The 60948-nt window shown below is 41.0% G+C and overlaps 48 non-coding genes across 48 annotated transcripts; all 48 read right to left on the bottom strand.

Annotated features, from left to right (window-relative positions):
- Positions 1-18919: 18919 nt before the first annotated feature.
- Positions 18920-18990, bottom strand: trnag-gcc (transfer RNA glycine (anticodon GCC)). The gene has a single exon. It is a non-coding gene; the product is annotated as a tRNA-Gly (tRNA).
- Positions 18991-19410: 420 nt separating this feature from the next.
- trnag-gcc (transfer RNA glycine (anticodon GCC)) lies at positions 19411-19481 on the bottom strand. The gene has a single exon. It is a non-coding gene; the product is annotated as a tRNA-Gly (tRNA).
- A 419-nt stretch (positions 19482-19900) lies between these two features.
- trnag-gcc (transfer RNA glycine (anticodon GCC)) lies at positions 19901-19971 on the bottom strand. The gene has a single exon. It is a non-coding gene; the product is annotated as a tRNA-Gly (tRNA).
- A 419-nt stretch (positions 19972-20390) lies between these two features.
- On the bottom strand, positions 20391-20461 carry trnag-gcc (transfer RNA glycine (anticodon GCC)). Its single transcript has one exon. It is a non-coding gene; the product is annotated as a tRNA-Gly (tRNA).
- A 419-nt stretch (positions 20462-20880) lies between these two features.
- On the bottom strand, positions 20881-20951 carry trnag-gcc (transfer RNA glycine (anticodon GCC)). Its single transcript has one exon. It is a non-coding gene; the product is annotated as a tRNA-Gly (tRNA).
- Positions 20952-21370: 419 nt separating this feature from the next.
- trnag-gcc (transfer RNA glycine (anticodon GCC)) lies at positions 21371-21441 on the bottom strand. Its single transcript has one exon. It is a non-coding gene; the product is annotated as a tRNA-Gly (tRNA).
- Positions 21442-21860: 419 nt separating this feature from the next.
- On the bottom strand, positions 21861-21931 carry trnag-gcc (transfer RNA glycine (anticodon GCC)). The gene has a single exon. It is a non-coding gene; the product is annotated as a tRNA-Gly (tRNA).
- A 419-nt stretch (positions 21932-22350) lies between these two features.
- Positions 22351-22421, bottom strand: trnag-gcc (transfer RNA glycine (anticodon GCC)). The gene has a single exon. It is a non-coding gene; the product is annotated as a tRNA-Gly (tRNA).
- A 419-nt stretch (positions 22422-22840) lies between these two features.
- trnag-gcc (transfer RNA glycine (anticodon GCC)) lies at positions 22841-22911 on the bottom strand. Its single transcript has one exon. It is a non-coding gene; the product is annotated as a tRNA-Gly (tRNA).
- A 419-nt stretch (positions 22912-23330) lies between these two features.
- trnag-gcc (transfer RNA glycine (anticodon GCC)) lies at positions 23331-23401 on the bottom strand. The gene has a single exon. It is a non-coding gene; the product is annotated as a tRNA-Gly (tRNA).
- Positions 23402-23820: 419 nt separating this feature from the next.
- On the bottom strand, positions 23821-23891 carry trnag-gcc (transfer RNA glycine (anticodon GCC)). Its single transcript has one exon. It is a non-coding gene; the product is annotated as a tRNA-Gly (tRNA).
- A 735-nt stretch (positions 23892-24626) lies between these two features.
- Positions 24627-24697, bottom strand: trnag-gcc (transfer RNA glycine (anticodon GCC)). The gene has a single exon. It is a non-coding gene; the product is annotated as a tRNA-Gly (tRNA).
- Positions 24698-25116: 419 nt separating this feature from the next.
- Positions 25117-25187, bottom strand: trnag-gcc (transfer RNA glycine (anticodon GCC)). The gene has a single exon. It is a non-coding gene; the product is annotated as a tRNA-Gly (tRNA).
- A 419-nt stretch (positions 25188-25606) lies between these two features.
- On the bottom strand, positions 25607-25677 carry trnag-gcc (transfer RNA glycine (anticodon GCC)). The gene has a single exon. It is a non-coding gene; the product is annotated as a tRNA-Gly (tRNA).
- Positions 25678-26096: 419 nt separating this feature from the next.
- On the bottom strand, positions 26097-26167 carry trnag-gcc (transfer RNA glycine (anticodon GCC)). The gene has a single exon. It is a non-coding gene; the product is annotated as a tRNA-Gly (tRNA).
- A 419-nt stretch (positions 26168-26586) lies between these two features.
- trnag-gcc (transfer RNA glycine (anticodon GCC)) lies at positions 26587-26657 on the bottom strand. The gene has a single exon. It is a non-coding gene; the product is annotated as a tRNA-Gly (tRNA).
- Positions 26658-27076: 419 nt separating this feature from the next.
- On the bottom strand, positions 27077-27147 carry trnag-gcc (transfer RNA glycine (anticodon GCC)). Its single transcript has one exon. It is a non-coding gene; the product is annotated as a tRNA-Gly (tRNA).
- Positions 27148-27566: 419 nt separating this feature from the next.
- trnag-gcc (transfer RNA glycine (anticodon GCC)) lies at positions 27567-27637 on the bottom strand. The gene has a single exon. It is a non-coding gene; the product is annotated as a tRNA-Gly (tRNA).
- Positions 27638-28056: 419 nt separating this feature from the next.
- trnag-gcc (transfer RNA glycine (anticodon GCC)) lies at positions 28057-28127 on the bottom strand. The gene has a single exon. It is a non-coding gene; the product is annotated as a tRNA-Gly (tRNA).
- A 419-nt stretch (positions 28128-28546) lies between these two features.
- Positions 28547-28617, bottom strand: trnag-gcc (transfer RNA glycine (anticodon GCC)). Its single transcript has one exon. It is a non-coding gene; the product is annotated as a tRNA-Gly (tRNA).
- A 420-nt stretch (positions 28618-29037) lies between these two features.
- trnag-gcc (transfer RNA glycine (anticodon GCC)) lies at positions 29038-29108 on the bottom strand. Its single transcript has one exon. It is a non-coding gene; the product is annotated as a tRNA-Gly (tRNA).
- Positions 29109-29527: 419 nt separating this feature from the next.
- Positions 29528-29598, bottom strand: trnag-gcc (transfer RNA glycine (anticodon GCC)). The gene has a single exon. It is a non-coding gene; the product is annotated as a tRNA-Gly (tRNA).
- Positions 29599-30017: 419 nt separating this feature from the next.
- trnag-gcc (transfer RNA glycine (anticodon GCC)) lies at positions 30018-30088 on the bottom strand. Its single transcript has one exon. It is a non-coding gene; the product is annotated as a tRNA-Gly (tRNA).
- Positions 30089-30507: 419 nt separating this feature from the next.
- Positions 30508-30578, bottom strand: trnag-gcc (transfer RNA glycine (anticodon GCC)). The gene has a single exon. It is a non-coding gene; the product is annotated as a tRNA-Gly (tRNA).
- A 419-nt stretch (positions 30579-30997) lies between these two features.
- trnag-gcc (transfer RNA glycine (anticodon GCC)) lies at positions 30998-31068 on the bottom strand. The gene has a single exon. It is a non-coding gene; the product is annotated as a tRNA-Gly (tRNA).
- Positions 31069-31487: 419 nt separating this feature from the next.
- Positions 31488-31558, bottom strand: trnag-gcc (transfer RNA glycine (anticodon GCC)). Its single transcript has one exon. It is a non-coding gene; the product is annotated as a tRNA-Gly (tRNA).
- Positions 31559-31977: 419 nt separating this feature from the next.
- trnag-gcc (transfer RNA glycine (anticodon GCC)) lies at positions 31978-32048 on the bottom strand. Its single transcript has one exon. It is a non-coding gene; the product is annotated as a tRNA-Gly (tRNA).
- Positions 32049-32467: 419 nt separating this feature from the next.
- Positions 32468-32538, bottom strand: trnag-gcc (transfer RNA glycine (anticodon GCC)). The gene has a single exon. It is a non-coding gene; the product is annotated as a tRNA-Gly (tRNA).
- Positions 32539-32957: 419 nt separating this feature from the next.
- trnag-gcc (transfer RNA glycine (anticodon GCC)) lies at positions 32958-33028 on the bottom strand. Its single transcript has one exon. It is a non-coding gene; the product is annotated as a tRNA-Gly (tRNA).
- Positions 33029-33447: 419 nt separating this feature from the next.
- trnag-gcc (transfer RNA glycine (anticodon GCC)) lies at positions 33448-33518 on the bottom strand. Its single transcript has one exon. It is a non-coding gene; the product is annotated as a tRNA-Gly (tRNA).
- A 735-nt stretch (positions 33519-34253) lies between these two features.
- On the bottom strand, positions 34254-34324 carry trnag-gcc (transfer RNA glycine (anticodon GCC)). Its single transcript has one exon. It is a non-coding gene; the product is annotated as a tRNA-Gly (tRNA).
- Positions 34325-34743: 419 nt separating this feature from the next.
- trnag-gcc (transfer RNA glycine (anticodon GCC)) lies at positions 34744-34814 on the bottom strand. Its single transcript has one exon. It is a non-coding gene; the product is annotated as a tRNA-Gly (tRNA).
- A 419-nt stretch (positions 34815-35233) lies between these two features.
- trnag-gcc (transfer RNA glycine (anticodon GCC)) lies at positions 35234-35304 on the bottom strand. The gene has a single exon. It is a non-coding gene; the product is annotated as a tRNA-Gly (tRNA).
- Positions 35305-35723: 419 nt separating this feature from the next.
- trnag-gcc (transfer RNA glycine (anticodon GCC)) lies at positions 35724-35794 on the bottom strand. The gene has a single exon. It is a non-coding gene; the product is annotated as a tRNA-Gly (tRNA).
- Positions 35795-36213: 419 nt separating this feature from the next.
- Positions 36214-36284, bottom strand: trnag-gcc (transfer RNA glycine (anticodon GCC)). The gene has a single exon. It is a non-coding gene; the product is annotated as a tRNA-Gly (tRNA).
- A 419-nt stretch (positions 36285-36703) lies between these two features.
- trnag-gcc (transfer RNA glycine (anticodon GCC)) lies at positions 36704-36774 on the bottom strand. The gene has a single exon. It is a non-coding gene; the product is annotated as a tRNA-Gly (tRNA).
- Positions 36775-37193: 419 nt separating this feature from the next.
- Positions 37194-37264, bottom strand: trnag-gcc (transfer RNA glycine (anticodon GCC)). The gene has a single exon. It is a non-coding gene; the product is annotated as a tRNA-Gly (tRNA).
- A 419-nt stretch (positions 37265-37683) lies between these two features.
- trnag-gcc (transfer RNA glycine (anticodon GCC)) lies at positions 37684-37754 on the bottom strand. The gene has a single exon. It is a non-coding gene; the product is annotated as a tRNA-Gly (tRNA).
- Positions 37755-38173: 419 nt separating this feature from the next.
- On the bottom strand, positions 38174-38244 carry trnag-gcc (transfer RNA glycine (anticodon GCC)). Its single transcript has one exon. It is a non-coding gene; the product is annotated as a tRNA-Gly (tRNA).
- A 419-nt stretch (positions 38245-38663) lies between these two features.
- trnag-gcc (transfer RNA glycine (anticodon GCC)) lies at positions 38664-38734 on the bottom strand. Its single transcript has one exon. It is a non-coding gene; the product is annotated as a tRNA-Gly (tRNA).
- Positions 38735-39153: 419 nt separating this feature from the next.
- trnag-gcc (transfer RNA glycine (anticodon GCC)) lies at positions 39154-39224 on the bottom strand. The gene has a single exon. It is a non-coding gene; the product is annotated as a tRNA-Gly (tRNA).
- A 419-nt stretch (positions 39225-39643) lies between these two features.
- On the bottom strand, positions 39644-39714 carry trnag-gcc (transfer RNA glycine (anticodon GCC)). The gene has a single exon. It is a non-coding gene; the product is annotated as a tRNA-Gly (tRNA).
- Positions 39715-40133: 419 nt separating this feature from the next.
- On the bottom strand, positions 40134-40204 carry trnag-gcc (transfer RNA glycine (anticodon GCC)). Its single transcript has one exon. It is a non-coding gene; the product is annotated as a tRNA-Gly (tRNA).
- A 419-nt stretch (positions 40205-40623) lies between these two features.
- On the bottom strand, positions 40624-40694 carry trnag-gcc (transfer RNA glycine (anticodon GCC)). Its single transcript has one exon. It is a non-coding gene; the product is annotated as a tRNA-Gly (tRNA).
- Positions 40695-41113: 419 nt separating this feature from the next.
- On the bottom strand, positions 41114-41184 carry trnag-gcc (transfer RNA glycine (anticodon GCC)). Its single transcript has one exon. It is a non-coding gene; the product is annotated as a tRNA-Gly (tRNA).
- A 419-nt stretch (positions 41185-41603) lies between these two features.
- On the bottom strand, positions 41604-41674 carry trnag-gcc (transfer RNA glycine (anticodon GCC)). The gene has a single exon. It is a non-coding gene; the product is annotated as a tRNA-Gly (tRNA).
- Positions 41675-42093: 419 nt separating this feature from the next.
- trnag-gcc (transfer RNA glycine (anticodon GCC)) lies at positions 42094-42164 on the bottom strand. Its single transcript has one exon. It is a non-coding gene; the product is annotated as a tRNA-Gly (tRNA).
- Positions 42165-42583: 419 nt separating this feature from the next.
- On the bottom strand, positions 42584-42654 carry trnag-gcc (transfer RNA glycine (anticodon GCC)). Its single transcript has one exon. It is a non-coding gene; the product is annotated as a tRNA-Gly (tRNA).
- Positions 42655-60948: the final 18294 nt, after the last annotated feature.

Here is a 60948-nt window from a genome sequence, read left to right as displayed (position 1 = left end):
CATCCGTCCTTCTGAAGTGTCCTTGAGCAAGACACTTAATCCTCAGCAGCTTCGCTGATTTGGATTTGTAACAGTCTCTGTGTAGCTGCACCAAATCTCTTTAAATGAGAACTGCGTTAACATGTAATTTCAGCACTTAGTCATGTTACTTTGATGACACATTTATCTTCAACATGAAACCACATCAGAACATAAAAGGGATGTGAGCTTTTTTTTTTTCTAAAGCAGAATATATTTCGTCACATCATTTGAATTGTTTTTTTAATTAAAAACATGGAGGATGAATGCAGCAATTTCAAAATCAATCAATCAAAATGAGTAAAACAATTATTACAAAACATGTTCTCAGGCACATTTCATCATTTGAATAAGGTCATCAATCTGCCTCCCAGTTGACTTGATTTCAACATTTTGTCGTCATGTCAGCATTTTCCAAGCCGTGCTGCATCTGATAAGTGCATTTGTCAGGCTGCGTATCAGAGCCCTTTTCAGCGGCAGTCTTTTTGCCGTCGTTGAGGCGAGGCGACTGGCATTAACTAGAATGACAGAGGCCCACTTCATACGCCCTCTACATCATCTTCACTTTCCCTTTTTATAAACCTCTCATCAGCCTCCCTCTCTCCCTCTCGCTTGCCCCGTCTCTCTCTCTCAAATCCCTCTTCTCTCCCCTCTTCCACTTAATTTTCTCCAATTTACTCCGCTTCCCCCACCTCCTCTCCTCTCGCTGCCTTCCTCCATCCCTCAGTCTCTTGGGCGTTTTGCAGTCACATAGTCAGGCATGTGAGGTGAAGGACTTATGTAATCTGCTCTCTCCATACAGTTTCTCTGCCTCTTTTTTGTTTCTGTCTTACTGTCTTTCTCTCGACAGTGGGGCTAATTGAACAATGAAGCAGAGGCAAATGTCAGATGAATCCTATTGTGAATGCACACAGCTGGATGTATTGTCAACTGACTGTGATGACATTTCACAGTCTTTTGTTGATATACGATGTATATTTTCTTCAAGATGACATAAATAATCAAAATAATTCTATACATTTCTGAAGAATTACAGACACGTGCAGTCTCATTTCCTCCTATCCTGCTTTAAGATGTTGTGCTGAACACTGATGAGCTGGCAATTAACTTTTACAATTGCAGAAAAAAAGGTCAATGTTGGGGGGGGAAATGCCAAACAAACCACAAGCTTAATCCATCCTGACTAAGCAGAAATAGTGAGGTGTTGGCATATTGGATAATTCCATCCCAGCAAATAGCCGGCAACGTGGAGGAAGGCAATATTCAGTCAAATCCGCGTGATAGATAGCAGAGAGGCTCATCACGCAAGTCTATCCATCCTGAAATTCAATTTATATTCCTCCAGTCGCACCTCAGGAAAACTTGGTCTGATTGAGAAGTGGCTGACTGGGGACTTAAGGTATTTCATCACATGAGCTCCCGCATAAGTGATATATATGTGTGTGATACTCTGAATTGTAAATAAATGCAAAAGTAATTGCAAAAGTTTACAGATTGCATTCGCCTCTCGTGTGTTTTTGCCAGAAGCGTTTCTATAATACTGTTTGTCATTAAAGGTGCACTCTGTAGTTTTGTGAAGGAAATTTTAATCAGAGGAGAAAGATCTTCATTGACTGATATTCTTTATGCCTAAATGAACTAGATAAACAGACTCTCTTCGTTTTCATGACTGAATAAACTGAATAACAAACTGACCTTAAAGGACAACACAATTTCATACGTCTTTTCTTTGTTTATATGTGGCGGACCCTGCCACCTTTCTAGCTTCAAACAGTGTTTTGGGGACTTTATTTTCCTCTGAGAAGAGCTTGTTTATTCAGTTATGGATAAAATGAATATTTCTGAGTTTGTATTATTACCCCATTGATATTGCAAATGTTAAAATTCTGAGTTTGAATTTCTTCTCCAAAACAACATAGCGCCCTTTAAGGATTAATTAAAAGACCAAATGTGATGGAGGATCTTAAAGGTAAATAATTATCAAAGAAAACAAAAGGATGTAAAAGGAGTTCACTGAAACGTCGGTGCACCTCACGATCTGTCGGTATTCATTTACAGACATGAATCTGCTACGTTGGCTGAGCTACAGCTCCACAAAGCTAATTTCCACTGAGCATCTGACTCAGTTCTCGCTGTCTAAGACAGACACTGTGCATAATGTGAATGTGCGTATGAGTGCATGTGTGTGTACGTGTGTGCATTCTTTGCATGTGTGTCTGCCTGTGTGTGGGTGCCTGGGTGGTGGATTGACTTGAACCCAGGGGCAGTCCTGGAATAGACAGACTCACTCATCTGTTTCTAATGAAGAATAATGCAGTGCACTGGACACAGACAAAAGCCTTGCACTCTCATTCACATGCATGCACACACACACACACACACACACACACACACACACACGAGGCAAACATGCACCCTTATTGTTACACACAGTCATGCATTGTACACACACTCACACGTGCACCTACGACACATACCCATGGGTGCACACAGCGAGATCCTGCAGGCCCCATTAACAGTTTCTGGCCTTTAATAGCTCACACACAACGGTCCACAGCCACACACATACAAGGAATACAAACGAAGCATTCACAAACATATCTGCAGATAGAGAGGCATGCTTGTTTCATGTTTTGAGATGCTCACCACATTTTTTAAAAGGTAAAAGTAAGATGAAATGCAGCTGGATCCCATAATAATAAAATGAAATAATTACTAAAATAATTAAAATGAAATGGCATTCTTAATTCTTGAGTTGAACATTATCAAACTGCAGAGCGGGTGCTGGGGAGTTATAAAAATACTCGAAATGTCCTTCAGGGATTTGGTATATTTGCTTTGGTGTTTTATTGGACAGGACAGCTATAAGTGTCCCCAGGGATGTTTCTGACTTTATGCCCCAGGTTAACAAACAATATAGGCTCCTACAATAACAAGAAAAAGTCATTAACTTTATCGTAAAAAAAAATACCTTGAAAGTTTACATAAAAATGGTTGTTGGAAAAAAAATCATAATCTTTGATCAATAGCAAAAAGATGAAAAAAAAACCAACCAAACAAAGATTAGTTTCATTATCATCAAGCCTTCTTTGCATTTCACATTTCACAACAACAGATTCTGAAGTTGAGTCCTCGTTTGCTGCAAAAATAACCCAACACAATCATCTCTGGGTTAGATGTTGCATTATTCCGTTATTTTTGCTGTTGTGCACGCATGTACACATCAAATGCGCAACGACTCCTTGATTTGTTGGTGCTGATGGCCCCTCCAACTCTCGTTCGCTGTCACGCAACTGCTGGCAGCCTGAAATGTGTTTTCAAGCGAAAAGTCTGCAGTTCAGAGCTCAGCAGTACGCTGCATGTCAAACACCACTGCTAAAGCCATATATGATGAGCCTCTGGCGCTGAAGCATGGTGACACGGTGATACAGCGACATGACACTGAGAGAGATAAGAGAGTTAATGGTTTTTCTACTGGCATCAAACTTGCAACTGCATGAAAATGCTCCATATGTTACGAATAATTTTGGTAACACTTCCACTTACAAAACAGAGAGTTTACAAAGTGGGCTTTTTGGAACATTTCAAGAGATTCAACAATTCAACTGTTTCATTTTGTCTGTAGATGTTTAACAGATTATCGAGTATACGAGAGAATTCCTGAACATGCAATGCAATGCATGAAACAACAAGATGCATTTTTGTGTATTTTTTCATATTTGGGATCAACTCTTTAATGAAATACAGAAAGCACAAGTTACAGTGTAAGAGTTTGTAATGGAAACAGAAGTAGTGATTTGGAAAAATCATTTTGCAGTTTCAGCATTCAACCCATTACGAGAATGAGAGAAAAGCTGGCACTTCTGTTTTTGCAAACCATAGACGTATTAAACTGTACATTTCTTTATTTTGCAACTTTCCTTTAGGTTGAATTTTCTATTTTATGCTGTGCTTATGGCCTGGTTAGGTTTAGGCACAAAACAAAACTTGGTTAGGGTTAAGAAAAGATCACATTTTAGTCACTAAAAAAAAAAAAATTTAAAAAAAAAAAAGTTTTGGCCTCACAAACAAGGTTGGAGAATTCTCCTGAGCTCTCCTGAAAAATATCCAGCGGTTTTACGCTTACAAATGTTAAAAAACTGTGGTCCCTTATCAGAAAATATCCAGCGGTGTCACACTTATATATGTTGAAACGCAGTCTCGAACTGCTGTCACTGACTTGGCAGCCTACTCAACTGTCACTCCATAAGGCCACCACCACCTCCTCCACCTCCGGATATGACAGTCAGGTTATAAACATGTAATGTGACTATGATGCGACAGATGTCGTAGAAATGCCAATATGGTATGTAGCCTATGACACACGGACATATCAGTGGTTTGCAGGAACTTAACTGCCAACATTTTATCCTGGCGACTGGGCTACAACATTATTTTCAAGGCAGGTTTGTTTAAGTTTATCCATGGACACGATAGCAGGTGAACTATACATTACAGATAAGGCCTGCAGTGAGGTTTGCCATGAAGAGGGGGAATCGTTTTTGATTGATCAGATTGAGGACTGTGAAATTGAATGTCCCTGATCACTGAGGGTTGGTTTTGAATCATGGTAAATTTGAGTACGAAAATGACAATCTGTATAAAATCTGTATTTCCCTCAATATTACAGAATCTCTTCACATTAAATGTGAGCAAACTGACTACAGAACAGCATTTTGTATAAAGATGAATCTACAAACCTTGGCACTTGGACTTTTGATGACATATTACCTTTCAACAAACAATATATTTGTTTACTGGTAACCTCTTCAACCTGATAGATTAAGAAAATCTGCCACTTTATTAGGGATAAGTACTGTAAGTGGAATAAAGGTGAAGACGGATCAGCAAACAGTCCTTCTGGCAGCTGTTCAGTTACACTGCAGAATTATTACAGCGTTGTGCCACTGCTGATTTCATTTAGCGAAGAAGGTAATGAGGAGGGTCAGGCGTGGCAGGATTTAGCAGAGGGTTTTTAGTCAAACATTAAAAACTCTGACCGGTGAAACAAGCTTATGTCATTCCAACTAAAGCACAGAAGAAAACTCCTAAAGCACGTTGTGCAGTGATGTCTAATTCAGTTGTGCTAAGAGAGGAAGAAGAGAATAGGAAGAGGGGGCTTTATTTAGGCTAGTTTTACTTTCAGACCTCAAAATTTTCATCTTTTGTTTGTTTTGTTTCTCTCATTTCCCAACTCAAACTGTCTCAAACCTCTCTCTACCTCTTTTTTTATTCCTCCCTGTAAATCTCCGTCTCCGTCTACTTCTGTCTCTTGTCTATCTTTTCGTCACTATTTTTCCACATAAATTTAAAAGACTATTTCAGAAATTGCACCATAAAATTGCTGGACAGTTTGATCAAAAGGATCACACGCAAACAGCAGAACAAGAAATATTATTATCTTTATTCCAAGCATGGAGTCTTCATTACCCACAAAGCAACTTGACTGCTGAGAATTCACTTCAGGATATTCAGGTGCGATATGCTAGCAGCACCTAATGTGGCTTTTAGCCTTGAGCCTCAAGCAGAGACGAGGAGCGGGCTACAGAGGTCTGGTAATCTGACTTCTTTCTAACTCCACACCTTCACATTATATTAACTTTTTTAATTTGTAGTCCTCTGACCCAACCAATGACTCAAGTGACATCACTTAAGGCAACTTAGACTGTTGTGACCAAAGCAACCCGATTGCCACAAGTCATGTTGGCAATGATTGTTCCTGCAAAATAAGGAATCTTGGATTCTTTATGTTGCAGCTTCTTTGCGAGTTTCTTTAGGTTCAATTTTCTATTTTATGTTGTGACAATGCTGTGCTTATGCTCTAGTTAGGTTTAGGCCCAAAAACCACGTGGTTAGATTTAGGAAAAGATGTTTGAGACATGTTTTGGCTTAATATACCTGGTTTTGTCACCACAAACACAGCTGGAAATTGTCCCGAGGTCTCCTTAAAAATATCTTTAAAATACAGAGCTGTACTGTATATGTCGCTGTAGTATCCATGATTTCACACATGTAGCGCGATTTCTCCATTTGTTGGGGGTGGCTGTAGCTTTAGGGAGTAGAGCGGGTCGATCAGTGATCTGAAGGTTGCTGGTTCGGTTCCTCGGTTGCACATCGAAGTATCCTTGAGCAAGATACTGAACCCCAAATTGTTCCTGATGAGCAGGTCGGCACCTTGTATGGCAGCCTTTTCAGTGTATGAATACCATTTCTCTTTATTTTTTTCATCCGCCTCATTGCCTGTGCTGTTTGCTACTTTTTATCAGACATATTCCCAATTAGAGGCAGCTATATTAGCAAGACTTGTGTGCTGCTTAATCATAAAGACGTTTTATATCTCAGCAGGGATGTATTTCCTTTCTCGGAGGTGCAGATTGTACAAGCTAGATGGCTGTCGGCTGTAGTCTTTGCGGTGTAGTTAAGTGCAGCTTTTTGGCCAAGTCACCGGAGATGTGATGTGACACAAGCCTTGTTGCAGCTCGTTCTTTGTCAGTTAGGCGTGTCACGGCCTTTACACACTTTCTTTCTAAAGCACTCACAGAGATACAGAACCAAATGTATATAATTGCACAGTTTCAAGAGCCATTGACCTTCAGGGCCCATACTGCATGTTTTTCCAGTCACACAAATTTGTAAAGCTCGAGCGTCCTGGGGCTACGAGACATTATCACACAGACACTACACAGTGAGTGAGTGAGCGAGGGAGAGAGAGAGAGAGAGAGAGAGAGAGAGAGAGAGAGAGACATTATCTGTGCAATTCCAAGCCCTGTCCATCATGTGGCAGTGTGCAGCTTCTTAGGAGCTGCTGTCACAATGGAGCCGAGCCAGTAAAAGTCAGCCTAATCCCTCACACACACACACACACACACACACACACACACACACACACACACACACACACACACACACACACACACACTCAGATATGTCTGGTCTTTATCTCTGTGTGCAGCTTGAAGCTTACAGCCTGCCTCCCCCCTGCGTTCTCCTGCTCCTCTCCCTTTGATGCCTCTCTGGAAACACAGGACCTGCTAATGGAGACAAGGAAAAGGCTTCTCACTACACTGCCTTCTTGTCATTCATGCCAATTCATTACAGTAATGTTTGAAAAGGAGGGGGAAATGGATGGAGAAAGAAAAAACACATTTGCTGTGTCTGTTTTCCTTTTTGTATTTGTAGAAATATACCCGTTTAGCAGCGCACTGACGGACGGTCGTAACAAATTTTAATGATGTTTGAAGACTCGCCAAAGAAGCGACCGAGGAATGGTGCATTTTTCTTTGTCTGCATATATGCTAAGTGGAAGTGATTATCGTCGGTGCATTTATTTAGGAAGACAGTCCCATTCTTCTTCCTATTTTCTGCCTCACTCTTTTACTCTCTCTTTCTCTGTTTGTAGTTTTTTCATCTCGAACTACAATTGACATGCGATGGAAATTTAGTGAGCAAGTGCATCCGAGTTGTTGACTAAAAATTCACAAGACAAATATTATGTGTACAGACGAGGGGAAATGAGTCATCCATAATCCAAACAGAGTAAGAGAATTAGTCGTAAGAGTTATTTTTCCTCTGGCACAAAATGTGTTCTTCAGGAACAAACAGCTCCCCTTCACATAAAGTGACACTCGCTCACTTGGTATTGGGCACAACTTTGCCACACTTTTTTTGTTTCTGAATATGCCAAAGGCCACAAAGGGTTGTTCCCGGTTTAAATATCTGAGTTTAAGTTTCTAAGTTCTTTTAGACTTTGGAAACAGCGGTTAAGTAAACAGCCCCCCACAAGGTCCATGCAGTAGCTGTTGTCAAGCTTTCACTACCTTGACATCTGTGAAGGTCTTCAACAGCTACTGACTCAACCTCATGGTGAGGCTGTATCGTCAAGGTTTCGTTATAGTATGGTTCATATGGTATCTTTGTAAGAGAGATTTCCTCATTAGTATGCAGATATGCAAATCACACTCTTCTTGCCCCTCCCATCAGACTCCTCCTCTCCATGCCAAAACAGTGACAGAAAGTTGACACTGAAAACCAGTGACACTGAAAAAATACAGACATCGTAATAATCCTGTCACTGAAAAAAGACAAGGGTGAAGGGCAAATCTGAACATTGTCATTGAAAAACACATCAAAATCCAAAAAGATATCAAAGTAAAATGAAATGATGAATGTCTGTTTTTTCTGTCATTATTTTCAGTGCCAAATATTTGTTTCAGTGCCAATACAACTTTTTCTAATACTAATGTTTCAATGCCAATGTTTCCTTTGTTAGTTTAGATTTCGTTTTCAATGACAAATTTCAGTTTTCGATGCCATTAATCAATGTCATTGTTCTGGCTCCATACACATCACATAAATAAGATTGGTCGTACTACTGTTTAAATCTTTAAACGTTACACAGTTACAGCTGAAAATCACAACAGAAATAATGCAGAGACCATCTTGTGATGAGATCTCACCAGCCCCAACGCCCGTCAACGTGTTCACATTCTGACCCTTGACTGCTCAGTGGTCATTACTACATTATTACATGAGTACTCAGTACTTGTGGGTCGGACCACACCTATCTTTGAACTCAGCCTTCATTTTGAAATGTCTCCTGACTGCATCTTACAGAGTTTTGATGCTATCGCGCTGAAAAAATCTGTCCACAGACAGACAAATAGACATGAACACCTGCCAAAATACTCATAACTGCTTCTGTGGTAGCTCCCCCTATAGTAGTGTCTCCAGGGTCACATTATTGACACAATGACACACACACAGACTTCCAAATTGAAAACTATACCGGTTTGCAGATTTCACACCTGACCTCAACCCCATCCAAGGAAACACACAGACACATGAAGGCAGTCGCCTGGGAGTCGACATTGAGGGGACAAAATATTTCATTGTATGTATTATCATTGCTGAGATTAGGGATTAATAAAGACAACCATATCCATAATCATAAAGAAATCTATGCCTTCTTGTATTAACAAAAGTCCCAATATTATGGCCATGGTTTAGCAAATTGTTTTTGTCCCTTTGCCCTGAAACACACACCAAGAAACAGCCCTTCAGAGGTACATTTACAGACCAAAACATCTCACATGACCCCACCCATTCTCACAAATAAACACATATCCATCTTTCTCCTACAAACACTTCCTCTCTTCCTGTCACACACTCAGAGTCAGTGATCCCTACTGTGCAGTCAAATTCATCTTTGTTCTACAGAAAGACAGTTTGATTTATAGCACTTTGTTGTGCGGCGGTTTGAGCCTCGATCTTGGCTGCGAGAAAAGAAGGAACCACTCAATTATTACCTTTTATGGCTTTATTCCACCTCAACAATGGCGCTGTCATCCTGCAATGGCACCCCGGTGCTATTTAGTACAGCACTCAGCATATTTTATGTTGACTGTTTATCATAACAATGAGGAGGATGACGGATTTGAGATTATCCAAATGTGATTTTGACCTTGTGTTAACAAGGAACAGAAAACATCAAGATGATTTGCATAACAGCTGTGAAACAATATGATTCAGCTGGAGTGTGATGTGTTTGTGAAAGTTGTTTAATATATCGCTCCTGTGTGAGATATTTAGAGGCTCGATTCACACTTACTGTACAAAACAAAGGTCGATATTGAGGCAAACTGCTGAAGAGAGGATGCAATGTGTGAGTGGAGACTGCAGGGTAGTTAGCCATTCAGAACAAGACCTGTGACCTATTTTGGCATGAAAGCGAACAGCATGAGTTTAACATGAAAAATGACTGGGAACAAAGAGCCACTAATCACTCACGCTGAGAAATAAAACCTCACCACATGAATGAAAACAAAAAAGGAAAATAAAATAGAAACAAATGAGAGAGTCACGTGAATGTCTGCGAAAATAGGTAATGGGAAAATAAGTACCAAATTGAGGTACTCTATTCTGGGCTACTTTATACCTCATTACAGTTCAGAGGGAAATTTTGCACTTTTAACTCCACTACATTTATCTGAAAGTAGTCGTTAATAGTTACCTTTGCAGATTAAGACAAGACATATGATCATTTTATAAAATTCGATGCATTGTTTTAAATAATGTTACCTTTGAGATATGCTTTCTGCAGGCAGACATCCTTTAAGTTTCACATGGCCAGAAGTGACAGCTATCCTGCAAGTCAGGAGGAAGAGGGGTAAAATTATGTCCTGACCTTTATACTTTCAAAATAATTTGTTGGTCAGCGTGACCTAAGGTCAGCGAACACATGAGGCTCCACTGCAGAGGTGACACTGTCAAAATGGAGAAGAAGATAAAAAAGAGCCACCATCAAGATGTTTTTGAGACTGCTCTTTCTGGAAAGATGAAAGCACTGATACTCTTTTCAAATAGCCTAAAATGGCCTCAGTGATATATCAGCAGCACACTGAAATGTGAGGATGTGGATGTTGGACTACGGTTTGTGTCCTCTATATTTTGTTTCAACCTGCTGGCCATGTGTCCCAAGCCTTAACCATGGGTCAGTGTGCTGTTTGTTTCAGCACGGCACTGAGGCTTGTCATCATCCTTTTTTGTTACTTGCTTAACAGTGTGATGATATAACTTAAGAAACCTCACATGTGCACAAAATAACACACAATTTGCTGTAGCTACTTCATGTTCCCCCCTTCACTGATGCAGTTGCAAACTGAGAGAGAACAAAGGCATTGGTGTATTTCTAATATTAAACGTATCCTAAATGTCACACAACTTTTATAATATCATGAACAACCTTGACCCTTCAGATTTTGGGGACACTCTCAAAGGCTTGTTAAATGCTGGAGGTTATAGAGAGCCGAAGTCACGCCCCTTAGAGTGGACGTCATGGGACCTTATTTCGGAAAAACTTTGTATGGTGGTGAATGGAGAAAGACTAATATTTTTTGATCCCACTTGAATTGCGACATGGGTCACACATATGATGTTTGTCAATTTAAAATAGAATTTTTCAAGTCAAGAAAGTCGCAGTTTGTTGTAATTAAAGCAAAATACCATGTAGTTATGTGTTCAACCGCTTAGTGAACTACATCGTCTAGCTCGACACATGTTGACAACACCAACATGGCCACCAACTCCGCACAGAAAAGGTACTAAAAAAGATGAAAATCACAACAAATCTGGCCATAATGACAACTGCAGTTATGTGAAAGGGTAGTTTTTATCGGGTTTGTGAGCAAGCTAAAATAGAGGAGCAGTTCTTCAATGTTTCAGTTACAGGTTTTGACGACCGTTCAACGAGACAACATCACTTACGCGACTGTTGACTGTGTTGTCTTTATGATTACATATTTTCACACTCTTATGTTTCATTAATTTTATAATAGTGATTTGTTCACTGTGAAGACAAAGCATCGGAAGCCTTTTAAACCTGTGTTGAACGTTATCAACATGTATAGACATATGACGTGCAACATATTGTGACGGCTGGTCAATAGAATCACACAGACCTTCATTGACGTTATGAAACTAGTTTATTATGCATATTTATAAATTAGCAGAGGAAATATTGTTAGGGAGTTAAATGTAAAATCTGCAATAAAAATGTAGATTAAAAATGTTAGTGAGATGTGACGTATTTCCGGCCTGGGGCCAATACAAGAGATGGGAGCTTGCGGGCATTTAGCTGAGTTACACAGCAGGTGGCAGCAGAGAGCGAGTGGCGCGATGTGATAGCTTGAACCGGACCAGAGGAAGACAATTCACTCGGTCTTTTTGAGCTGGGTTAACAAGTAGTTTTAGCTAAATGTTTTGTTTTGTTTTCCCTGCCTCTTTTTCCAGCCATCGGGATCACACGCAGCCTGGATTAAGACAGGTATGATTAATTTGAAGCATTTTTCAGAGAGGTTTGATGCTCAGGCTGTTTTCAGTCCTCAGTCTTAGGTTGCAACTTTCTTTTGGTTTAGCCAATGTTTCCGTTTTACCTTGTGACAATGCTGTGCTTATGGTCTGGTTAAGTTTTCACACAAAAAGACAACACTTGGCAGAAAAACATCATGTTTTGGCTTAAATACCTGGTTTTGTCGCCACAAACACTGCCAGATATGTCCAGAGAGCCACGTGGCCTGAACACTGACATCAGTTCCGCCTCCCGATATGAAAGGCAGGTGATACACATGTAATGTGGACTTGATATGATACGTTTTGTCGAAACTTAATGTAATGTAATGTTTTGCAGAAAAAAAAGAAAAAAAATCAAAAATGTTACCATCCGCCTCTGCAGAATAAGCCATTTAATTACTCTTCTTCATTGTGTCTTCACTGTTTTAAAAGTCGAATATTGTGTAATATAAGTGTAATTTGATTTTCTTCTGTTCGCTTTTTGCATGAGAATTAAGTTTAAAAAAAAATCTGCATAGGAAATATATTTAAATCTGCAACAAAATGCACATACTGAAAGCCATCATGCTCTGTGACTCAGTTTGAAACTGTAATCAGTGAAATCAGCTGCTATAGTGTCAGCCGGAAGGAAACCAGAGGACTCTCAAGCCTCAATGGCGCATGATTGCAAAGCATTGGTATTACGTACAGTACTGTATGCCTGCTTTTATTTATTTATTTTTTTTTTTTACATAAATGACAAGACTTCAATTATCATTGTAAGTCTAGTGAACATTCTTGAGGCCCGGGCATGTTTTATTATATTTGTTGTTAGTAATTCCATATTGGCTCAGCTCCTATATGTGTAACTACTACTATATGTGTTTGCTTTTTTTTAAAAAAGTGCACCAGGATTTGTTTATTTTGCGCATCAAAAGCCTTACCAAATGACCAAGCCATTATTTCTAATTATTAATCATTATTTGCCACTCTTATTTCTAAGAGTGTATGCAAGGTTACTTATGAAAACAGTTACTTAATTTTAAAATATCACATGAAAACAGATTTTATTAGGATTATTTTAAATTAAAGTTGTATGCGTTTTTGTAATATAGAGCAGGACAAATGCTGAAAACACTTTGTGTTTTCTAAATAATATTTGACAAATTATGTATAAACTGTTAAAAAAACATGTTAGTACATTGCAATAGAGGATTACATCTTATTCCACATGAATTTTCCTGTATATTATAATATTTTTATGAATAATACTGGTTACAACAATTAATTAATAATTAATACAACGACACAAACCTGACTATGTTGCTTCTACAGTCAAAGGCCATTGTTTGTTGAAGAAACTGGCAATAAAAATCAAGCATGGCAGTGAACAAGGTCAATTGAACTTTTTAAAAATTATTTTCAATGAAGAAAAAACTGGTCTCAGGGCAGAAGTCGTGTTTTTCTGTTTTAAGGCAACGTAGTTGGAAAAAAGGGAGTCAACTGTCTCTTCTGGTCTCAGGGCAGAAGTTGTTTCATAGGATTTTCCTCATGGCTGTTTAGTCTCATCTGGTACCAGGGCAGAGACTATTGTTTCCCACAATTTTGTCTGAGGGCAGGTGAATCCCTCCTGGTCTCAGGGCAGAAGTTGTCTGAGGGCAGGTGAATCCCTCCTGGTCTCAGGGCAGAAGTTGTCTGAGGGCAGGTGAATCCCTCCTGGTCTCAGGGCATTAGTCGTATTTTTCTGTTCTCAGGGCAACATAGTTGGACAAAAGGGAGTCAACTGTCTCCTCTGGTCTCAGGGCAGAAGTTGTTTTGTAGGATTTTCCTCATGGCTGTTTAGTCTCATCTGGTTCCAGGGCAGAGACCATTGTTTCCCACTATTTTGTCTGAGGGCAGGTGAATCCCTCCTGGTCTCAGGGCAGAAGTTGTCTGAGGGCAGGTGAATCTCTCCTGGTCTCAGGGCAGAAGTTGTCTGAGGGCAGGTGAATCCCTCCTGGCCTCAGGGCAGAAGTCGTATTTTTCTGTTCTCAGGGCAACGTAGTTGGACAAAAGGAAGTCAACTGTCTCCTCTGGTCTCAGGGCAGACACTGTTTTGTAGGATTTTCCTCATGGCTGTTTAGTCTCATCTGGTCCCAGGGCAGAGACCATTGTTTCTCACAATTTTGTCTGAGGGCAGGTTAATCCCTCCTGGTCTCAGGGCAGAAGTCGTATTTTTCTGTTCTCAGGGCAACGTAGTTGGACAAAAGGGAGTCAACTGTCTCCTTTGGTCTCAGGGCAGAAGTTGTCTGAGGGCAGGTGAATCTCTCCTGGTCTCAGGGCAGAAGTTGTTTGAGGGCAGGTGAATCTCTCCTGGTCTCAGGGCAGAAGTCGTATTTTTCTGTTTTAAGGCAACATAGTTGGACAATTCTCATATTATTGGAGTTTTAAGTCTTTTTAAAGCTGCTGTTCATGTTCAACATTGTCACTGTTCACCCACTTCATTCTGCTACATTATGAAATTACATATATTGCACTATATATTGCAAAAAGAGTTTATTTTCAAATTTTAACCTTTTTAAATTCAACTGAACCATAAGAACACAAAAAAAAAATTGCTTCACGTCATTGACCCACATAGTAATTTGTTTCATTACAAAAGACCAACGAGGAGAGGTTCAACTAAACAACATAATCTATATTTCACTGTGAGTTAAGCGTCACCTAACTTACTTTTGTAGGTTCTTTTTTTATTGTCTTGTAAACCGTGCTAAAAAGACCGTGGAGAAAAACTGTGGAAATGAAAACACAAACATACAAACAAGTAATTACTGTAATTAGTTTTATGGCCTAATGTATTTTTGTTGCAACATCCTGTTATTTTTAATCTGATATCCAGGCAGATGTAAAATAAAACGTATTTTTCCACTTTTACATTTTAGATTATAAGAAATACAACCCACAATGTAACATGCCAGTTACTAAATAACATTAAAAACAGGCTGATCAACTGAACAGTATTTTATATACAACTTCAAATATTCAGAGATGATGTACTTGTTTTGCAAAGAATTGGGAAATGATGGAACGAATTTAAAGTTGTGAATGGATGTACAATCACTTCTATTCACATACTCACGAAGAGCTTAAATGGCAGAGCTTGAATGCTTGAAAGACAGATAAAAATTTCTGCAAAGACTAATATGTTAGTGAATTAACTTACCAATTTCTAATTTTCTTGATGTCAGCACTGAACTGGCAATGTTGTAGATAAATCTGAGACCTCAGTGAATAGTGAAATGAATGACTTACAGACAAATAGGCTACCTCCTTTTGTTTTTTAACCTTATTGTAAAATATGGCATCGTTTAGCATTACTTATGGAGCCATTTTGACAACCTGACAATGCCGTGATTGGTCTGCTAACCACATGCTCAATATTCCCAGACAGACAACTAATTTTCTTTAAATAAATAATGGCAGTCTATTCACATAATGTCATAATAAGGCTGTCATTGGTGACCTACATTTATGGTGGTAAACCATTAATCATACAGCTTGAGAGGAGAGCACAAACCTGCTATAAATCCAAGGGAGGCCATTCAGTCAAGGTACCAGGGGAGCTCCTGTCTCTCTCTGGAACAATAACATACATTATGAAATGCTGGGTTTGTAGAAGGTAACCTCACTGAAGTGCATAGGGATTTGTGTGTGTGTGGAGTGTGGGTGTATTTTGGTAGCCCACTGGCCCCTTTGATACACAAAGGATTTGTTTTGAAAGTGACAGATTAATTGCAGGTTCCAGCTCAACCCTGAATACACTAGAGTATCTGTACCCATGGGTGGTGGTAGAAAAAATATCAAATTAATTAAACATGAGCTGTGAAAGGCAGTACAGAAAAAATAATGACTGTAAGATCTAAATTAAAAAGAAGACAGAATTGTCATTGATAGGGACAAATGTGAGCAGAAGAGCTGTTGAAAAATCTGTTTTCATTTAATCACTTACAATTTAGAGGTTGTAGAATAAAACATTCACTGTTTCCCAGGCCTTAGATGCTTCAGAAAAAATACCAAATTGTTGGGTGGTCGATCAACTACTTTGGTCCAGACTGAAATGTGCAGTTTCTACTGTTACATATGAAGATAGAAACAAATGAGAGAGTCACGTGAATGTCTGAGAAAATAGGTAATAGGCAAATAAGTACCAAATTGATGAAGTTAATACTGTCTCAGTATTGGCTGGGAATTAGACCCCCAAGTTCTGTGTGGCAGCCAAGAAATCTACCACTGAAACACCAATGCTGCAAAAAGTAGGATGACAAGCCAGTATAACTTGAAGAATTCTAGCCTGGCTTGAATGCGGACGAGAATCCTATCTCAACAAGTCTGATTGGATATCCAGGAATTCTTGTACACAAAATTCATGGTTCCCAGAAGATGAATCCGAGTGACTTTGGGCAACCCCTGCCTTTCACTGTGGTGACCCGATGAGGTTCACATTTATGATCTTGAGAGAAAAGTTTGGACAAACATTGGTTGGATTATTATTAGGGATAGACCGATTATCGGCCGGGCCGATTATCGGCGCCGATATTCGCCATTTTGAAGCATATCGGCATCGGCCTTTTTTTTAATCCGACGGCCGATAAGATATCAATTTAAAACTGGGTTATTTTGGCTCTGATGCAGCTGCGCCTCTCTGTCTGCTGTCACTACTCTGTCTCCAGCATTGTCCCACCCACAGCACCATCTGATTGGTTACACGCAGAGCCACGGCACAGGTAACAGCCAATCAGCAGTGAAAGCTGTGCATGCACAGTGCTCACGTGAGTTGTAGAGTTTCGCTACAGTCTGCTGAGCGTGTAAAGCCAAGCGACCGGTGGGCTAACGTTACGCTAATGCTAATCAGCCTTCACCTCAACGTGCTTCCCTGCAATAAAACTGGACTGAATTGAGTTCATCAGGTTTTTACTCTCTCTCACACACACGCACAGACTTCTACTATCACGGACTATTTCCATATTGATATTATCAGCAACCTTGTTTCGAGTGATTAACACGCACGTCTGGAGGGACCGCGAGCGAGCAGAGCTGCCGCTTATGTTTATATAACGTTAATGGGCTCACAGTCATGTTACTAGTAGTGGTTGAGTGTAGAGGACTGGGATGTTTATTACAATTTCGGGCGAGTCTGCTGCCTTAACTTACCTTCGAAACCAAGCCCCCAGGAACAGCGCCGGTTCCGTTCGGCAAAACTTTTTTCTCCTCTCCGCTCGCAGTCCCTCCAGACGTGCTTGTTAATCACTCGAAACAAGGTTGCTGATCATATCGATATGGAAATAGTCCGTGATAGTAACGTAGCCCGCCGGTAGCCCCACCGGTCCGCTTCCTCCTTCTGGCTCTGGACGCTCAGCAGACTGTAGCGAAACTGTACAACTCTACAGTAACTACTGACGTTACCGTGAGGCCCAATACGTTAGCGGCAGCTGTCTGTTCCTATGATAAACACTGATTATTAAAGTGAAGATGCTGCAGGCTATTTAGTGTTTTTAACGGTTTAATCACTTGAAACAAGGTTGCTGATAATATTGATAGGGAAATAGTCAGTGATCAAAGTAAGAAGTGTGTGTGTGTGTGTGTGTGTGTGTGTGTGTGCCACATGAGAAGCTGCAGAAACTGACAGCAAAGCACCGTCTGTCTGAGAGAAAACTGTAGGGCAATAATGGCTGTTTAACTACCAAGTTATTTTACTCTACCTTTTTTGTGTGTTGATTGAGAGATCCCAAGCAGCAGAAAATGACATATTGTTAGATGAAGTGTGTCCTGAAGCTGTCTTTGACAGTTTCTTGTAGAGAGGAGCAGGATATTGCTGTTCAAGACTTAAGACATAATATAACTGCATCAAGGCCAATATTTTCCCTTTTACTGCAAATGAATATCGGCTCCAAATATCGGTTATCGGCCTCCTTGACTACTAATAATCGGTATCGGTATCGGCCCTGAAAAAACCATATCGGTCTATCTCTCATTATTATGAACATTTGTGTAAGCATTCATAGTCCCCAGGGGGTGAACTATTATCACTTTGGTGATCCTCTTACTTTTCAATTAGCACCATCATCAGGTCAAATTCACAATTTGCCAGTTTAATTGTAGTCTTTTAGTTTGGGGCAAGGCTGAAATTATGGCTCAGAAATGCAATGCAATTGTCTGAAAGAAGCCTGGATGGTTGAGTGGAGTAAGGCACTACTTCCAGGTCACATGCATTTAGAGGCATGTGTATGAAACCTACTTCGGCCATCCATCTATAATTGCACACTTTCTTCCGCTGTATGACGAAGTTAAAGCTGTCGTTGCATTGGCCAGGAATCGAACCCGGGCCTCGTGTGTGGCAGTGCATTGGTGCTTCCCTTTACTTGACTTTGACTGTGGCACCCCAATGAGGTTCCCAATTATGATCCTATGCAAAAAGTTTGGAAAACTATTGGTTGGATTGTAGTGAACATTGGCACACACATTCATGTTACCCTGAGGATGATGGTGATGAAGGTGATCCTCTTACTTTTAATTTAGCACTATCATCAGGTTAAAATTGCAATCTGTCTAGTGGCCTCCCTTGTGGTTGCTTTTGGACATAGTGCTAATCTTGTTTCCAGTCATGTTCTAGTTTGATTGAACCTAGGCCGAGGCAATAACTGCACACTTTCATGAAATTCATGGTCCCTTGACTTAACTTTGACTGTGGTACCCCAATGAGGTTCTCAATTATGATCCTATGCAAGGGTTTGGAAAACAGTTGCTTGGATTGTAGTGAACATTGGCGCACACATTCATGTTACCCTGAGGTTGAATTTAATAAACTTTAGTGATCCTCTTACTTTTCATTTAGCACTATCATCAGGTTAAAATTGCAATCTGTCTAGTGGCCTCCCTTGTGGTTGCTTTTGGACATAGTGCTAATCTTGTTTCCAGTCATGTTCTAGTTTGATTGAACCTAGGCCGAGGCAATAACTGCACACTTTCTACTGTTGTATGACAAAGTTAAAGCTGTCGTTGCATTGGCCGGGAATCGAACCCGGGCCTCCCGCGTGGCAGGCGAGAATTCTACCACTGAACCACCAATGCTTAAAAAACTGTAAAAAAATGGGATGATTTCGCGGTCACGCTTGAAGAATTATTGTCTGGCGTCTCTGTGGGCATGAAATTCATGGTCCCTTGACTTAACTTTGACTGTGGTACCCCAATGAGGTTCTCAATTATGATCCTATGCAAGGGTTTGGAAAACAGTTGCTTGGATTGTAGTGAACATTGGCGCACACATTCATGTTACCCTGAGGTTGAATTTAATAAACTTTAGTGATCCTCTTACTTTTCATTTAGCACTATCATCAGGTTAAAATTGCAATCTGTCTAGTGGCCTCCCTTGTGGTTGCTTTTGGACATAGTGCTAATCTTGTTTCAAGTCATGTTCTAGTTTGATTGAACCTAGGCCGAGGCAATAACTGCACACTTTCTACTGTTGTATGACAAAGTTAAAGCTGTCGTTGCATTGGCCGGGAATCGAACCCGGGCCTCCCGCGTGGCAGGCGAGAATTCTACCACTGAACCACCAATGCTTAAAAAACCGTAAAAAATGGGATGATTTCACGGTCACGCTTGAAGAATTCTTGTCTGGCGTCTCTGTGGGCATGAAATTCATGGTCCCTTGACTTAACTTTGACTGTGGTACCCCAATGAGGTTCTCAATTATGATCCTATGCAAGGGTTTGGAAAACAGTTGCTTGGATTGTAGTGAACATTGGGGCACACATTCATGTTACCCTGAGGTTGAATTTAATAAACTTTAGTGATCCTCTTACTTTTCATTTAGCACTATCATCAGGTTAAAATTGCAATCTGTCTAGTGGCCTCCCTTGTGGTTGCTTTTGGACATAGTGCTAATCTTGTTTCCAGTCATGTTCTAGTTTGATTGAACCTAGGCCGAGGCAATAACTGCACACTTTCTACTGTTGTATGACAAAGTTAAAGCTGTCGTTGCATTGGCCGGGAATCGAACCCGGGCCTCCCGCGTGGCAGGCGAGAATTCTACCACTGAACCACCAATGCTTAAAAAACTGTAAAAAATGGGATGATTTCGCGGTCACGCTTGAAGAATTCTTGTCTGGCGTCTCTGTGGGCATGAAATTCATGGTCCCTTGACTTAACTTTGACTGTGGTACCCCAATGAGGTTCTCAATTATGATCCTATGCAAGGGTTTGGAAAACAGTTGCTTGGATTGTAGTGAACATTGGGGCACACATTCATGTTACCCTGAGGTTGAATTTAATAAACTTTAGTGATCCTCTTACTTTTCATTTAGCACTATCATCAGGTTAAAATTGCAATCTGTCTAGTGGCCTCCCTTGTGGTTGCTTTTGGACATAGTGCTAATCTTGTTTCCAGTCATGTTCTAGTTTGATTGAACCTAGGCCGAGGCAATAACTGCACACTTTCTACTGTTGTATGACAAAGTTAAAGCTGTCGTTGCATTGGCCGGGAATCGAACCCGGGCCTCCCGCGTGGCAGGCGAGAATTCTACCACTGAACCACCAATGCTTAAAAAACTGTAAAAAATGGGATGATTTCGCGGTCACGCTTGAAGAATTCTTGTCTGGTGTCTCTGTGGGCATGAAATTCATGGTCCCTTGACTTAACTTTGACTGTGGTACCCCAATGAGGTTCTCAATTATGATCCTATGCAAGGGTTTGGAAAACAGTTGCTTGGATTGTAGTGAACATTGGGGCACACATTCATGTTACCCTGAGGTTGAATTTAATAAACTTTAGTGATCCTCTTACTTTTCATTTAGCACTATCATCAGGTTAAAATTGCAATCTGTCTAGTGGCCTCCCTTGTGGTTGCTTTTGGACATAGTGCTAATCTTGTTTCCAGTCATGTTCTAGTTTGATTGAACCTAGGCCGAGGCAATAACTGCACACTTTCTACTGTTGTATGACAAAGTTAAAGCTGTCGTTGCATTGGCCGGGAATCGAACCCGGGCCTCCCGCGTGGCAGGCGAGAATTCTACCACTGAACCACCAATGCTTAAAAAACTGTAAAAAATGGGATGATTTCGCGGTCACGCTTGAAGAATTCTTGTCTGGCGTCTCTGTGGGCATGAAATTCATGGTCCCTTGACTTAACTTTGACTGTGGTACCCCAATGAGGTTCTCAATTATGATCCTATGCAAGGGTTTGGAAAACAGTTGCTTGGATTGTAGTGAACATTGGGGCACACATTCATGTTACCCTGAGGTTGAATTTAATAAACTTTAGTGATCCTCTTACTTTTCATTTAGCACTATCATCAGGTTAAAATTGCAATCTGTCTAGTGGCCTCCCTTGTGGTTGCTTTTGGACATAGTGCTAATCTTGTTTCCAGTCATGTTCTAGTTTGATTGAACCTAGGCCGAGGCAATAACTGCACACTTTCTACTGTTGTATGACAAAGTTAAAGCTGTCGTTGCATTGGCCGGGAATCGAACCCGGGCCTCCCGCGTGGCAGGCGAGAATTCTACCACTGAACCACCAATGCTTAAAAAACTGTAAAAAATGGGATGATTTCGCGGTCACGCTTGAAGAATTCTTGTCTGGCGTTTCTGTGGGCATGAAATTCATGGTCCCTTGACTTAACTTTGACTGTGGTACCCCAATGAGGTTCTCAATTATGATCCTATGCAAGGGTTTGGAAAACAGTTGCTTGGATTGTACTGAACATTGGGGCACACATTCATGTTACCCTGAGGTTGAATTTAATAAACTTTAGTGATCCTCTTACTTTTCATTTAGCACTATCATCAGGTTAAAATTGCAATCTGTCTAGTGGCCTCCCTTGTGGTTGCTTTTGGACATAGTGCTAATCTTGTTTCCAGTCATGTTCTAGTTTGATTGAACCTAGGCCGAGGCAATAACTGCACACTTTCTACTGTTGTATGACAAAGTTAAAGCTGTCGTTGCATTGGCCGGGAATCGAACCCGGGCCTCCCGCGTGGCAGGCGAGAATTCTACCACTGAACCACCAATGCTTAAAAAACTGTAAAAAATGGGATGATTTCACGGTCACGCTTGAAGAATTATTGTCTGGCGTCTCTGTGGGCATGAAATTCATGGTCCCTTGACTTAACTTTGACTGTGGTACCCCAATGAGGTTCTCAATTATGATCCTATGCAAGGGTTTGGAAAACAGTTGCTTGGATTGTACTGAACATTGGGGCACACATTCATGTTACCCTGAGGTTGAATTTAATAAACTTTAGTGATCCTCTTACTTTTCATTTAGCACTATCATCAGGTTAAAATTGCAATCTGTCTAGTGGCCTCCCTTGTGGTTGCTTTTGGACATAGTGCTAATCTTGTTTCCAGTCATGTTCTAGTTTGATTGAACCTAGGCCGAGGCAATAACTGCACACTTTCTACTGTTGTATGACAAAGTTAAAGCTGTCGTTGCATTGGCCGGGAATCGAACCCGGGCCTCCCGCGTGGCAGGCGAGAATTCTACCACTGAACCACCAATGCTTAAAAAACTGTAAAAAATGGGATGATTTCGCGGTCACGCTTGAAGAATTCTTGTCTGGCGTCTCTGTGGGCATGAAATTCATGGTCCCTTGACTTAACTTTGACTGTGGTACCCCAATGAGGTTCTCAATTATGATCCTATGCAAGGGTTTGGAAAACAGTTTCTTGGATTGTAGTGAACATTGGCGCACACATTCATGTTACCCTGAGGTTGAATTTAATAAACTTTAGTGATCCTCTTACTTTTCATTTAGCACTATCATCAGGTTAAAATTGCAATCTGTCTAGTGGCCTCCCTTGTGGTTGCTTTTGGACATAGTGCTAATCTTGTTTCAAGTCATGTTCTAGTTTGATTGAACCTAGGCCGAGGCAATAACTGCACACTTTCTACTGTTGTATGACAAAGTAAAAGCTGTCGTTGCATTGGCCGGGAATCGAACCCGGGCCTCCCGCGTGGCAGGCGAGAATTCTACCACTGAACCACCAATGCTTACAAAACTGTAAAAAATGGGATGATTTCGCGGTCACGCTTGAAGAATTCTTGTCTGGCATCTCTGTGGGCATGAAATTCATGGTCCTTTGACTTAACTTTGACTGTGGTACCCCAATGAGGTTCTCAATTATGATCCTATGCAAGGGTTTGGAAAACAGTTGCTTGGATTGTAGTGAACATTGGCGCACACATTCATGTTACCCTGAGGTTGAATTTAATAAACTTTAGTGATCCTCTTACTTTTCATTTAGCACTATCATCAGGTTAAAATTGCAATCTGTCTAGTGGCCTCCCTTGTGGTTGCTTTTGGACATAGTGCTAATCTTGTTTCCAGTCATGTTCTAGTTTGATTGAACCTAGGCCGAGGCAATAACTGCACACTTTCTACTGTTGTATGACAAAGTTAATGCTGTCGTTGCATTGGCCGGGAATCGAACCCGGGCCTCCCGCGTGGCAGGCGAGAATTCTACCACTGAACCACCAATGCTTAAAAAACTGTAAAAAATGGGATGATTTCGCGGTCACGCTTGAAGAATTCTTGTCTGGCGTCTCTGTGGGCATGAAATTCATGGTCCCTTGACTTAACTTTGACTGTGGTACCCCAATGAGGTTCTCAATTATGATCCTATGCAAGGGTTTGGAAAACAGTTGCTTGGATTGTAGTGAACATTGGGGCACACATTCATGTTACCCTGAGGTTGAATTTAATAAACTTTAGTGATCCTCTTACTTTTCATTTAGCACTATCATCAGGTTAAAATTGCAATCTGTCTAGTGGCCTCCCTTGTGGTTGCTTTTGGACATAGTGCTAATCTTGTTTCCAGTCATGTTCTAGTTTGATTGAACCTAGGCCGAGGCAATAACTGCACACTTTCTACTGTTGTATGACAAAGTTAAAGCTGTCGTTGCATTGGCCGGGAATCGAACCCGGGCCTCCCGCGTGGCAGGCGAGAATTCTACCACTGAACCACCAATGCTTAAAAAACTGTAAAAAATGGGATGATTTCGCGGTCACGCTTGAAGAATTCTTGTCTGGTGTCTCTGTGGGCATGAAATTCATGGTCCCTTGACTTAACTTTGACTGTGGTACCCCAATGAGGTTCTCAATTATGATCCTATGCAAGGGTTTGGAAAACAGTTGCTTGGATTGTAGTGAACATTGGGGCACACATTCATGTTACCCTGAGGTTGAATTTAATAAACTTTAGTGATCCTCTTACTTTTCATTTAGCACTATCATCAGGTTAAAATTGCAATCTGTCTAGTGGCCTCCCTTGTGGTTGCTTTTGGACATAGTGCTAATCTTGTTTCCAGTCATGTTCTAGTTTGATTGAACCTAGGCCGAGGCAATAACTGCACACTTTCATGAAATTCATGGTCCCTTGACTTAACTTTGACTGTGGTACCCCAATGAGGTTCTCAATTATGATCCTATGCAAGGGTTTGGAAAACAGTTGCTTGGATTGTAGTGAACATTGGCGCACACATTCATGTTACCCTGAGGTTGAATTTAATAAACTTTAGTGATCCTCTTACTTTTCATTTAGCACTATCATCAGGTTAAAATTGCAATCTGTCTAGTGGCCTCCCTTGTGGTTGCTTTTGGACATAGTGCTAATCTTGTTTCCAGTCATGTTCTAGTTTGATTGAACCTAGGCCGAGGCAATAACTGCACACTTTCTACTGTTGTATGACAAAGTTAAAGCTGTCATTGCATTGGCCGGGAATCGAACCCGGGCCTCCCGCGTGGCAGGCGAGAATTCTACCACTGAACCACCAATGCTTAAAAAACTGTAAAAAATGGGATGATTTCGCGGTCACGCTTGAAGAATTCTTGTCTGGCGTTTCTGTGGGCATGAAATTCATGGTCCCTTGACTTAACTTTGACTGTGGTACCCCAATGAGGTTCTCAATTATGATCCTATGCAAGGGTTTGGAAAACAGTTGCTTGGATTGTAGTGAACATTGGCGCACACATTCATGTTACCCTGAGGTTGAATTTAATAAACTTTAGTGATCCTCTTACTTTTCATTTAGCACTATCATCAGGTTAAAATTGCAATCTGTCTAGTGGCCTCCCTTGTGGTTGCTTTTGGACATAGTGCTAATCTTGTTTCAAGTCATGTTCTAGTTTGATTGAACCTAGGCCGAGGCAATAACTGCACACTTTCTACTGTTGTATGACAAAGTTAAAGCTGTCGTTGCATTGGCCGGGAATCGAACCCGGGCCTCCCGCGTGGCAGGCGAGAATTCTACCACTGAACCACCAATGCTTACAAAACTGTAAAAAATGGGATGATTTCGCGGTCACGCTTGAAGAATTCTTGTCTGGCATCTCTGTGGGCATGAAATTCATGGTCCTTTGACTTAACTTTGACTGTGGTACCCCAATGAGGTTCTCAATTATGATCCTATGCAAGGGTTTGGAAAACAGTTGCTTGGATTGTAGTGAACATTGGCGCACACATTCATGTTACCCTGAGGTTGAATTTAATAAACTTTAGTGATCCTCTTACTTTTCATTTAGCACTATCATCAGGTTAAAATTGCAATCTGTCTAGTGGCCTCCCTTGTGGTTGCTTTTGGACATAGTGCTAATCTTGTTTCCAGTCATGTTCTAGTTTGATTGAACCTAGGCCGAGGCAATAACTGCACACTTTCTACTGTTGTATGACAAAGTTAAAGCTGTCGTTGCATTGGCCGGGAATCGAACCCGGGCCTCCCGCGTGGCAGGCGAGAATTCTACCACTGAACCACCAATACTTAAAAAACTGTAAAAAATGGGATGATTTCGCGGTCACGCTTGAAGAATTCTTGTCTGGCGTCTCTGTGGGCATGAAATTCATGGTCCCTTGACTTAACTTTGACTGTGGTACCCCAATGAGGTTCTCAATTATGATCCTATGCAAGGGTTTGGAAAACAGTTGCTTGGATTGTAGTGAACATTGGGGCACACATTCATGTTACCCTGAGGTTGAATTTAATAAACTTTAGTGATCCTCTTACTTTTCATTTAGCACTATCATCAGGTTAAAATTGCAATCTGTCTAGTGGCCTCCCTTGTGGTTGCTTTTGGACATAGTGCTAATCTTGTTTCCAGTCATGTTCTAGTTTGATTGAACCTAGGCCGAGGCAATAACTGCACACTTTCTACTGTTGTATGACAAAGTTAAAGCTGTCGTTGCATTGGCCGGGAATCGAACCCGGGCCTCCCGCGTGGCAGGCGAGAATTCTACCACTGAACCACCAATGCTTAAAAAACTGTAAAAAATGGGATGATTTCGCGGTCACGCTTGAAGAATTCTTGTCTGGCGTCTCTGTGGGCATGAAATTCATGGTCCCTTGACTTAACTTTGACTGTGGTACCCCAATGAGGTTCTCAATTATGATCCTATGCAAGGGTTTGGAAAACAGTTGCTTGGATTGTAGTGAACATTGGCGCACACATTCATGTTACCCTGAGGTTGAATTTAATAAACTTTAGTGATCCTCTTACTTTTCATTTAGCACTATCATCAGGTTAAAATTGCAATCTGTCTAGTGGCCTCCCTTGTGGTTGCTTTTGGACATAGTGCTAATCTTGTTTCCAGTCATGTTCTAGTTTGATTGAACCTAGGCCGAGGCAATAACTGCACACTTTCTACTGTTGTATGACAAAGTTAAAGCTGTCGTTGCATTGGCCGGGAATCGAACCCGGGCCTCCCGCGTGGCAGGCGAGAATTCTACCACTGAACCACCAATGCTTAAAAAACTGTAAAAAATGGGATGATTTCGCGGTCACGCTTGAAGAATTCTTGTCTGGCGTTTCTGTGGGCATGAAATTCATGGTCCCTTGACTTAACTTTGACTGTGGTACCCCAATGAGGTTCTCAATTATGATCCTATGCAAGGGTTTGGAAAACAGTTGCTTGGATTGTAGTGAACATTGGCGCACACATTCATGTTACCCTGAGGTTGAATTTAATAAACTTTAGTGATCCTCTTACTTTTCATTTAGCACTATCATCAGGTTAAAATTGCAATCTGTCTAGTGGCCTCCCTTGTGGTTGCTTTTGGACATAGTGCTAATCTTGTTTCAAGTCATGTTCTAGTTTGATTGAACCTAGGCCGAGGCAATAACTGCACACTTTCTACTGTTGTATGACAAAGTTAAAGCTGTCGTTGCATTGGCCGGGAATCGAACCCGGGCCTCCCGCGTGGCAGGCGAGAATTCTACCACTGAACCACCAATGCTTACAAAACTGTAAAAAATGGGATGATTTCGCGGTCACGCTTGAAGAATTCTTGTCTGGCATCTCTGTGGGCATGAAATTCATGGTCCTTTGACTTAACTTTGACTGTGGTACCCCAATGAGGTTCTCAATTATGATCCTATGCAAGGGTTTGGAAAACAGTTGCTTGGATTGTAGTGAACATTGGCGCACACATTCATGTTACCCTGAGGTTGAATTTAATAAACTTTAGTGATCCTCTTACTTTTCATTTAGCACTATCATCAGGTTAAAATTGCAATCTGTCTAGTGGCCTCCCTTGTGGTTGCTTTTGGACATAGTGCTAATCTTGTTTCCAGTCATGTTCTAGTTTGATTGAACCTAGGCCGAGGCAATAACTGCACACTTTCTACTGTTGTATGACAAAGTTAAAGCTGTCGTTGCATTGGCCGGGAATCGAACCCGGGCCTCCCGCGTGGCAGGCGAGAATTCTACCACTGAACCACCAATACTTAAAAAACTGTAAAAAATGGGATGATTTCGCGGTCACGCTTGAAGAATTCTTGTCTGGCGTCTCTGTGGGCATGAAATTCATGGTCCCTTGACTTAACTTTGACTGTGGTACCCCAATGAGGTTCTCAATTATGATCCTATGCAAGGGTTTGGAAAACAGTTGCTTGGATTGTAGTGAACATTGGGGCACACATTCATGTTACCCTGAGGTTGAATTTAATAAACTTTAGTGATCCTCTTACTTTTCATTTAGCACTATCATCAGGTTAAAATTGCAATCTGTCTAGTGGCCTCCCTTGTGGTTGCTTTTGGACATAGTGCTAATCTTGTTTCCAGTCATGTTCTAGTTTGATTGAACCTAGGCCGAGGCAATAACTGCACACTTTCTACTGTTGTATGACAAAGTTAAAGCTGTCGTTGCATTGGCCGGGAATCGAACCCGGGCCTCCCGCGTGGCAGGCGAGAATTCTACCACTGAACCACCAATGCTTAAAAAACTGTAAAAAATGGGATGATTTCGCGGTCACGCTTGAAGAATTCTTGTCTGGCGTCTCTGTGGGCATGAAATTCATGGTCCCTTGACTTAACTTTGACTGTGGTACCCCAATGAGGTTCTCAATTATGATCCTATGCAAGGGTTTGGAAAACAGTTGCTTGGATTGTAGTGAACATTGGCGCACACATTCATGTTACCCTGAGGTTGAATTTAATAAACTTTAGTGATCCTCTTACTTTTCATTTAGCACTATCATCAGGTTAAAATTGCAATCTGTCTAGTGGCCTCCCTTGTGGTTGCTTTTGGACATAGTGCTAATCTTGTTTCCAGTCATGTTCTAGTTTGATTGAACCTAGGCCGAGGCAATAACTGCACACTTTCTACTGTTGTATGACAAAGTTAAAGCTGTCGTTGCATTGGCCGGGAATCGAACCCTGGCCTCCCGCTTGGCAGGCGAGAATTCTACCACTGAACCACCAATGCTTAAAAAACTGTAAAAAAATGGGATGATTTCTCGGTCACGCTTGAAGAATTATTGTCTGGCGTCTCTGTGGGCATGAAATTCATGGTCCCTTGACTTAACTTTGACTGTGGTACCCCAATGAGGTTCTCAATTATGATCCTATGCAAGGGTTTGGAAAACAGTTGCTTGGATTGTAGTGAACATTGGCGCACACATTCATGTTACCCTGAGGTTGAATTTAATAAACTTTAGTGATCCTCTTACTTTTCATTTAGCACTATCATCAGGTTAAAATTGCAATCTGTCTAGTGGCCTCCCTTGTGGTTGCTTTTGGACATAGTGCTAATCTTGTTTCCAGTCATGTTCTAGTTTGATTGAACCTAGGCCGAGGCAATAACTGCACACTTTCTACTGTTGTATGACAAAGTTAAAGCTGTCGTTGCATTGGCCGGGAATCGAACCCGGGCCTCCCGCGTGGCAGGCGAGAATTCTACCACTGAACCACCAATGCTTAAAAAACCGTAAAAAATGGGATGATTTCACGGTCACGCTTGAAGAATTCTTGTCTGGCGTCTCTGTGGGCATGAAATTCATGGTCCCTTGACTTAACTTTGACTGTGGTACCCCAATGAGGTTCTCAATTATGATCCTATGCAAGGGTTTGGAAAACAGTTGCTTGGATTGTAGTGAACATTGGGGCACACATTCATGTTACCCTGAGGTTGAATTTAATAAACTTTAGTGATCCTCTTACTTTTCATTTAGCACTATCATCAGGTTAAAATTGCAATCTGTCTAGTGGCCTCCCTTGTGGTTGCTTTTGGACATAGTGCTAATCTTGTTTCCAGTCATGTTCTAGTTTGATTGAACCTAGGCCGAGGCAATAACTGCACACTTTCTACTGTTGTATGACAAAGTTAAAGCTGTCGTTGCATTGGCCGGGAATCGAACCCGGGCCTCCCGCGTGGCAGGCGAGAATTCTACCACTGAACCACCAATGCTTAAAAAACTGTAAAAAATGGGATGATTTCGCGGTCACGCTTGAAGAATTCTTGTCTGGCGTCTCTGTGGGCATGAAATTCATGGTCCCTTGACTTAACTTTGACTGTGGTACCCCAATGAGGTTCTCAATTATGATCCTATGCAAGGGTTTGGAAAACAGTTGCTTGGATTGTAGTGAACATTGGGGCACACATTCATGTTACCCTGAGGTTGAATTTAATAAACTTTAGTGATCCTCTTACTTTTCATTTAGCACTATCATCAGGTTAAAATTGCAATCTGTCTAGTGGCCTCCCTTGTGGTTGCTTTTGGACATAGTGCTAATCTTGTTTCCAGTCATGTTCTAGTTTGATTGAACCTAGGCCGAGGCAATAACTGCACACTTTCTACTGTTGTATGACAAAGTTAAAGCTGTCGTTGCATTGGCCGGGAATCGAACCCGGGCCTCCCGCGTGGCAGGCGAGAATTCTACCACTGAACCACCAATGCTTAAAAAACTGTAAAAAATGGGATGATTTCGCGGTCACGCTTGAAGAATTCTTGTCTGGTGTCTCTGTGGGCATGAAATTCATGGTCCCTTGACTTAACTTTGACTGTGGTACCCCAATGAGGTTCTCAATTATGATCCTATGCAAGGGTTTGGAAAACAGTTGCTTGGATTGTAGTGAACATTGGGGCACACATTCATGTTACCCTGAGGTTGAATTTAATAAACTTTAGTGATCCTCTTACTTTTCATTTAGCACTATCATCAGGTTAAAATTGCAATCTGTCTAGTGGCCTCCCTTGTGGTTGCTTTTGGACATAGTGCTAATCTTGTTTCCAGTCATGTTCTAGTTTGATTGAACCTAGGCCGAGGCAATAACTGCACACTTTCTACTGTTGTATGACAAAGTTAAAGCTGTCGTTGCATTGGCCGGGAATCGAACCCGGGCCTCCCGCGTGGCAGGCGAGAATTCTACCACTGAACCACCAATGCTTAAAAAACTGTAAAAAATGGGATGATTTCGCGGTCACGCTTGAAGAATTCTTGTCTGGCGTCTCTGTGGGCATGAAATTCATGGTCCCTTGACTTAACTTTGACTGTGGTACCCCAATGAGGTTCTCAATTATGATCCTATGCAAGGGTTTGGAAAACAGTTGCTTGGATTGTAGTGAACATTGGGGCACACATTCATGTTACCCTGAGGTTGAATTTAATAAACTTTAGTGATCCTCTTACTTTTCATTTAGCACTATCATCAGGTTAAAATTGCAATCTGTCTAGTGGCCTCCCTTGTGGTTGCTTTTGGACATAGTGCTAATCTTGTTTCCAGTCATGTTCTAGTTTGATTGAACCTAGGCCGAGGCAATAACTGCACACTTTCTACTGTTGTATGACAAAGTTAAAGCTGTCGTTGCATTGGCCGGGAATCGAACCCGGGCCTCCCGCGTGGCAGGCGAGAATTCTACCACTGAACCACCAATGCTTAAAAAACTGTAAAAAATGGGATGATTTCGCGGTCACGCTTGAAGAATTCTTGTCTGGCGTTTCTGTGGGCATGAAATTCATGGTCCCTTGACTTAACTTTGACTGTGGTACCCCAATGAGGTTCTCAATTATGATCCTATGCAAGGGTTTGGAAAACAGTTGCTTGGATTGTACTGAACATTGGGGCACACATTCATGTTACCCTGAGGTTGAATTTAATAAACTTTAGTGATCCTCTTACTTTTCATTTAGCACTATCATCAGGTTAAAATTGCAATCTGTCTAGTGGCCTCCCTTGTGGTTGCTTTTGGACATAGTGCTAATCTTGTTTCCAGTCATGTTCTAGTTTGATTGAACCTAGGCCGAGGCAATAACTGCACACTTTCTACTGTTGTATGACAAAGTTAAAGCTGTCGTTGCATTGGCCGGGAATCGAACCCGGGCCTCCCGCGTGGCAGGCGAGAATTCTACCACTGAACCACCAATGCTTAAAAAACTGTAAAAAATGGGATGATTTCACGGTCACGCTTGAAGAATTATTGTCTGGCGTCTCTGTGGGCATGAAATTCATGGTCCCTTGACTTAACTTTGACTGTGGTACCCCAATGAGGTTCTCAATTATGATCCTATGCAAGGGTTTGGAAAACAGTTGCTTGGATTGTACTGAACATTGGGGCACACATTCATGTTACCCTGAGGTTGAATTTAATAAACTTTAGTGATCCTCTTACTTTTCATTTAGCACTATCATCAGGTTAAAATTGCAATCTGTCTAGTGGCCTCCCTTGTGGTTGCTTTTGGACATAGTGCTAATCTTGTTTCCAGTCATGTTCTAGTTTGATTGAACCTAGGCCGAGGCAATAACTGCACACTTTCTACTGTTGTATGACAAAGTTAAAGCTGTCGTTGCATTGGCCGGGAATCGAACCCGGGCCTCCCGCGTGGCAGGCGAGAATTCTACCACTGAACCACCAATGCTTAAAAAACTGTAAAAAATGGGATGATTTCGCGGTCACGCTTGAAGAATTCTTGTCTGGCGTCTCTGTGGGCATGAAATTCATGGTCCCTTGACTTAACTTTGACTGTGGTACCCCAATGAGGTTCTCAATTATGATCCTATGCAAGGGTTTGGAAAACAGTTTCTTGGATTGTAGTGAACATTGGCGCACACATTCATGTTACCCTGAGGTTGAATTTAATAAACTTTAGTGATCCTCTTACTTTTCATTTAGCACTATCATCAGGTTAAAATTGCAATCTGTCTAGTGGCCTCCCTTGTGGTTGCTTTTGGACATAGTGCTAATCTTGTTTCAAGTCATGTTCTAGTTTGATTGAACCTAGGCCGAGGCAATAACTGCACACTTTCTACTGTTGTATGACAAAGTAAAAGCTGTCGTTGCATTGGCCGGGAATCGAACCCGGGCCTCCCGCGTGGCAGGCGAGAATTCTACCACTGAACCACCAATGCTTACAAAACTGTAAAAAATGGGATGATTTCGCGGTCACGCTTGAAGAATTCTTGTCTGGCATCTCTGTGGGCATGAAATTCATGGTCCTTTGACTTAACTTTGACTGTGGTACCCCAATGAGGTTCTCAATTATGATCCTATGCAAGGGTTTGGAAAACAGTTGCTTGGATTGTAGTGAACATTGGCGCACACATTCATGTTACCCTGAGGTTGAATTTAATAAACTTTAGTGATCCTCTTACTTTTCATTTAGCACTATCATCAGGTTAAAATTGCAATCTGTCTAGTGGCCTCCCTTGTGGTTGCTTTTGGACATAGTGCTAATCTTGTTTCCAGTCATGTTCTAGTTTGATTGAACCTAGGCCGAGGCAATAACTGCACACTTTCTACTGTTGTATGACAAAGTTAATGCTGTCGTTGCATTGGCCGGGAATCGAACCCGGGCCTCCCGCGTGGCAGGCGAGAATTCTACCACTGAACCACCAATGCTTAAAAAACTGTAAAAAATGGGATGATTTCGCGGTCACGCTTGAAGAATTCTTGTCTGGCGTCTCTGTGGGCATGAAATTCATGGTCCCTTGACTTAACTTTGACTGTGGTACCCCAATGAGGTTCTCAATTATGATCCTATGCAAGGGTTTGGAAAACAGTTGCTTGGATTGTAGTGAACATTGGGGCACACATTCATGTTACCCTGAGGTTGAATTTAATAAACTTTAGTGATCCTCTTACTTTTCATTTAGCACTATCATCAGGTTAAAATTGCAATCTGTCTAGTGGCCTCCCTTGTGGTTGCTTTTGGACATAGTGCTAATCTTGTTTCCAGTCATGTTCTAGTTTGATTGAACCTAGGCCGAGGCAATAACTGCACACTTTCTACTGTTGTATGACAAAGTTAAAGCTGTCGTTGCATTGGCCGGGAATCGAACCCGGGCCTCCCGCGTGGCAGGCGAGAATTCTACCACTGAACCACCAATGCTTAAAAAACTGTAAAAAATGGGATGATTTCGCGGTCACGCTTGAAGAATTCTTGTCTGGTGTCTCTGTGGGCATGAAATTCATGGTCCCTTGACTTAACTTTGACTGTGGTACCCCAATGAGGTTCTCAATTATGATCCTATGCAAGGGTTTGGAAAACAGTTGCTTGGATTGTAGTGAACATTGGGGCACACATTCATGTTACCCTGAGGTTGAATTTAATAAACTTTAGTGATCCTCTTACTTTTCATTTAGCACTATCATCAGGTTAAAATTGCAATCTGTCTAGTGGCCTCCCTTGTGGTTGCTTTTGGACATAGTGCTAATCTTGTTTCCAGTCATGTTCTAGTTTGATTGAACCTAGGCCGAGGCAATAACTGCACACTTTCATGAAATTCATGGTCCCTTGACTTAACTTTGACTGTGGTACCCCAATGAGGTTCTCAATTATGATCCTATGCAAGGGTTTGGAAAACAGTTGCTTGGATTGTAGTGAACATTGGCGCACACATTCATGTTACCCTGAGGTTGAATTTAATAAACTTTAGTGATCCTCTTACTTTTCATTTAGCACTATCATCAGGTTAAAATTGCAATCTGTCTAGTGGCCTCCCTTGTGGTTGCTTTTGGACATAGTGCTAATCTTGTTTCCAGTCATGTTCTAGTTTGATTGAACCTAGGCCGAGGCAATAACTGCACACTTTCTACTGTTGTATGACAAAGTTAAAGCTGTCGTTGCATTGGCCGGGAATCGAACCCGGGCCTCCCGCGTGGCAGGCGAGAATTCTACCACTGAACCACCAATGCTTAAAAAACTGTAAAAAATGGGATGATTTCGCGGTCACGCTTGAAGAATTCTTGTCTGGCGTTTCTGTGGGCATGAAATTCATGGTCCCTTGACTTAACTTTGACTGTGGTACCCCAATGAGGTTCTCAATTATGATCCTATGCAAGGGTTTGGAAAACAGTTGCTTGGATTGTAGTGAACATTGGCGCACACATTCATGTTACCCTGAGGTTGAATTTAATAAACTTTAGTGATCCTCTTACTTTTCATTTAGCACTATCATCAGGTTAAAATTGCAATCTGTCTAGTGGCCTCCCTTGTGGTTGCTTTTGGACATAGTGCTAATCTTGTTTCAAGTCATGTTCTAGTTTGATTGAACCTAGGCCGAGGCAATAACTGCACACTTTCTACTGTTGTATGACAAAGTTAAAGCTGTCGTTGCATTGGCCGGGAATCGAACCCGGGCCTCCCGCGTGGCAGGCGAGAATTCTACCACTGAACCACCAATGCTTACAAAACTGTAAAAAATGGGATGATTTCGCGGTCACGCTTGAAGAATTCTTGTCTGGCATCTCTGTGGGCATGAAATTCATGGTCCTTTGACTTAACTTTGACTGTGGTACCCCAATGAGGTTCTCAATTATGATCCTATGCAAGGGTTTGGAAAACAGTTGCTTGGATTGTAGTGAACATTGGCGCACACATTCATGTTACCCTGAGGTTGAATTTAATAAACTTTAGTGATCCTCTTACTTTTCATTTAGCACTATCATCAGGTTAAAATTGCAATCTGTCTAGTGGCCTCCCTTGTGGTTGCTTTTGGACATAGTGCTAATCTTGTTTCCAGTCATGTTCTAGTTTGATTGAACCTAGGCCGAGGCAATAACTGCACACTTTCTACTGTTGTATGACAAAGTTAAAGCTGTCGTTGCATTGGCCGGGAATCGAACCCGGGCCTCCCGCGTGGCAGGCGAGAATTCTACCACTGAACCACCAATACTTAAAAAACTGTAAAAAATGGGATGATTTCGCGGTCACGCTTGAAGAATTCTTGTCTGGCGTCTCTGTGGGCATGAAATTCATGGTCCCTTGACTTAACTTTGACTGTGGTACCCCAATGAGGTTCTCAATTATGATCCTATGCAAGGGTTTGGAAAACAGTTGCTTGGATTGTAGTGAACATTGGGGCACACATTCATGTTACCCTGAGGTTGAATTTAATAAACTTTAGTGATCCTCTTACTTTTCATTTAGCACTATCATCAGGTTAAAATTGCAATCTGTCTAGTGGCCTCCCTTGTGGTTGCTTTTGGACATAGTGCTAATCTTGTTTCCAGTCATGTTCTAGTTTGATTGAACCTAGGCCGAGGCAATAACTGCACACTTTCTACTGTTGTATGACAAAGTTAAAGCTGTCGTTGCATTGGCCGGGAATCGAACCCGGGCCTCCCGCGTGGCAGGCGAGAATTCTACCACTGAACCACCAATGCTTAAAAAACTGTAAAAAATGGGATGATTTCGCGGTCACGCTTGAAGAATTCTTGTCTGGCGTCTCTGTGGGCATGAAATTCATGGTCCCTTGACTTAACTTTGACTGTGGTACCCCAATGAGGTTCTCAATTATGATCCTATGCAAGGGTTTGGAAAACAGTTGCTTGGATTGTAGTGAACATTGGCGCACACATTCATGTTACCCTGAGGTTGAATTTAATAAACTTTAGTGATCCTCTTACTTTTCATTTAGCACTATCATCAGGTTAAAATTGCAATCTGTCTAGTGGCCTCCCTTGTGGTTGCTTTTGGACATAGTGCTAATCTTGTTTCCAGTCATGTTCTAGTTTGATTGAACCTAGGCCGAGGCAATAACTGCACACTTTCTACTGTTGTATGACAAAGTTAAAGCTGTCGTTGCATTGGCCGGGAATCGAACCCGGGCCTCCCGCGTGGCAGGCGAGAATTCTACCACTGAACCACCAATGCTTAAAAAACTGTAAAAAATGGGATGATTTCGCGGTCACGCTTGAAGAATTCTTGTCTGGCGTTTCTGTGGGCATGAAATTCATGGTCCCTTGACTTAACTTTGACTGTGGTACCCCAATGAGGTTCTCAATTATGATCCTATGCAAGGGTTTGGAAAACAGTTGCTTGGATTGTAGTGAACATTGGCGCACACATTCATGTTACCCTGAGGTTGAATTTAATAAACTTTAGTGATCCTCTTACTTTTCATTTAGCACTATCATCAGGTTAAAATTGCAATCTGTCTAGTGGCCTCCCTTGTGGTTGCTTTTGGACATAGTGCTAATCTTGTTTCAAGTCATGTTCTAGTTTGATTGAACCTAGGCCGAGGCAATAACTGCACACTTTCTACTGTTGTATGACAAAGTTAAAGCTGTCGTTGCATTGGCCGGGAATCGAACCCGGGCCTCCCGCGTGGCAGGCGAGAATTCTACCACTGAACCACCAATGCTTACAAAACTGTAAAAAATGGGATGATTTCGCGGTCACGCTTGAAGAATTCTTGTCTGGCATCTCTGTGGGCATGAAATTCATGGTCCTTTGACTTAACTTTGACTGTGGTACCCCAATGAGGTTCTCAATTATGATCCTATGCAAGGGTTTGGAAAACAGTTGCTTGGATTGTAGTGAACATTGGCGCACACATTCATGTTACCCTGAGGTTGAATTTAATAAACTTTAGTGATCCTCTTACTTTTCATTTAGCACTATCATCAGGTTAAAATTGCAATCTGTCTAGTGGCCTCCCTTGTGGTTGCTTTTGGACATAGTGCTAATCTTGTTTCCAGTCATGTTCTAGTTTGATTGAACCTAGGCCGAGGCAATAACTGCACACTTTCTACTGTTGTATGACAAAGTTAAAGCTGTCGTTGCATTGGCCGGGAATCGAACCCGGGCCTCCCGCGTGGCAGGCGAGAATTCTACCACTGAACCACCAATACTTAAAAAACTGTAAAAAATGGGATGATTTCGCGGTCACGCTTGAAGAATTCTTGTCTGGCGTCTCTGTGGGCATGAAATTCATGGTCCCTTGACTTAACTTTGACTGTGGTACCCCAATGAGGTTCTCAATTATGATCCTATGCAAGGGTTTGGAAAACAGTTGCTTGGATTGTAGTGAACATTGGGGCACACATTCATGTTACCCTGAGGTTGAATTTAATAAACTTTAGTGATCCTCTTACTTTTCATTTAGCACTATCATCAGGTTAAAATTGCAATCTGTCTAGTGGCCTCCCTTGTGGTTGCTTTTGGACATAGTGCTAATCTTGTTTCCAGTCATGTTCTAGTTTGATTGAACCTAGGCCGAGGCAATAACTGCACACTTTCTACTGTTGTATGACAAAGTTAAAGCTGTCGTTGCATTGGCCGGGAATCGAACCCGGGCCTCCCGCGTGGCAGGCGAGAATTCTACCACTGAACCACCAATGCTTAAAAAGCTGTAAAAAATGGGATGATTTCGCGGTCACGCTTGAAGAATTCTTGTCTGGCGTCTCTGTGGGCATGAAATTCATGGTCCCTTGACTTAACTTTGACTGTGGTACCCCAATGAGGTTCTCAATTATGATCCTATGCAAGGGTTTGGAAAACAGTTGCTTGGATTGTAGTGAACATTGGGGCACACATTCATGTTACCCTGAGGTTGAATTTAATAAACTTTAGTGATCCTCTTACTTTTCATTTAGCACTATCATCAGGTTAAAATTGCAATCTGTCTAGTGGCCTCCCTTGTGGTTGCTTTTGGACATAGTGCTAATCTTGTTTCCAGTCATGTTCTAGTTTGATTGAACCTAGGCCGAGGCAATAACTGCACACTTTCTACTGTTGTATGACAAAGTTAAAACTGTCGTTGCATTGGCCGGGAATCGAACCCGGGCCTCCCGCGTGGCAGGCGAGAATTCTACCACTGAACCACCAATGCTTAAAAAGCTGTAAAAAATGGGATGATTTCACGGTCACGCTTGAAGAATTATTGTCTGGCGTCTCTGTGGGCATGAAATTCATGGTCCCTTGACTTAACTTTGACTGTGGTACCCCAATGAGGTTCTCAATTATGATCCTATGCAAGGGTTTGGAAAACAGTTGCTTGGATTGTACTGAACATTGGGGCACACATTCATGTTACCCTGAGGTTGAATTTAATAAACTTTAGTGATCCTCTTACTTTTCATTTAGCACTATCATCAGGTTAAAATTGCAATCTGTCTAGTGGCCTCCCTTGTGGTTGCTTTTGGACATAGTGCTAATCTTGTTTCCAGTCATGTTCTAGTTTGATTGAACCTAGGCCGAGGCAATAACTGCACACTTTCTACTGTTGTATGACAAAGTTAAAGCTGTCGTTGCATTGGCCGGGAATCGAACCCGGGCCTCCCGCGTGGCAGGCGAGAATTCTACCACTGAACCACCAATGCTTAAAAAACTGTAAAAAATGGGATGATTTCGCGGTCACGCTTGAAGAATTCTTGTCTGGCGTCTCTGTGGGCATGAAATTCATGGTCCCTTGACTTAACTTTGACTGTGGTACCCCAATGAGGTTCTCAATTATGATCCTATGCAAGGGTTTGGAAAACAGTTTCTTGGATTGTAGTGAACATTGGCGCACACATTCATGTTACCCTGAGGTTGAATTTAATAAACTTTAGTGATCCTCTTACTTTTCATTTAGCACTATCATCAGGTTAAAATTGCAATCTGTCTAGTGGCCTCCCTTGTGGTTGCTTTTGGACATAGTGCTAATCTTGTTTCAAGTCATGTTCTAGTTTGATTGAACCTAGGCCGAGGCAATAACTGCACACTTTCTACTGTTGTATGACAAAGTTAAAGCTGTCGTTGCATTGGCCGGGAATCGAACCCGGGCCTCCCGCGTGGCAGGCGAGAATTCTACCACTGAACCACCAATGCTTACAAAACTGTAAAAAATGGGATGATTTCGCGGTCACGCTTGAAGAATTCTTGTCTGGCATCTCTGTGGGCATGAAATTCATGGTCCTTTGACTTAACTTTGACTGTGGTACCCCAATGAGGTTCTCAATTATGATCCTATGCAAGGGTTTGGAAAACAGTTGCTTGGATTGTAGTGAACATTGGCGCACACATTCATGTTACCCTGAGGTTGAATTTAATAAACTTTAGTGATCCTCTTACTTTTCATTTAGCACTATCATCAGGTTAAAATTGCAATCTGTCTAGTGGCCTCCCTTGTGGTTGCTTTTGGACATAGTGCTAATCTTGTTTCCAGTCATGTTCTAGTTTGATTGAACCTAGGCCGAGGCAATAACTGCACACTTTCTACTGTTGTATGACAAAGTTAAAGCTGTCGTTGCATTGGCCGGGAATCGAACCCGGGCCTCCCGCGTGGCAGGCGAGAATTCTACCACTGAACCACCAATGCTTAAAAAACTGTAAAAAATGGGATGATTTCGCGGTCACGCTTGAAGAATTCTTGTCTGGCGTCTCTGTGGGCATGAAATTCATGGTCCCTTGACTTAACTTTGACTGTGGTACCCCAATGAGGTTCTCAATTATGATCCTATGCAAGGGTTTGGAAAACAGTTGCTTGGATTGTAGTGAACATTGGGGCACACATTCATGTTACCCTGAGGTTGAATTTAATAAACTTTAGTGATCCTCTTACTTTTCATTTAGCACTATCATCAGGTTAAAATTGCAATCTGTCTAGTGGCCTCCCTTGTGGTTGCTTTTGGACATAGTGCTAATCTTGTTTCCAGTCATGTTCTAGTTTGATTGAACCTAGGCCGAGGCAATAACTGCACACTTTCTACTGTTGTATGACAAAGTTAAAGCTGTCGTTGCATTGGCCGGGAATCGAACCCAGGCCTCCCGCGTGGCAGGCGAGAATTCTACCACTGAACCACCAATGCTTAAAAAGCTGTAAAAAATGGGATGATTTCGCGGTCACGCTTGAAGAATTCGTGTCTGGCGTCTCTGTGGGCATGAAATTCATTTTCTCTTGACTTGACTTTGACTGTGGTACCCCAATGAGGTTCTCAATTATGATCCTATGCAAGGGTTTGGAAAACAGTTTCTTGGATTGTACTGAACATTGGGGCACACATTCATGTTACCCTGAGGTTGAATTTAATAAACTTTAGTGATCCTCTTACTTTTCATTTAGCACTATCATCAGGTTAAAATTGCAATCTGTCTAGTGGCCTCCCTTGTGGTTGCTTTTGGACATAGTGCTAATCTTGTTTCCAGTCATGTTCTAGTTTGATTGAACCTAGGCCGAGGCAATAACTGCACACTTTCTACTGTTGTATGACAAAGTTAAAGCTGTCGTTGCATTGGCCGGGAATCGAACCCGGGCCTCCCGCGTGGCAGGCGAGAATTCTACCACTGAACCACCAATGCTTAAAAAGCTGTAAAAAATGGGATGATTTCGCGGTCACGCTTGAAGAATTCGTGTCTGGCGTCTCTGTGGGCATGAAATTCATTTTCTCTTGACTTAACTTTGACTGTGGTACCCCAATGAGGTTCTCAATTATGATCCTATGCAAGGGTTTGGAAAACAGTTTCTTGGATTGTAGTGAACATTGGCGCACACATTCATGTTACCCTGAGGTTGAATTTAATAAACTTTAGTGATCCTCTTACTTTTCATTTAGCACTATCATCAGGTTAAAATTGCAATCTGTCTAGTGGCCTCCCTTGTGGTTGCTTTTGGACATAGTGCTAATCTTGTTTCAAGTCATGTTCTAGTTTGATTGAACCTAGGCCGAGGCAATAACTGCACACTTTCTACTGTTGTATGACAAAGTTAAAGCTGTCGTTGCATTGGCCGGGAATCGAACCCGGGCCTCCCGCGTGGCAGGCGAGAATTCTACCACTGAACCACCAATGCTTAAAAAACTGTAAAAAATGGGATGATTTCGCGGTCACGCTTGAAGAATTCTTGTCTGGCGTCTCTGTGGGCATGAAATTCATGGTCCCTTGACTTAACTTTGACTGTGGTACCCCAATGAGGTTCTCAATTATGATCCTATGCAAGGGTTTGGAAAACAGTTGCTTGGATTGTAGTGAACATTGGGGCACACATTCATGTTACCCTGAGGTTGAATTTAATAAACTTTAGTGATCCTCTTACTTTTCATTTAGCACTATCATCAGGTTAAAATTGCAATCTGTCTAGTGGCCTCCCTTGTGGTTGCTTTTGGACATAGTGCTAATCTTGTTTCCAGTCATGTTCTAGTTTGATTGAACCTAGGCCGAGGCAATAACTGCACACTTTCTACTGTTGTATGACAAAGTTAAAGCTGTCGTTGCATTGGCCGGGAATCGAACCCGGGCCTCCCGCGTGGCAGGCGAGAATTCTACCACTGAACCACCAATGCTTGAAAAGCTGTAAAAAATGGGATGATTTCGCGGTCACGCTTGAAGAATTCGTGTCTGGCGTCTCTGTGGGCATGAAATTCATTTTCTCTTGACTTGACTTTGACTGTGGTACCCCAATGAGGTTCTCAATTATGATCCTATGCAAGGGTTTGGAAAACAGTTTCTTGGATTGTAGTGAACATTGGCGCACACATTCATGTTACCCTGAGGTTGAATTTAATAAACTTTAGTGATCCTCTTACTTTTCATTTAGCACTATCATCAGGTTAAAATTGCAATCTGTCTAGTGGCCTCCCTTGTGGTTGCTTTTGGACATAGTGCTAATCTTGTTTCAAGTCATGTTCTAGTTTGATTGAACCTAGGCCGAGGCAATAACTGCACACTTTCTACTGTTGTATGACAAAGTTAAAGCTGTCGTTGCATTGGCCGGGAATCGAACCCGGACCTCCCGCGTGGCAGGCGAGAATTCTACCACTGAACCACCAATGCTTAAAAAACTGTAAAAAATGGGATGATTTCGCGGTCACGCTTGAAGAATTCTTGTCTGGCGTCTCTGTGGGCATGAAATTCATGGTCCCTTGACTTAACTTTGACTGTGGTACCCCAATGAGGTTCTCAATTATGATCCTATGCAAGGGTTTGGAAAACAGTTGCTTGGATTGTAGTGAACATTGGGGCACACATTCATGTTACCCTGAGGTTGAATTTAATAAACTTTAGTGATCCTCTTACTTTTCATTTAGCACTATCATCAGGTTAAAATTGCAATCTGTCTAGTGGCCTCCCTTGTGGTTGCTTTTGGACATAGTGCTAATCTTGTTTCCAGTCATGTTCTAGTTTGATTGAACCTAGGCCGAGGCAATAACTGCACACTTTCTACTGTTGTATGACAAAGTTAAAGCTGTCGTTGCATTGGCCGGGAATCGAACCCGGGCCTCCCGCGTGGCAGGCGAGAATTCTACCACTGAACCACCAATGCTTAAAAAGCTGTAAAAAATGGGATGATTTCGCGGTCACGCTTGAAGAATTCTTGTCTGGCGTCTCTGTGGGCATGAAATTCATTTTCTCTTGACTTGACTTTGACTGTGGTACCCCAATGAGGTTCCCAATTATGATCCTGTGAATCCTTTTTGAAGTATCATGGGGCAAGACTCACATAATATCTCAGAAAAAGCAACTCTTTGAAAGAAGCCTTAATGGTTGCGTGGAGTAAGGCAATACTTCCAGGTCACATGCAGGTGTATGTTTGAATCTTCTGTCATCCAAGGTTTTGACTGAAACTGGACCCATTTACTGTTACGATTCAAAAAGTTTCATGCAAGACTGTCATTAGTTCTGGAAGTATCATGTGCCTTGTACAGTACAAGTTTGTGAATGTCTTCAGCAGAGTAGACACCAGTGTATGCCTCATAGCAGAGTAGTATCTCTATCACTGCACACTTTCACTCACTTTTAACATCAGTCGGAATTTGTTTCATCCAAATCTTCTCTGATGGAAGCATATTTAGTATTGACTCTGGGACAGAATATTATCAAGTTAATGTACAATGTAAAACTAACATCATTACGCCTGCCAACCAGAACAGCTTAACAGCAGGGAGCTGTGTTCTCAATAACTACTCTCCCACTGTTTCTCGTTACAGATTAATGAACTCAATCTCAAGCAGCACTTCATTTAATTTTGCCCTCAGTGAATGTATATTCATCATTAATAGATAAACAAACATGGGAACTCGTCTTACCTCATTGCTTGCACTGGGTCGTCATGTTTTATATGGGAATGTTAAATGGTTTTTCACTCTTTGCTGTAATGCAATATGGCCAAGATCACTTTTCTTAAAACAACAGGATTTTAACTTCTAGTATTAATGTGTTTTGTGAAAAATCCATCGATAAAGCAATATGTTTATGTACAGATGTAGTCTTGTTGATGCAACTCCATATAGTTAACAAAAACAAAGTTTATTGTGGTTTTAAAAGGTAACCAAACAGTTGTCCCCTTGTGTCCGTATTACATGCTTCAACCCACAATTCAATCCGAACATGTAACTCAAACATAGGTTTGGGTTGGCTCTTGTTTTTCTTCTGAGGACTATCAAGCCAGCATTAATAACACATATTAGAGACCTGTCACTGGTCCACCTAAATAAAATATAGCCATGGTTAATTTTATTAGTTACACCTGTATAACTCGTGTTGTTAAAGACATGAATATCATATTAGAAAACAGTCAGGTAAAACCCATGGACTATATATGAACATGTGCATTTTTACGAATATTACTGGACTCATATCACAACCAGACATTTTACGTCTGTTTCAAATCAACAAAATACCATTCAAAACATATATGATAATGCCTCTTCAAACAAGCCATTCTAGCCAAAAGCTTCCAAAGCGAGGCTTCCAGCTGAGGGGAGCTCTGATGTTAATGTGTGTTAAACAGCCAGGTTAGAGTATCCCATTAAGGATGGATGGATGAATGGTGAGGGATGGATGGAGGGGAGACTTGAGGTCATTTCCATTCTCTCTCTCTCTCTCTCTCTCTCTCTCTCTCTCTCTCTCTCTCTCACCCTCTCTCTCTCACTGTGAGTCAGAGGCAGTCAGGCTAGTACAGATCCTCTGGTCCACTGGAGAATGAATCAGTTTCAGCAGACTCCATGTAGAAGTACAGTTCTCAGACACATTCAGAAGTATTCATTACATTTATTTAGCTAACTATTTTATCCCAAGTGACTTTCAATAAGTGTAATAATCCATGTGGATACAACCCAAAAATTATAAGAATCACGCAAGTACATCAGACTTCATCAAATATGCTGAAGTGCCTCAAGTCAGTAGCAGAGCTTAGTGGATGGGCTGGGGTGGGCTGGTTTGACCATGTCTTGGTAGTAGGATGGACCTGAGCCATTTGCACTACAGTAGGCAATTACATAAATAAAATCAGACTCAGACTCTGCATTGTTTCAGGGCAGCAGAACCCATTACTCAAGTTGTCTAATGCTGTCATACATTACAATATATAATATTAATCTGACTATATGCATGGAATAAATGACCTATATTGTTTGTGTCTTGAGGTCTGGATGAGTATGGATGAGTGAGTCAAGAGCTGTTGGGGGGACTGGTGTTTGTTGAGAGTAATGTAGCACTGACCTTTGTGGACATGGATTGGACCCAATTTATTGAGAACTTTGTTGGTTGTTATTCACTTGACCACCCAGATAACATAACTGGAACACACAAAGTCATCATTAGCCCAGTTCTCTCACATAAAGTTTCTGATCAGGATCAGCATTTTATCACCATAAACTAAACTAACGATGCTCTGTTCACCTTCTCTTCTTATATCCTTCTTTGGATTTATATATTCTGTCTGCTTTTTCTAACAATAATTTAGAGATAAAGTTTTGTTTAACTGTAATAAGATATACGATATAGGGGGTATGTACCAAAAACCAACAGAAAAGCATCATTGCCCCCAAGTTATGTGTTCAACCTTTAAATGTTGAAGCATCTGTTTCTTCACTTGCACATTTATTTTTTTCACTTTCACTTTTATTTAGATTTACACTTTTTAAGTAATTAACTAATTTCCAACCATTAGCATACAGTATGTTCTGTAGTAGCACTACTACCAAGTCAAATGTTTTTACAGGTCTCACATGACTACTACTTGGTAGACCTTACTACTCAGGGTTGAAGTCTTGGCATTTTGGGTGTGACTTGTAGAATATAAGTGCATGACCAGCACATTGAAGTGCATGACCAGCACATTGCAAATGAAGTGGAGTAAAAATAGACTTCTGAGGAAGAACTAGCCAAGACATGATTTCTGTTTTAACTGTCATTTCAAAATCTGTCAGACGTGGCTCATGTTTTGGTGCCTCACCAAAACCTCTCTTTCCATAATTACTAGTGAAAAGAGCATGGTCTGCTGTTGAGTCAGAACCGATTAGCCACTTGTTGCCTGATTGCACGTGTGACCCATAAGAGATGTCCTGCTCAGGGACCAGTGAGACTCATTTGTGACTCACAACATTTCAACATCCAGTCTTGAATATTATCTAACCAGCAAAGATCAGGTTTCCAACTAGAAATATGTTCTTTACAATATGTGACAAAACAACTCCATGTCGTACTGTATATTAACTTCCAACTACTGTAGTTTCTGCACACTGGCCAAAAGCAAAGGTCCCCTGAGCCTGGAAGATACAGCAGCCTGCAAACAAATGAGTTAACTGCAGCATGAGATCATTAAAGTGAAAATGCTGTTATCTCACTTGCTCTGCCTCAGGCGTTTGGAGGTCATGTTTGATGGTTTCATGATTATGTATGTTCATTGTATATTAGAAAAAATTAATTGTCAATTTTGATACTACTTTGTGATAATGGAAAAATGTAACAATTATCGAGTGCTTTTCACCCCATGGGGCCAAAACTATTGAGTAAAACAGACTGGGGTTTACTGATGTGTGTTGTTTGAGCATAACAGGCTTTTAATTGATTTGTCCTCCAGCGAGACAAAATTGTTTTTTTTTTAAACAATACTGCCTTTGCTCTTGCACATTTGGGTAAAAAGCAAGTTTTGTATTTAACATTTCCCGTTATTGGTGACACTGTTGTCAGCATCAACATCCAAAATATTTTCTATCCATAGTTTGTAAGGTTGTCTGACACAATGACATAAATCATAGAACCATTATTTGAACAGCTGCTACGACATTTCTCCACATTCCCACATTTAGGTCATTTGAGGATCTGGGGGCTTTGCAGCCTTTAGAAACCCTTTGAAATGAAGGAAATGGCTTATGTCAGCTAACAATTCCACCAAACTCAAATTGTGTTCTGTGGATTAGAAAATAAGTGTACCCTTCCTGAGTGAAGCACTGTTGACTGGTACAGACTTTAGTTACACAGAGCTGAACACACCACAAAGAACTCTTATCAATTATCATCTTAATTCTGCACATGGGTATGAACGGTGAAAGGACTGCAAGTTTACTGTTTTGGAGGGCACTTTGTCTTCCTGTAACTGTAAGCCTTTAAGCTTGAAAAAGGCTACTGACCATTGTGTATTATCCAGCAACAATGGGTCATTGGGTCTAAAAATGGTGAAATTTGGAGAAAGTGTCTCTGTTTAGGGCAGCACACTGAGCTACCAAAAACATGTTCGCAATAAAGTCATTATGATCCTCTCAGCTGTCTTTTTAATCTAAAAATAGGTTCCAGTAGAGAGAGAGAGAGAGAGAAACGTTGTGTTGTGTTTACAACTTGTTTCCACTATCCAAAAAAAATGGACCAAAACATATCACTTTTTGCAGGTTTAAAGCTGCTGTATATGATATGTTTTTATTAAAATAAGTGTTAAACAGCTTTATATTCCTTCAGTAATCACGGTTATTGAGTGTTTGGTCAGTGACCCTCCGCCCGCTCATGCAGTAAAAAAAGAGAAAAAATTCTGGTATTCCTGTCTACTTTATCCAATCAGGACAGAACTCAATAAAGAGAGCTGTCTGCTCTTGAACGTGCAGAGAGCAGGAACTTCCTGTTTTTTGCTATGTCTGACGATTACCGCTGCAGCTTCATGTGGTGACGTAGAGAGGAGGGAGGGGATTGCTAAATGAAAAACAGACAGGAATCCTGCGCGGGGATGGAGAGGGATTGCAGGTTAACAAGTGGCACGCATTTTGGTCTATTTGCTAAAATGGGGACAGCATTCCCCCTTGTCCCCCCTCAAATTGCCTACTAGTCGCGTGATTCAGTCGATACTGTTGTGCACTATTTTTCCATCAGAAGTTGGTTGCATCCACCATTTTTGTCAGATTTCTGGTTGAGCAAATATTGCTAACATTTCTTATTTAATCCCAAATACCCTTGTTAGAGCATTATCAGTGGGTACTATTTTTTTTATTATTGCTGTTTTGTGATTTGTTAAATGAGTTTTTCTTGTGATCAATTTACTGCTAATCAATTAAGCCATTGTGCTTGCGGTCTGAATGTGTTGTTTACTCCTCAGTGTCCAAAATCTCTCTTTACTCTTCACTATAGAGTAAGCTTTGTTATTGTCTAGTAGTGAATGAGCAAAACAAGTGGGTGATTTCAGACACAGCTTCAATGTATATGTTTACTAGATGAATATGATGACTTAAAGTTTATGCCTTGTTTGCATTCTAATTCGTTTAAACAGTTGTCTGGTCGCTACTGTTTATGGCACATCATCGTTTTCTGGTTTTTGTAATCACTATATCATATAACTTGTCATCACTACTATTTTCACACTTTCACAATTAGCTCACTGCTCCCCTAGACTCATAGTGAGGCTCACCACCATGTATTAGTGAGCTGTGAACGCCAGACAGAGAAAGACAAAGAACTCTCAGCTCCGAGTGCTTTGAGCAGATGCTTTCTGGAAATAACTAAAACAGCTTCTCTGTATTCATGGAGTGCAGTCAAGTATTCTCCCTGAGCAGATACAGCTACAGCAGATGAAGAGAGAGAAGAAGAAGGCATAGTGATGCAGACTAGCATAGCATAAAGGCATCATGGATCATCGGTTTCCAACGCCGCTGGGCCTTATGCTTTTCTCCTAGAGCCACTCAGGGCATTCAGTAACTTTATGAAAGGGGCCATGGATTAATTCCTCCAGCCCCCAGTAACCACTGCACTATGAAATCCACTAAATGCTAAAGACTGAATACTATGAGAGCTTTCTTTGCGAATGCCCATCGCCCTCAGCTCGTCTCTCTGTCACGCCTCAGCTCACAGAGAGCCCTGAGAGCCTTACAAACTGTGACACAGTGACACAGAGATTATAAAAGATGCGTTTCTATCCTGAAGATGATTGTTGTGTAAAAGACTTGACATTGTCCAAATGTCAGTTTTTCTAGGAACGGCTACTGTATGTTTGGTGTGTTCCTGTAGGCTCTTTTTTATACAGTAACACCCAAAGAGCTATTGAAATAAAAAGGAACATAGGTAAAGAAAAAAGGTAAATGGCAACAACTGATTAATTATATATAACTGCTGGGAATACTGATAAGAAAGAAGCCAGAAGACAAAGACACAAACACACAGCAGACCCCCTTAAAACATCACACATTGCAGATATAATGACCTGCATCATCGTGGCTGCTTCGAGAGGGGGCTGGGTGAGGTCAAGCTGGGGGCTGAAACTCCTCCATTCAACCTCAGTCAAAGCTCTGATTGACCTTGAACCTGCAATGACCCCCGATAATTTACTGGAGCCAGACTTACACAATCACAGCTTGGCTTCAGATATGAAAGAAAGACAATAGAAAGCACCTCTGTTTGCTTGAGAGCGACGAAACACAAACAGAAGCCTCTGATGCCTTTCCATCTTATTTGGATAACCTTCACAAATGAAAGACCACACAGACAGCCAGTCCAGGCTACACTGTGAAATTGGTTGCTCCAGAAAATCAAGTCACGCCTTACAGTGTGGCATTCAATTTAATATCACTTGTTGGGAGACAAAGCAAGATGCATTTCTTGGAATCAAATGTCATCATAAATATCATAATGTAGCACGCTAGTGAGCCGAGACGACATGTAGTGATAATGTTTCATGACAGTTTTTAGGTCGCATACGTGATTAATAACCAACCACCTCTTCAGTGTTTCATGAGATGTTACATTCTTGTAATTAACATGATTGTAGGTCAGGTCATGTGCATTACCATTTTGCTTTTTTCGTCAGAAGCAGGGCCTGCATGTTTATTAGAAGGGCCTGTACATTTTTTCTTTTGTGCTTGATAATATATGTAACAGATTTCTTCCTATGTTTGACCTTACAGTATGTGTAGTGGTCCAAATATGAGCAAATAAAGCTATAATTTACCGAGCCAGCAAGGCAGGGCCTAAGGACACTATTTGAGAAAAATAATAACCTTGACCCTCAAAATGACCCCTTTCCAAATTAATGGTCACAGTCAACACCTTGATTCATGGGTCAGTAGGCAATAAGAAGGAGGCAGTAGCTCGACCCACACAAACATGTGGACGCACTGAGACAAAAAGGTGTTATTCCAAAGCCTCAGTGAAGTCGTAGTTTATTAGTCCCTGTGGGGAAATTTGTCCTCAGCATGTGAACCATCCTCACTATTTCGCAACAGTGGGCAGCCACAGCTCAGCGCCTTGGGTCCAAATCCTGTTCAAAAGCCAGTGCTGCTGTCAAGGGCAGCCGCAGGAGGATTCCTGTCAGGAAACTACTGCACCATTAAGAAAATTGTAGGAATTTAAGGAGAACATATCAATTTTAAATTGATATGTTTTTATTTTGCACATTAGAACAATGAAACAGTCAAAACCAGTGAACAGCAGCGTCATACATACACTGTCATTCAGTACTAGAAAGCTTATTTCCTGAGACAAAATGTTCTTCATAGAATACTGTACATGGAGAATGTTTTTTCACTTTCACTTACTTACTTATCACTTGGGTAAAAAAAAAATAGATAGTTGTTTGTACATTATACTGATGTTAAGGTTAATATGACATCCACATTTCTCAGGACCTTCTGACCTTTTCCACGTGCCACAATGTTATGCTTACTTCAGGCAACTGACTTCTTTTGTTAAATGATGTCTTATTTATTTCCCACTGACTAAACAAATGCTGATATTGCATTTCTATAAATAAAATACTGTAGAAACAAGAGAAAAGAATTATGATGATGTCTTTATCAATATTTGGCCAGTCATGCAAAAAATGAATGGGATTGTTATTTCGCTCATTATTTTGCTTGCAGAGCAGTATGGGTTTGTATTTTTGTACACAGACTTTAGCCCCCATATTTGGATCGTTCTCATCGTTTGTAATTTTTTCATGAAGCCTTTATTAGAGATATAATATAAACAGCAATATTCAGGGTTTTTTGTTGTTACACTTTTTTGTTGTTACTTCACTAGTTTATGGGCCTGATCTTCATATGTATAAGTCATAATCCACAGGTGCAACTACATCAAAGTTACATCTACTAAAAGTGCTTGTTTTTGCTACTGACCGACTAAGGTTATTATTCTTAGTATTCCAAGTGTCTGGCAATGATTCCTACAGATAGAGAGCTTTTTGGTAAATAATAAGATCTGTTATTTTGCCAAAAGTTTGGAGTTTACCTGGAGGGCCTGCCAGCAAGAATTTATTTCCAAAGGCTGAATGGATGCATGGCTGAATATTTAAATGATTTTGACAATATAGATGAGTGACACATCACCTCTCGAGAATTCAGAGTGAGGTGAACTTTTGAACGAGACTGGTGTTTCTGGTGACAAGACAGATCTTATTATTTAACAAACAGGTCTATCGCCGTAGGAATAGTTTCCATAATGTTGTCAGACACTTGGAATAACAACCTCAGCCTGTCAGTGGCAAAAACAAGCACTTTTAATGGACGTAACTTTGACCGTCAGAGTTGCCTCAAAGGATTATATTGCCGCTGAGGCGATTGACTGGACTGTATTTCTATCTGCTACTTTTTGTTTTACTTTATGTTTTAATTGTCCCATTAATGCTTGTTTTAATGCATTGCCATGTCTTTGTAAAGCACTGTGAATTGCCTTGTGTCTGAATGGTGCTATATAACTTGCCTTGCCTTGATCCTTGAGTCTTGACTATGACTCATTAAATGAAAATGTCATTCAGTGTCTCTGAATCACGTCAGTTTCAAGTCAGTTGAGCTGCTGAGAGATGCCATTCATGTCTGCGTGAGAAATACGCTATAAGTCATTATGCAGCTGCACCTTCTCACTGTGCCATTTCTCAGTTGGCATGTGATATTCCTTATAGGAACATTGGACAAAATGGTACAGAATCCTCCAGCTTGGTTGTCATGGAACGTCTCGCAATGTCTCCACAGCCCAAGGCTTAATTCCCCCTCTCTCTGTCTGTCTGTCTTGATCACTCTGACTTTCTCTCCCCCTGCCTTCCTTTTCCCTTTTGCTCTTTTCTCTCCCTCGCCTTGGCTGAGATAAATAGGAGGTATTTAACTCTGATGTGAGAACATAATGTCTCTTGCTCAGTAAAAACTACATTTGTCAGTGCCACAGTGCTTTTTGCTCTGGGTAATTGCGCACCATTGTCTTGCGAGGCTGCCTGGAGATATTCCTGCTGCAGAAAAGGAAGCGATGGGAGAGGGGAATTTCGTGCTATGTGGAAATGAAAAGAATGTGTTGTTCTAGCATGTGACACATGCGGTGGCCTGTATGATTAATTGTGCCATTAGCAGATGCAACCAGTTCCACGCTATTTGGGTCACACAGATCCTTAACATCTCTACTTTTGTGTGTGTGATTTGTGGTTTAAACATTCCTGACAATGTCTTAGGCTTCACTGAGGAATCACAATACTTTATCTCTGGTTTATTTGAGTGAATGTCTTATTTTTTGTTCAATGTTAAATAGTTTTAATGTTAAATAGCCTCATGTCTGAAAGTGGATAGCAGGACTTGTGTTGCCATAATCTTTGAGCTAGGAAGAAGGATGTGTTTTCCTATACTTGTACATAATAAATACAAGCTCACTAACTGAAGTCATGCTTCTTAAAACACTAAGGAAACAGAGTGTAAACCACTTGATACTCAAATGAAATAAGTGAAAGTGGTGGCACAATGGCACTTTATGTGGAATATATTGCCTTTTTTTCTTAGAATCTGTACTCACAAAGGATGTATTGTAGATATTGTGTTGAGTGTGGCGATGGGTCACTGTACTCTTTGTTAGATTTGAAAAGTGACACTGAAATGTGAATTGGACATTTGTATTCTATAAATAGCACCCTCAGTGGGTTTCCTGTAAGGCTGCAGTAAAGTACTCTCTTTGTAATCAGGACCCGGTTGATGGTCTCGCCTCTCTGATGACGAGCCTTGTGAAGCCCCCATGTGGGGGATAAAGTGCTCACCTGCAACGAGGTTTTCACCCCTCCATCACACGGCCATACTACTCCGTACAATCTGCAATCAGAGTCTCCCTGTAAAAAGTGGTTACACAGTGTAGCCATCGTTGTACAAGCACAGGGTCTTTTATGAACTCCGTAAGCCAGTCAAAATTAGCATGTACTCACTCACGCAAGTCACGACGGAGGTTATATTCCCGGTCTGGTTTGTTTGTTGGTTGGGTTATTTGTCTGTTTGTCTGTTGCAGGATTATGGAAAACAACTGGCCTGATTTTCATGAAACTTGGTGGAAGGGTTTAAGGTTCAGGGTTCATTACTTGTCATTTCACAACAAGGGGCTGGACAACGAAATGTAAGTTGTACTCAATTTATGGTACACAAGAAAAATACTATTTTTTCTAACAGAGTATTGAGGATGAGTTGAGTCTCACGGCCTGAGGAATGAAGCTGTTCTGTAGTCTGGTAGTATGACAGCGGATACTTCTGTATCTTTTGCCAGATGGCAGCGGAGTGAACAGACTGTGGCTGCAGTGGGTGTTGTCTTTTAGTTTCCTTTGGGCTATGTGCACCTGACACCTCACTCACTCGGTTTGGTAGATGGGTACCGATGATGTTCCTGGGGGTTTTTTCACCACTGCTGCAGAGCCTTCCTGTCCCGGGCTATGCACGAATCATGCCAGTTTGTGATGTTTCCAGTCAGGACGCTTTCTGTAGCATAGGCCAAGGAAGAATCTGTGTATCCATCTCAAATCAGGGGATAATGTTTTTTCTTTCGCTAACATTATGTGGGAATTAAACATTTTTTTTGATTCAGAAATCAATGTATGGATTAGAACTTGTCAGGAATTGAGATGAGGGGCGATTATCTTCGCCTGTGGTGTGGGGAGCTGTCAGGATTAGAACATGTCAGTAATTCACACGAGGGGCAATTCTCTTTGCCTAAGGTGTTATCAGATAGTCAGATTTGCTGACAGTTATTGTCCTTCAAAACATCAAAGGGTCATTGCTCTGGGGAAAGCATAATTAACACCTGTCATGAGGTCTGCATTTGTTGTCCTGTTTTATGTAAGTGAAGACAATCTGAAAGTCTGGAGAGAACACTATGGGTGCTCTTTTTATGTACGTATAAAGAGATCTGATTCATCCATGAAGTCTGTAATTTTTCAGAGAATTAGCAACTCTCAAACTTCAACAAGGAGATTGTCCATTACAATTGCCAGATAGGGCAAATTTGGCCTTGGAGGAATAAATTCCATACATTCTTCAATCCAATACCCCATGATGTACACCCTGGTGTAGCCAACACATGTAGCTGCTCAAACTTCATACAGAAAGCAGTCATTATGGAGCACTTGGAGACAGTGATTTCATTAGTTAACCAGTGCAATTGCAGCGTCACCACAATTCCACATTTATCCAGACATACTGTTTGTGTGTTTGTGGTTGCAGATTTGTGTATCATAGAAGAATGGACCATTGGCCTTTGCAAAAGTCTGCTCTCTCTGAGGGCCCTTCTATGTTGGTATATAAATGGCCAAAATCTGGTGTCCAGAAAGTCCATGACTTGATATAGTCCAAGGGTCACAAAGGTTAACTTGCATTTGATTTCCCACAGGCTTTGCCATGACTGACTGCCTGACTACCATCTGTAGGCTGATTACGGGGGGACTTATCCTTGTGACATTATAAGACCATGTCAAGCTATGTGAACGACCATCAAAAGCAGCCAACTGCAGAATTATGAAGTATGTTCTGAACAAGGTGACCTCTCACTATGCAAATGGGCTCTGACAGATGCATGAGTAATAGCTTGGTGGTAAATGCATGAATATGCAGTATTTATAATAAAGTTGATTTGTTAAAGGTGCAATATGTAAGATAGTTGATTGTTGAGTCTCACTCCTAGGTCATCAAATAACTGGAAATGAGACTCAGCAATCAGCTGTCTTTCCTAGAACTATTGCACCACCTTGTTTTTTCACCTGGGCCCATAACAGTAGTTCAAAATTGGATTGTTTTATGAATAAATGTGAGTCAATTAGTAAAATTTGCAAGCATTTGTCTGATATGGCCACTTTGAAAAAAGTAGTGGAAATAGGTCAAAATTGCAGGTACGCACGTAAAGAGTGTTAGGTTTTTTTTAAAAATGTTAATGAAGATGATTAAGACACTTAAAAAAACAGATTATAACTTTTTTTCTCTTTGTGTTGCTGTACAGTATAATGTCTTCCCATTTACACACAACATGCTGTGTCCCTGGAAGCAAATATTTAGACATGTAGATGTGAACCAAAGTGCATTCGGGCTGTGAAGCATCTCTTTGTGTCCAGAGCTCGCTACCTTCCCAAGCCTCCCAGTCATTCAAATGGTAAACCAGCAGAACCGAATCTTAATTCATTCGACAGCATTAACAGTCCAGTCCAGCTCCGAGCACTCCAGCCTGACTCACTGTTTCCCACTACTTTCTCCAAACAGAGAAAAGGAAAGCATTTACCATGAGAAAAGAGACAGAGAGGAGAGTTAGAGAGCTGGATGTGGCACGCTTAATCTGTAATCTGTCTCTGCCATTTTTCCTCGAAGCATGTCCTATTCAGGGTTTTGTTTGTGTGTGTGTGAGTGTGTGTGTGTGTGTGTGTGTGTGTGTGTGTGTGTCAGTCTTGTGCTCTTCTAAGTTGTACACCTACCGGTTCAGCAAGCTTATTTTAAAGTAACACAACTGAGAAAATTGTATATGTATTTGTATATATATATATATATATATATATATATATATATATATATATATATATATATATATATATATATATATATATATTATATATATATCTGAACCAAATTCAAAAGGCATAGTTTATTAAATCTTGGGCTGACATAAATGAATGATGAAACTGTTATGATCAGATACACATCATGGTCACAGGCATGATGAGTTATAACTTCATTTAATGACAAATCTTCCGTTGGTCAGAATGATTTGTAGAAGTTATTGTTTTCTTCAGCCGTGTCTGTGAAGGGAGTAATAACAAACAAACAAAGAAAAATCACATTATTTAACGATCAGACGAAATCATTGTGTGGCCCATAAGTACTGTATGTATATAAATTGCTTTTGATTGCGGCGTGTGGTCACGTTCGCTTCCATACTTAATGCATTCTTCAAAAATTTGACAACAATACAACGCATTTTCAAAAAAACAAATCTATTTTATGGAGGAACATAACGCTGCCCAAATTCCCTTTATTCATTGACATAATGAGGAAACTTTTATGAGCGTAATCACAAAATATTTATATTGGAATGATCTGCAAAGCATTCATTGTTTTATCTACAATAGCCATTCTTGCTATACAATATCAACTCTAAGAAACTAAAGCATGACACTTTCACTTTCTTTCCTACACCCATTCTAAAATGACAAAGAGAAGTGTTTTCTGATCTGACACCTCTACCAGCTGTAGGATTTCAATTGGGAGCGACTTATTCAGAGTGAACAAATATTTAATTGACATGTGCGAAATAAAAATAAGAAATGTAAATAGTCTTTGCCATTGGACTCCATTGTGACATCATCGTATTTAAAGGGAATGGTGATGCCATGCATTGCAAAGAATCCCACCCTGATGAGTCTACATACTGGTCGTGGAGGTGATGATATCAAGAGAAGTTCTGATTCGAGAAACAAATCCAATTTGCTTCTCGAATCCAATCTAAAAGATGTGTCCATACTATTGTTTGCAAGTGATCAGATCGGTGTTTTGGGTCCAGACATCACCAGCATAGCTACATGGGTTGCTATGGTAACGAAAAATTTATTTGGGCTGGGAGTCTGAACAAAGCCCAGTTAGCTTTGACCTGCGTGCTGGAAGTGATGAAACTGGAAGTGAATGGGATGGAGGAGAGTCACAATGACAGCAGCAGAGAGGCGAATTGATTTAAGGTTTGGCAGCATTGTTATGATGAAGATCGTGGCATAATCTGGTTTGTTTAACTGAAAGAGTAAATGCCCGTAGGCGTTCCCAAAGGAATTAGGAGAAGAGGGTGAGAGAGAGAGAGGAAGAGAAATGAGAATGATGAGTAGCAAAATTGATAGTCATCCTAATTGAACTTACACTAAGCTTAGCTCTGGTAAGGTATTACATTGGATCCTGAGGGGCAACAGAATGTCTGCAGGCCTAACAGATTTGTGTTCAGTACATTAACCTACCCCTTCCTTGACTGGAAAAACATTGTCAGTGAACAGAATCAAGGCAGCAATTTCCAGCCCAGTTGCCGGGATATGCAGCTCATATCTTTGTAGTTCTCGGCCCTGTTTAGTATTATGTTCAAGCTTCTCCCAAAGCAAGAAACAACAGGACAGAAACTTCACTCAGATTTCTCCTCAAACCACATTATCTCCATTATACATGTGCACAATCAGTGCTTACGTCCCACAATTTCATGATGGTGCGGGGGGGGGGCCTTAAAGAACATCTGTCTGCAAACATAAAGTGACTGCAGGAGATGTGCGCCCGGCATTCAACACCATGTCGAGGGGTAAAATCCATGTTAATATCCAACTGCCTCTCAAACATCCGCCTAATTACATCTGATTTCTCTCAGCACGCCCCTCGGCAACGCTGAGATTGAGGCATGAAGCAAAGACAAGTGCATGTTCTGCTCCGGTGGCTCAGGTTATGGGGAATTGGAGAGAGAGAGCAGCAGAAATGGAGAGTCTCTGTGCAATCACTTAGTCATCTACAGGGGATTTGCATAGGAACTGTAGGCTTTAGAAACCCATATAAAAATGCCTTGCCTGCTATTTCCTCCCATATTCTGCAGACTAGCCTGAATTTGAATAGCAATGGTAATGATGAGGAAAAACTATCCAGTTTTGATCGGTTATTTTGCTTCCAGGGGTTTGTTTATGTTATGGAAAGTCTCTTTATGTGTTCAGAATTTTTGGAATCTCTTTTATAAGAAAAAAAAACTGCAGTTGACATTTTCTTTTCTGAGATGACTGTCGAAATCATTTCGTGCATTACAGTGGGTGTGTCGTTGGTCGTGTGTGAGTGTGGATCTGTAATGGCGCTCAGATTTTTCCTTCTGTATTATATATAGGCTGTTACACGCCTCAATAGTTTGATAATACTGAGTGATGGGCTTGCATCTGAACTGTCATGGAAGTAATTATACTGTAAATAACGTTTGTCTGTGTATGTGTGTGTGTGTTTGTGTGTGTCAGAGGGCTTGACAGCCGAGGGCAGGCAGGCATGACATCAGATTTCTTCCTCTCTGCATAAGCAGCATTAGGGAGGGAGAGAGGGAGAGATTGGGGGGTGTTGACATATGATGCATCCTTGGTTGGATGTTGTGCTGTTGAGCAATGAATCGCTGCACCATAGAGGAGATTTATTCAAGGATAATTTTTTGCCAGCATCACTGTTTTATCCCTAACATGTGTTTTGTATACAAACAATTTAAATAGGGACATCCGTAAATTGAGGTTTTCTCAGTTTCAATACAAAATATTTATTGAATTGTCACTTTGGTGATCAGTGCCATTGCAATGTTGAATTTTTAATTGTCAATACTTTGGTTTGTGATCAAATACTTGCAAAACTAATGACATTCCCATCATCCTCAGGTGTAATTTTTGTTTAATATTAACTGTTAGTCTCCCCTGGAAAGCACTCATGTTCTTGCATGCGGCCATATACATAAAAAGTACCACAAATAGTCATGTAACAGTTGAATGGAATGAAGTAAATGAGGGATCATCGATTTTCAGCCTAGTTGCCAGGATAAAATGTTGGAAGTTAACGCTCCTGCAAACCACAGATACTTTTAAATTTCATAGGCTACATGCTGTATTTACATTTATACGAAATGTGTCATATCAAGTTTACATTACATGTTTATTATCTGAATTTCATGTTGGCAGGTGTAAGGGATGGTGGGACAGTTACAGGCGAGAAGGCTTCAAAGCCAGTGAATGCATGAATGAAGGCATTTCACAGCATTTAGACATTTGTACACGTCAGAATGTTTTGTAGACTTTGAAGGTAGTAATAACAAACAAACAAACAAACACACATTTGTTGTAGCATTGATGTAGCATTTATTTATACTGTTAAAGATTGTCAGTTATTACACATTGCATGATTACTCGTTAATATTTACACTGTAGTTACAAGGCATGGGGTGGTGGGGGAGTTACAGTTGAGAAGGCTGCCAAGCCACTGAATGCCAATTTGAGTCTGTTTCAAGATTTGTAATATTTTTGATGCAATTTTCCTAGATTTGGAAATTTGACATTAAACTTTTATATCCTGATGACACAGGAAAAGAATGCATTTATAAATTGTTTTATTTTTAGTTTTATGTGAAACTTCATAGTACAGCCCTTTCTTTTAACACGTCACAGTTTAACACATCACCATCAAGTAAATAATACAGTATGTACGAAACCTTGTAGCTTGCTATGAGGTGGTTCTGTAACCTTTCATGAAAGTAAACACGTGAATCACTTTTGATGGTAGATCTTACAGTATTCCCACGCCAACAGCTATGGCTGAGTCTCAAACAGGAAGCTTTCACATTCATGGTACTGAGCTCTTCATTTATCTCCTTTTGGTTCTCCCATCATAAACAAACGTACCTTTGATGCAATTTTATCCCTTTTGTTGGCTGTGTGGGTAGTACTCTTCAGAAAAACCGTGTCAAGTATGCTGAGTTGGAGAGCACTGGGCTGATGATGTGAAGGTTCTTGACAGCAAACGAAACACTAATTAGACCTTCTTCAATGATAAGGTTTTTCTATTTCTGCTCATCATGAGGTTATAGCACAGGTTTTCCCACAGCATTGGCTCAAAAACATTGTCTATGAAGAATAGAGGGACTGTGAAAAAACATAGGGGAAAAACATAAAGATGAATTACTTGTCCAACTTTCCACCTTCTCTCACTCTACCGTATCACATCACTGGAATATGTGTTTCCTTGACATTATACTTAGTCTTGTACCATTTCTTCTCTGCTTTAGCGTAGAAGAAGATGCCACAAGGCAAGAGCTCTGCCTCTGAGCTTTGGGATGCACCACACCGCCAGCGCTCCTGGTACATTTGGTGATAAATGTGGCGTGGCAAAAGACCCCAGAGACTGGAAGAGATAGGATGGGTTCATTGGTTGAGGCTCTGGCATGGCGATCACTCACTCTACCGAAGAGAAGAGAAGAGAAGAGAAGAGAAGAGAAGAGAAGAGAAGAGAAGAAAAGAGAAGAGTATGTGGGGAAGAGGCAGCTGAGACTAAGTAAGAAGAGGAAGAGAGCAATGAGAATGAGCGTTGAGCTCTGTTTGGGGCTCTTTACTCTTTTGTGCCAGGAGAAAGGAGCTGTTTCCAGCTGGAAGTCAGGCTCCCTGTTTTGTCACACAGGCCTCCTCTGTCTCCATTCATCGCTAAAAGACAGAGAGGGTCTGAAGAACACCATTTGGTTCAAGCCTCACACTGCTGCTGTTGTGAAATTATTACTGTTTGAACACTACAGCACATGTAGCTATCATCCTGGTTTAGCTGTTCTCATTCAGAATTTTCACTTTATGTGGACAACATTTCTTGGGTTAGAAATATTTTGACCACAGATGGTCTGTTTTTGCTCCCTATTTCTCCACAAGCTGTTAGGTAGAAGGTCAGTTGTATCCCGTATTGTAAAAGGGCTGCCTCGAGGCACTTTTCTTCACATTCGACTATGCTAGCACCTTGTGTTGATTAAACAGTGTGGCCTTTTGCTGTGTCATTGTGTGGCCTGTGTTGTTACAGACATTCTGTTTCTTCCTCTGCTCAACAGTCGGACCAGCATCATAGTTTGCCACCATCTGCTTAATTATTGGCATGATTGGTGGAGGGCGACTGCTGCTGACCATTCCGGGATATCACGGTGACTGGTTCCCCATCCTCGGACTATGTCTCCTGAACTGTTTGACAAGTCAAAATAGCTGACATAAGAGTAGGGAATGGCTAGGTTGGTCCACTTTAACTACAGTACATGCAAATTTCAGTGCAGTGCTGTGCATGTTAAAACATGAGATCATAGAACTTTGGGGGAAATGCTTATTTTCAAAGTGCATTCAAACCATTGGCTGTATAAAATATGGACAGAGCTTCTTGTATGAAAAGTGAGCCAATGCAGAGACCCTGCATTCTTTCTAATAGCCAGTGGGGGGTGACTACACTGGTTTCAAAAAAGAAATCTGATTGTATGTAGGCTTATGAGAAAATGTCCCTTCTTCTCAATTAATTTATTACCTGAGTAAACAGTTTCTTAATGAGTTTATGGTCTCTATCACTAGTTTCAAGACATCTCCAATACAGCATGATGTTCATTT

This window comes from Pagrus major, chromosome 6, assembly GCF_040436345.1.
Source record: "Pagrus major chromosome 6, Pma_NU_1.0".
Lineage (NCBI taxonomy): Eukaryota > Metazoa > Chordata > Actinopteri > Spariformes > Sparidae > Pagrus > Pagrus major.
Note: the sequence above shows the minus strand (reverse complement) of the source record. Positions and strands in the feature narration are given on the sequence as shown.